This window comes from Varanus komodoensis, unplaced genomic scaffold (assembly GCF_004798865.1).
Source record: "Varanus komodoensis strain SLA01 unplaced genomic scaffold, ASM479886v1 scaffold7_1, whole genome shotgun sequence".
Lineage (NCBI taxonomy): Eukaryota > Metazoa > Chordata > Lepidosauria > Squamata > Varanidae > Varanus > Varanus komodoensis.
This window is the reverse complement of record NW_025336479.1, coordinates 3,309,860-3,370,807: the sequence shown is the minus strand read 5'-3', so window position 1 is coordinate 3,370,807 and position 60,948 is coordinate 3,309,860. Positions and strand designations below refer to the sequence as shown.

The 60,948-nt window shown below is 47.1% G+C and overlaps 1 protein-coding gene, 1 long non-coding RNA gene and 1 other non-coding gene across 4 annotated transcripts; 1 reads left to right on the top strand and 2 right to left on the bottom strand.

The window, feature by feature from the left end:
- Positions 1-5,616: 5,616 nt before the first annotated feature.
- Positions 5,617-37,257, top strand: ST6GALNAC2 (ST6 N-acetylgalactosaminide alpha-2,6-sialyltransferase 2). Its single transcript, XM_044453976.1, has 10 exons — positions 5,617-5,738; positions 22,201-22,293; positions 24,179-24,236; positions 28,468-28,642; positions 33,246-33,411; positions 33,615-33,753; positions 34,514-34,617; positions 35,231-35,314; positions 36,135-36,234; positions 37,085-37,257. Exons 1-10 carry the CDS (start codon positions 5,617-5,619, stop codon positions 37,250-37,252), a joined length of 1,209 nt encoding a protein of 402 aa, XP_044309911.1. The 3' UTR covers positions 37,253-37,257.
- An 8,781-nt stretch (positions 37,258-46,038) lies between these two features.
- LOC123035614 lies at positions 46,039-56,798 on the bottom strand. Of its 2 annotated transcripts, none has more exons than XR_006416995.1 (6): positions 56,744-56,798; positions 56,367-56,416; positions 54,236-54,391; positions 48,946-49,154; positions 48,002-48,053; positions 46,039-46,202 (listed from the first exon to the last, which is right to left on the bottom strand). It is a non-coding gene; the product is annotated as an uncharacterized LOC123035614 (long non-coding RNA). The 2 variants fall into 2 exon arrangements; XR_006416996.1 differs by having other exon boundaries at positions 56,292-56,416; positions 56,744-56,795.
- Positions 54,468-54,551, bottom strand: LOC123035679. The gene has a single exon (XR_006416998.1). It is a non-coding gene; the product is annotated as a small nucleolar RNA R38 (small nucleolar RNA).
- Positions 56,799-60,948: the final 4,150 nt, after the last annotated feature.

Here is a 60,948-nt window from a genome sequence, read left to right as displayed (position 1 = left end):
CCGCAAATCCTTAACTGAAGTCCTTATGTTGTCTTTAGTTCTAGTCTCATAGCAGAACCCCTGTACCCATGGCACGCTTGAAGTCCTCTGCCATGATCTAGCCTGCTATACCTCTGTACCTTTTTTCAGTGTGCTTTCTCATCCCTGCATTCAACTTCAGAGCTAGTCAGATTTTTGTACATGGAATGGGTAGAAAGGCCATCCTTTCAGGCAGCAAAATGCATTGAATTGGCCTTGTCCAGAAGTTAGAGCAGCTGAAGAATTGGTCATAACTAAACCTCAGCAGTCTGGCATGCTACATATTTGCTGGAATTGATTCGCCAAGTGATGGAAAGAGTGGAGGAGGCAGGGTGGTCCTCTTAAACAGGGCCAATGTTGAGAGTAGGCACGGATGGGCACCTGTCAAGGACCTATAGCTCAACAGGGACAAATGTTCCTGAAACTCCTCCTCTTCTATAACATGGCAATCTGCTAATTCACTTACCTTTTACTCTGGCCAAGACAACAGTGGTGGGGAGGAGGAGCCATCTGTGCGCCTTGCAACTTGCTCACAGGCTCTCCTCCTGTCAAAGAAGCCAGTGGCAGAACTGTGAGAAAGGAGGAGATGCCATCACAGTTGGTGGCATGCCAGTGATGGGGAGAAGGCAGAGCTACGGGCATTGGGCCAAAGGGTCCTCAAAAATTGGGAGCCTGCCCTTCTCCTGGACAAAGAGTTCCACTGTCTAGGTGGGTGGGTACCTAAGAACTAACATTCTTCGGACTTGAATGTAAATGTTTCTAAATGTTCAGCATACAGGGCATCCTCTTGCATTTGGTCCTAACAAAGGGTCTGAGAATAGTATTGTTGCAACATTCTTGCAAGATGGTGGGGTGGGGAGCCACTCCTGTGACTGAGTGTCTTGGGCTCTAATCCCCACCTGGCCAAGAAATTCACTGGATAACGTAATGCCAGTCAATGACTCACAGTCTAACCTACCTCACAGTGTTGTGAGGATTAAATTGGGAGGAGGAGGTAAGCTGGCTTGGGTTCCTTGCCAAAGGAAAAAAGACAGAATATAAATATAATAAATAAATAAATACCCCCTTTTCAAAGAACACAGCCTCCACTAGTTCTTCTTGCACTTCACCTCCTCAAATTACCTTAAATCAATTGATGTTTGGAGATGCACTCAAACTCACCAGTGAGGAGCATACTTACACATGGTAGAGCTGAGGAGCGTCTTTCAGTTCATGGGAACCTTCCACACTCTCTGGGATATCCCTTTATGGCCATATGTGGTGATATGGAGAAAATTACTTCATGCCCTGCTGGATGTAGATGGATCATGAGAGTGTAAATGGAGACATTTACAGCTGCGGCATGGTGGCCACTGTGTGAAAACCAGCCTACTATGCTTTAGGGACAAGGAGTGAAGAGTTGTAAAAATACAACATTAAGTATGCCAGGAAGTCAGTGCACAGATTTAATGGGAGGCCTGACATAACGATACTGATGATGAGAGATATTTTTAATATTATTTATTACAGAATGTGTTTATGCACCCTGTCAAATACATTCCCAGGTAGAATACAAGAACAGAAAGAAAATACAAGAAAAACACAAATATTGGTGACTTTACTCATGTCACTTGATATTCTACTAGAAAAAATGGCTTTCTCGTGTCAGCTTTTTTTTAACGCATCGCCCAAAATTGTCGGGAGGAGTCAGCTTCTTTTGCTTCATTAAACAACCGGCAAAAATGTATTAAATGATTCTGCATTTTTAGCTTAATGCAATAATAATGTCATCATGATCTATTTATTTGTAGGCCACTTTTCTCTGGCAAAATCATGCTCAAGGCAGTGTATGTGAATGGGCAAAGCCATTTCTTATGAAATTCTTAACTACCTTTCATTTTAAACAATCAGCATCACTGAGCAGAAGTTCTTTCTTTCTTTGATGAAAAATGCTAGCAGCCCTACCTAGGATGCTGTGCAGAGCTGTGCAGAGCATGTACTGAGAGACCATGACATTGTTTGGAGGCCCCCAGAGTAATTTCACTTGGACCAGAAATCAGAACATGAGTCCCCTTCCTTTACAAACTCATTATCCATAGCTTTTTGGGAGCCTTCTCACTAAGTCTGTGCACTGACTTCCTGTCATGCTTACTGTTAGCTTCGGCAGGCTAAGCCACATTTTTACGATTCTCCATGGGACCCTGAAGCATTGTAGGTTGCTTTTCACACAGTGGTCTCCATGCTGTCGCCAGTTACACTCTCATAATCCACCTACATCGCTTGCACCCTCTGTCCTTTACATCAGAGGTCCAGACTCTCACCCCCATTGGGCCAAATGGGGTTCTGTAGATGGCCATGCCCCCTCCTTTTCCTCTACCACCAGTTGTCTGATGCTTTCTCAGGTTTTGTGCAGTTTTTCTCCCACTCTAAAAGGCTGAAATGTTTCTCTGAAGGCTTAAATGCTGGCGGTGAGCAAAAATATGGTGTTTCAGGCAATGCAGTCATTTGCAGGGGAGGCTGGTGACTCCTGTGTCAGCGGGGCCCCTCATCCACGGCAGCAATTAGCCTGCAGTTTATAGGAGCTATCCATGGTGCTGAACTTCATCCTAATGCAGCATCATGGTTCTCGTATTCTTATCGATCTCCTACAAAACTCAGACTAAAGGCTACAACAGAGGATGATCCCCACAGACACAGAGGCCCCCAGCTTTCCATGCCACCCACCACTGAGATGTGCTCCCCAGGCTTCTCCAAAGTGGAAGGTGTCCCTGAGTCTGAAAGAGCTTCTGCTTTATGGCATGGCTGAGACGGTGGCTCCTAAACACATGCAGGAGGTCTAAAGTCAGATGCTGGCATGCAAAATAGCTGCCCCTACCCTACAGGCTTGTTTAGTTGAGGGTTAATCCAGTTCCAAGTAGTTTAGTTAGGGGCATGTCAATGTGACAGCAATGTGATTCTTTATTGTGTCTGCAACTCTCTCTCTCTCTCTCTCTCTCTTTAAAATATAAGTGGGTGTAATGTGAACAAGGCTATTAGGAAGGTGAGCATGTGAATCCAGTGTTGCTCAGGTAACTGTACCAATGGGGATATAAGAGGCTGTTGGAATTTTCATTTTCAGTTCCTTGCGAAAGGACTTCAGGTGTGAATTTGCATAAAAAACATGTGCCATTTTGATTATGAGCATGAATAGGTGTGCTACATGGGGGCAGACCAAGCCCGCACCATTCTTACATTAACTGGAAATAATTTCTGATGGTGACAATGACTGACATATTCAACTCTTTGATAGCTCAGTGAATTATTAGGGCTCCAGCTTAACAGAAAGCATTTTCTTATGAGTGGGAATTCTCTCCATAAATCCTAGAATTGTGGGAGTTGGCTGGGATCACTTAGTAGACAGAGGGAGATGTTATTGCTCATTCATATCTTCTTCATCTTAGCCTTCGTAGTCATTACTTCAGGCACAAGTACTTAAGAAGCGCTTTGTGGGATCAGACCAAGGGTGCCTTTCCCTTGGCATTCTGTCCACAGTGGCTAGCTAGCTGCTCCTGGCAGCCACAGACAGGGCATAAGCACCACTGCCTTTGATACTGGAGGTGGAATATGGCTGGCAGGACCAGTGGCCATTGGCAGCCTTATCCTGTACGAACTTGTTAAATGTCTCGCTATCCTTTTTCTCCATACCATGCATGATTTTGTACACCTCTATCACGGCTCCTTTTCAGTTGCCTTTTTTTCTAAATTAAGATATTGTAACCTTTCCTTGTAGGGAAGTTGCTCCAGTCCCTTGATCATTTTAGTTGCCCTTCTTTGAACTTTTTCCAACTCTGCAGCATGCTTTTCCAGGTGTAGCAACCAGATCCAGACCACAATATTTCAAATGTGGTCACATCATCGATCTATCTAAGGTGAGTATGATCCCACTAGCTTTATTTTTTCATTTCTTTCCTAATTACACCCACCATGGAGTTTGGCTTTTCCACAGCAGCCTCATGCTGAACTGGCATCTTCAGTGAACTGTCTGCCACAATGGCAGGATCTCTTTCTAAGTCGGTCAGTCAGTGCCAGCTCTGATCTCATCAGCCTCTGCTTGAAGTTGGGCTGTTTTGCGCCAGTGTGTCTCACCTGCACACCCTGGACCACATTTGCCGTTTTGATGCCCTTTCTCCTAGTTTGGCAAGATCCCTTTGAAGTCCCTCACCCTGCCCTTTTAGTGTTACCCACCCTAAGAAATTGGGTGCCATCAGCAAGGCTGGTCACTTCACCACTCACTCCTAATTCCAGCTCCCTTCATTCATAAAGGCTGGAAAAGCCTCGGTCCAGGTTCCTGCACCTTGCTGGGAACCCACTCATGGGAGGCCCCCTCCTCTAATTCCATGACCGCGAAGTTTGCTCAGGAGTCTCAGGTGAGAAATGCCTCAAGGGCTCGACCCTGGCATTGGCCTGGGCCGTGGTGCCACAGAGCACAGGAACAGAGGGGTGAAGGGCTTTGCCCAGCCTGCAAGTCACTCACACAGACAAGTGGCCGCTAACGTCTGAAGGCCCCTGGTCTCCTGACTCCAATAAAGTTGCAGCTACCAGGGCGGATGGATGGTGTCATGTTTGTTGAGACGAGGGCCCCGGGTGGGATGGAGGAATTCAGACCTATGAACATTCTGTGCGGTTATGAATAATTTGGAGAGGATGGGTGAGGGGAGCAGCTTCCATGAATTCTCCAGCTTTGCATGGAAGAAGGCAGTGAAGCAAAAGGGAGGGGGATGAATTGGCACAGAAACCTAATCCCTTCTCCCCCGTCTCCATGGCCCCTCTATTTATTCAACTACCGGGCATGACTCCGAATAAACACGATAGATTCGATCTGTTTGCTATTCCCTCCTTCTCCGCCACACACCCCCAGCCCCGTGCCCAAACCTCGTGGCATCTTTTGTCCGCGTAGGAGCGACACAAAGAACTTTTCCGCGCTCGGGGTATATGTGTCTGCGTGTTGTGGGTCTCCGTTTGGTCTAAAATCCATTTTATTCCTCCAGCCAGCCCAATTTTAGAGAACGGGCAACTTCCAAACATGGTCTTTCCATGCCTGTTTGAACAAATGTTTAATCGCCAGCAGCTCGGCATGAGCCGCGGCTTCAGAAGTGCTTCCCCCCGGCCCTTCCTCCCCACCCAGCAAGCAAGCCCGGACCAGTTAGTGAGCAGCTTCCCACCGCCCCTCCCTGTCTTGCAGCCCCTCTCCCTTCCTCTCCTTAGCGATCCTCCGAAGGTGCACTGGCAACGATCAACAGATGGGAGAGAGGCAAGGAGGCGGGCCGGGCTGGGGAGAGGGGGAAGCGGCGGCGGCGGCGAGGAGGAGGAGGAGGAGGAGGGCTTCAGTGCGCGCCGCACCATCCCCGCGCCCCGGGGAACCTTTCCCAACTGGGCGCCGCAGCGCGACGGCAGCAGCCCGCGCGGAGAACTTTGCCGGAGTCCAGCGCGCAGGGGGGCGGGGGCGCGGGGGAAAGAGCGCCCCGCTTTGGCGGGGGGAGGCACTGCCTGGGAGCCTCCGACTTCGCCTGGCCCCTGCTGGGCGGGCGGGCGCGCTTCCTGCCCGTGCCCCCTCCGCGCTGCTCTTTCAAACTTTGCAGCATGGGCGCTCCCCGGTGGAAGCGAATCTGCCTTTTGTTGCTGGTCGGGCTAGCGTTCTCTGTCGTTTTCTTTGGCCACTACTACTCGACGAGCTCCCCCGGCAGCCCCAGGGCTGCATCCAGGTAAGGGCTCGGGCCGAGGGTCGGCGGGAGGCTGTCCCGAATCAAGGAGGCGAGGAACAGCGCTCCCCCCGCGCTTCGCCAGGGAGTGGGGGCTGTTCCGCCTGCGGGGGTTTGCGGGACGGCGGCGAGGCAGGGGGAGAAGGGGCAGCCCCTCAACACGCAAACGAGGGTGCCACCTCGGGGCACCCGGGAGCCCTGCGAAGCACTGGCTGAGAGCGGCGCATCCTCGCTGCCCTTGCCTAACATTCTTTTCTTTGTGTGCCATTTCTTTGGATCGCTTGGTTCACAGCCCCAAACAGTGTGACCCAAATGTACAAAACAGGCATAGGTTCAAGAAGTGTGTGGGGGTGAGGGAGGGATGCTAACTGAAGTCTTGCTTTCCTAGGTGTAGCTGCACATTTTGCCTTGTGGCAGAACCTGCGCCCTCCGAGGCACAGAGGCACCAACGTGTGCTTTAAACACCAAAGCACAGCAGCCACAGCGCTACCTCGTGCAGAGAGTGCGGGGGTAGGCAAGTTAGAGGGAAGAGGGCTATTGTCCTCTGAGCTTCTCGGAGCCTCTGAGTGAGAGCCAGCAGCAGAGGAACGAAAGCACCAGAGTGTCGGGCTTGCGGCTTCCAGATGCTTGCATCTTCAAGGATTCCGGGCAGCGGTGACTTATCCTCAAATAGTGGGTCAGGACTTCCAGCCAGAAGATTGGAGGGTTCTTAGAAGGGCAGCACCAGATGGCTTTGGTTTTGGAGATCAGGTGCATTGCTCAAGAATTCCAGCCTTGGTGCCATAACTGTGCAGGGTGCAATAGTCCATGTTCACGCCCTGCTCATTCTCATCTCTGAGGAAGCAGCAACGTAACCTTTGGAGCCACAGTTGCTATGTCCTCTGCTGAATGGAAAGACGTTCCAGGGAAAAGATTTCGCTGAAGCACTGCCCGTTTGGCCACTTGTGTGTTCAAGCTCCCATCTCTAGGCATATGATGCACATTAAGAGCAGTGGTGAAAGTAAACCATGACCGGTACTACTGGGGGTGACATAGCTGTGGACCCCTGGCAAAACAGTTGATCCACATCGCTCAGCAATATAAAGCCCCTGCACAGCATCATGTGGGTTTCTAGAGAAAGATATGATCCATTTTCATCACTGCCTAAGAGATTAGCGAGCCACTACAGAGGGAGGATTATCTGGGAATACACTGGGGCCAAAACCTCAAATCTCCAGTTGACAAAACAGTTTGGCAAACTTTACAAGAAAACTACTTTTGGGGGGTTACACCCTGCATTTCATCTAATCAGAAAATTCTCTTTCAGCCTACTCACACATGCACACACAAACTGGTGTTTGGAAGATAAAAGCTGGCATTCCACAGAAACACTTACACTCATAAATCAGAGCGTGAGCCCTTCGCTTCTTACTTTTCATGCTAATTTTGAGGTCAGTAGTTCTGAATGCAGCCATCAGCTTCTGAAGTACTTGATCTCATATTTCAGCTGTAGTCCCAAACAAAGAATCTATTCCATTTCTGTATATCTTGGTAATAACTGCATTAGTAATCTAGGAACTACTGAAGTATTTAGAAATCTTATATATAGACCCAAGACTAAAAAGCATTCAGAAATCTTGGTTCAGGTAAGGACTACTTTAGGAATAATACTCACCATGCAGACTCACCATGTCCTAATTGTGGACGCCTGGTTGAAACTGGTCCCTGGAATTCCTAAAGTGGCATTTTATGTATTTATGTATGTATTTGTGATTATTTATATAGTGCTAAATAACCTTGGACTAAAGTAAGATTGTTCTTCACACATGGAGTCATGTCCTCACACCTGCACCACTGGTTCTGTGTGGCCCCTTTCACCACCCAGAATAAACTTAACATGCAAAGTGAGACAGTACACATTTAATTCTGTTTTCAGTATCACTCAACAGCAGTTGAAGACACTGCTTCCTTCCTGTACATTATCCCAGCAGTCTTCAAAATGCAATACAGTTGGCCAATATTGGTTCCATATTACAAATCCAAAGGTTAGGAGACAATAGCTTCCCTAAATCCACCCAGCAGGTTCATAGCTGAGCTTCAAATGAAACTCTTGACATTTGACCACAAAGTGTGTGCTCTGTTACTAAATATGTGATGTAGGCAGCAATCTTAAAGTCAGTTTGCTTAGGTCAGCCTCAATTACCCAACATATAAATTGAGAATAAACAAGTTATGGAGATTAAGAGCTGTTAACTACTTTGCACAGGAATAGTACTTGATAATGGTTGCAGTACTTGTGGTTGAAAATGGGAGAGCACAATCTTATCATCTTGAAAACCTTTTTAAAAAGGTTAGCCAATACATCTTAGATAATCTATGTTTCCTAGCTTTTCCATATGTTGATCTGCCATGCAAACAGATCCCAGCTTGTCATGCTTGTCAGATGCAAGGTGGGATGGGTGGGTTGCCTTCTGGAAAAGAAGTGTTCTTCCAGTACTGAGTGTAGCTTTTGCAGCCCAGAAACCAACATGCTTGATGGGGCAGTGTGCTCCATCACACCTGAGGAAGGCAAGTTCGTTTAGGAGGTGCGGCATGTGCAGCGTAGCGCCCACAGCGGTATCCTCCCACCCCTCGCTGTGGCCCACTCCTCAGCGTCTGCCGCCTGAAGCAGCTGTTTCATCCTGCTTAATGATAGCACCCACCCCGGATAAGTGAACCGGAGAAGGCTGGCTACTGCAACAGCACTCAAGCAATTGCGCAAGGATTACATCATCTGTAATACCTTTTGCTATCTTGACATATGTCCTATTGCTAAAGATCAGCTGCCTTTCATTTGGTTCCATGCTCACCATGATACATCTGCCACTGTAGATCTCACAGTAAGTGATCATCTATAGGTGTCCTATGGCTGTAATCCTATGCATACCTACCATGACTTAGAACACAAAGTTACTTCGTGTTAAGCATAAATTCCAACAGCTTATGCAATAGTTTTTACTTTCGCGATGGACAGCAAATCGATAGCTACTAGCAGAATTGGCATACTCCTGATCGGAATAACAGAAAGACTCTCCAAAGTCTGGACATTATTTGGACATTTTCTAAGATTTGATACCAGGTTCATGCTAGAGTGACCTTTTCAGATGTCAAAGTTAATGTTTTGCTGTTTGCTCATGATCTGTAATTAGAAGCTTGAGGCTTGTGACAACGTGTCGACACAATTTTCTCCCCTTTCTTAGCAGACATGATGCAGAAATCCGAGAGAAAATGGCTCATAGTAGTTGAAAGAATAAGGTCACTGATAGTGTTTCGATACACATTGACACAACCAAGGTTAGCCTAGTCCTGAAGACAAAAGGTTTGAGTTTAGGTGCACTTTACTGATGGGGGCTATTTTACAGTCATGGTGGTTAAAAAAAGTGTGGGGGGGGACATCCAAACAAACACATCCAATCTTTCCATCATTCTTGTACATTCTGATGCTAGCTTAGAAGATTCTTTTCTTGCTTTGTGTCCATCGGAGAACCATGCCATCTGCATGACTCTCCTACATTGATGGTTTGTAGAGGGCACAATCCAAGCAGGATGCCTTCACGCTCAGAGGATCTGGAGCATTTTAGGCAGGGCAGAAGGCGCATGGAGGTGAAGGTCACCCCCACACTCCTCCTGCCCTGTGAAACACTGAGCTGATTTTGGCCCCCTGGTGCTGTGCCCCAGAGCTCAAGGGAAGGATACTTCGTATCACGGTAGCTCTTGTCCCCTCCGGCCCCGTCACCCACAAAACCCTTTCTCTGATGCTGTGTTTGTGACCTCAGGGAAGCAGCCAGGGTGGCTCTCTTGGTGCCAGTGCAGGGAGAAGTGGCCACTCCAAGCCTGGAGACCCAGTTCCAGCCTCAGAGCCAGCTTCGGAGGTTTGTGCTGGGACTCTGATGTATCCGATGGCTGTCCCAGTGCTGATCAGTGGTCGTAGGATTGCACTCCCCGTGAGATCAAATGAATGCCATAACTTTGCATTGTCCTGGAGTGTAGCTACTTCTGGAGACCTTAAGAGGTTGGGCTAAGTGAACTGGTGGATTCTTCCTGGTGCAAGATCATGTCCCTACGCTTTTCTACAGGTCTCTTCCATGAATATGCAAGCATCTGATTCTACTTTCTTTCCCACATGATACATTAAAATACCGATATGAGAAAAGAAATTGTTTTTTTTTTAAAGAGAGTGACTTCAACATCTGTTACAAAGCTTGCTGGAAGAATATGGTTTTCATAACCTGTCTATATCAAGACAGCAAGGGGGTTAATCTCACTTTACCGGGGAGCAAGGTCTACAGTTGGAGTGCTGCTACAGCAAAAGCTAAATATATCAAACAACTTACCTTCAGCCTAATGATTGCAAAGGGAGCTTTAGATGCATGGGAGCATTCAGACATGATCCTCCACCCTGCATTCTGAAGCCGTAAAGTCCCAGGAGGACTCTTTGGAAAATGCATAGAACAGCTCTTGAAAACAGATCCAGATTGTCTTACCAGAAATATCCATGCTTCTCCCTTCCCCAGAGTTTTGCATTATTATAGGTCAAGTAAAACTACTGTAGGCTGCAGGCCATACTGTGACTGCTTCCTAGCATGCCCTCCAGTGTTATTGGAGGGAGATCCTTGTAAATGTATTTCCTAGATCTTCAGCATAATAACTGAAACAAATGTGTATCTCCTATTTCAGCATACTGAGTTCCACTGAACCCAGGAACTTGAAAGGTCCACCAGTTCCTATTCTTCTGCTCTTTTTCTATTATGGGCCAGTATCTCTAAACTTTCTATTGGGGCGATACAGTAATATGGACCTATTTGTCTTAGGTTCCGCTGGAGAAGAGTGTTCTAACTTTTCAGCACCTTGCCATTCACATACCTTAGAGCAGGTTGGGCGGAAGGTAGATCAGAATCTACTGGGAGATCTTTAGGTGATTATCAGTAGATTGCCAAGGGTTTCTGGCTCCCAACTGGCTAACAATAGCAACAGCTACAAAGCCTTTTCTCAAACTTTGTCTGGGGGGGGGGGATACTTGAAGTAGATTTTTGAGTGGATTTTTGATTGGGACTTTGATCCTGAGACCAATCACAAATTCCTAAGCTGAGCTTGTGCTCAGAGGTATCCTGTTGCATAATCCGTAGTATGTCATCCTTCTTGAGTCTCAACTTTGCAGCTGACTTTGGCTAGTAGACCCCAGTATTGTACTGTCAAAACCACAGGATACCCTGAATGTCTAAAGTCTCCCCCACTGTTTTAGGGTAATTCCTTGGAGCTAAAAATTAGAGGAAAAATGCTGCAACCTATTTTTCACCCTTTTCCTGTAAGTGAAGCAAGTAAACCAAACAATGTGCGTGTTGTCAGGTTTTGAAAACATCTGATGGCATCCTTTCCACAAACAATTCAGAATTTCCTTCCAGCTCTCTTAAGATATGACAGGCAAGCCACTCCTGTCTTTGCTGAGATGGAAAGTTACAGCTTCCATCTCTACTCCATCAAGATTATTTTCCAGACTATTGGTCCTTTGGTAGCACTTCCACAAAATAGGTATTCAAGTCTCGATTTGACTCTCTGTTTTTACAGTTCAAATATATAATATACAAATATGTAATGAGTTTTTGGTTATGAAGAAAGCAAATTATAGGGAGTACTTTGCATCAGAATTGCACACATCCTGAGTACAGATAAAAGGAAAATTTAATACTTGCAAGAATCAACTTTTTTGTTTTTGTTTCAGTGAAAAGCAGCCTCAACATGTTATGATTTTGACATGAGGGACTGTGGAATGAAAAGTCTGCTTAATACTTTTTCTCCACTTCCAGGCTGTGGAGTTCAGGGTGGCTTTTTACCTGTACCTGGAATCTTGCAGAGAAAAAAGCAGCTGAGGGGAGGGAATTTTCAATCGAAAAATAGCCAATGAGGTGAGAGTTAAGCACATGCACCCTGGACTCTTGCTGAAGAAAGAAAGACAAGGGAATAAATTCACAAGATGCATTTGCACCTAATATCTTATAACATATCCATAAGAAAAATAAAATGCAGGCAGTACTAAGCTAAACCTCCCTAATGGGGCACATAACATTAGCAGGGAGGGCAGGGGGAAACTGGTCTTTCTTTGAGACAGTGTGGTAATAACTTTCATGCTGTTACCTTGTAATCTTTTCTAACATTCTACTTAATTGAAAATAATAATCATTTGCCATGCTTTCAGTCAATAATAAATCTCAGCAGATGCTCCCACCTGGAGCATCAGGATTCAAGAAACTGAGCAAAACCTGCCTGCCTCCACCCACATCCTCATAACACAGCCATTCCTGGGAAGATGCCCCCAAGGCAGCGATCAGCACCCCTCTGAATACCTCCTAGATAAATCCATGGACTTTGCTCAGTTTCAGTGCTGGAAGAGCAGTAAGCTGTCTCTCTTGCACAGCATTTCTGTTCTTTAACATGCTTTGTAAGCCCCAATAAATTTCTCTTGATTTTGCACATTTGCAGCCTGTCCCCTCTGAAGTGCCCCCCCCCATTAAAAGAACAATTGTAACCTCCTGCTGTGATTTCATCAGTTCAGAAGGAAAATGGCAGATAATTACTTAGGATAAACTTTGAAGATGTGGTGTATGTGTGTGAGCAAAGTGGGGGGGGGGGTGGTTTTGCCATAGGCTTCTCGTTAGCTTGTGATATTGGGGGAGATCCCATATTTTAGTAATGCTAGGGTGTACAATTTAGGATTGACTCTTTTGATCTGGAATTAATAAGGCTTGGAATAGGTCACTTCATAAAACTGGAAATGCTGACAGATTGAACTGTGTAAATGCACTTGATGACGGAACAGGAAATGCTAAATTTCTGGAAGATTGAGTACTAATGACAAGGAGGTTGGAAAGGAGAGAGCAAAACTTTTGGTTTGACTCTGGCTTTCCCTTTGTGACCCTTCCAATGTGATCATCTTCCATGTTCAGACTGTGGTAAAGTTTGCAAAATTGGATGCTGTTCATTCTTTACTTTCTTATAGGCTATTTAAATATGTCACGGATATCAAGATACTCCAAATCATGTGCATATCGAGGGCCCTGGCCCATTGGAAAACAGGTCCTGTCTCCCTTCAGTCACGCTAGGCTAACATCCTTCTTGGCCGTACGTCTTCCTTCACCCTAGTCCAAAACACCTGGAGCAGACCAGATCGCATGCCCCTGGTCTAGCCAGAGCAAAGCAACATGGTTCCGGAGTCTCACTCTTCCACCTGGGAAATAAATTACTGTGTCGGCTTTCATACCTGTTCTACCTCTGCGCTAGCTAGAGGCTGCCTTTTATTTAGAACAGGTGGGATCCAAGTTTCTATGTTAAGGTAGCCCTTTGCACATTAGCTGAGGAACTCCCAAGTGTGTGCAAAAATAAGCCTCCAACATATTGCAGAAAACCTGGGGGTGAGATCTAGGGCAGTCTTCTCCAGATGTGTTGAACTATAGCCCCCATTATCCCCAGCCAGAATTATAGGGGTTGTAGCCCAACACATCTGAGTGGTACCAGATTGAAGAAACTGATCTAAGAAACTGATCCTAAACTGATCGCAACTGTATGCTGCGGTTGGGACACATTACAGAGGAAAGTTTCCCAGAAAAGACAAGCCTAAGGGAAGCATTTCAGCCATTGCTAGAATCCTCACTGAAGTGTTGAAAGGTTCTCTAGAACATACTTTGAAAAACACTGATTTAAATGTCTCGATTGATTGATTGATTGATTGATTTATATCCTGCCTTTATCCTACAAAGGGCTCAAGGCAGCTTACATCATTCTCCTCCTCCATCTTATCCCTACAACAGCAACCCTGTGAGGTAGGTTGGGCTGAGAGTCTGTGACCGGCCCAAAGTCACCCAGTTGGCTCCATGGCTGAGCGGGGAGCAGAACCCAGATCGTCTGAGTCCCAGTCCCATGCTCTTAACCACTACACTGCACTGGCTCTATCTTTGCTTTCCCCTGCCTTTTGCCTGTCACCTGATTCTGAGAGTTGCCGGATTTATGCCTTGACATCTGAATCATCCCATATCTTGATATGTAATTTCTAGAAATCAGGAGGTCCTGGGCACACAAGTGGATTGCCAGGTACACATAATCAGAGCACCATTCCTAACTCTGCTCTGCTCTAACAAACTGCTGGTGCTAGAACTGTTTTCTCACTGCCACCTCACAAAAGATCACTATTGGCACAAATTTTCAGATGTAGCACCCTGATTTCCTCAACTTTAGAGCTGCAGCACTTCTTGCTTTGTAATGCTGGGACCTGTGGCAACAGCAAGCAGCCTAATAGCTAACCAGAACAAATTTGGGCCTGTCCCACACATTACTGTTTTTTGCAACAGGTTGTTAATTTATTCAGGGTGTCACAGTTGAATTAGTGGTGTACTTTTAACCAGTTTATTGATGGAAATCCATCATACCGATCTTCGCAAATGCCTAACATGGAGGCAAACAAAGGCCGTAGCTGCAGCTCAGATCATTTGTTTTCTGGAAAGCCAGCGTGCCCTCAAGGCCCCACACTCTGACAAGAGATAGATCTGGGCTAACTCTAATGGTCCCGACAGTGATAGGCATTCTTTCTTGGTGACAGTTCAGGCCAAAGTCTGACTGATGCCTTGGCCACCGTCTGTTTTGAGTTGCAAAGGAGTTTGCAGGGGGGATGATGGAGATAACATGTTCGAACAATTCAGATTTATTAAAACTCAGTTCACGAGGTGAAATCCAAGCAGGCATTTCCATAAGCGGCACAGGCTTTCTGCGCCACTTCGTTACTCTTGTATCCCTTTAGACCAGGGGTGAACAACTTGATCAGCACTGGCAACCGCATTGGCAACATATGATATCCAGGTGCTGGCACCCAATTTGTATATTTGAACTAATTGTAATTAACATTCATTTGCATAATGATGCTGTTTGCCAAGTTCCAACAGATGGACATATTGCATTTATTTTTGTGAAATCTGAAATTATTAACCCCAGATGAGAAAGACTCCTTAGAAGCAAAGGCTTAAATAGCACTGGAGATAACTTTGGGGGATCTGCAGGCCTGCTGCTAGAAGAATGACGGTCGTTTAGCACTCATGAGCTTGAATAAGCTAAGTTTGCACACTGGCATGGTTACGGAGGCTGTTTTCATGCTCAGGGCAGCTACCGTCACTTGCCCTTTTATTTGGAGCTAGTGGGTTTTCTGGAGTTCCACCACAGGCTGGAATAGGGCTGGTGTAGGTCAATGATAGGAAACTCCCACCAGCATTACCCAGCATGCTCCATGGTGAAGAATGCTGGGAACTGTAGGCCCGCAGGTTTCCTATCCTGGTATAGGACACCTTTCTGGTTTAAATTGGGTGACTTGCCAGCCACACCATGAAATGTTTGCAAGCAGGTGGAGGTTTGTAAGTAGGGGCAGGTTCTTCTGATCATGGAGAGAAAATAAGCCATGGCAGCTGAGCTGCTGAAATACCATAATTGCTATTGCTGGATGCAGGTTGACATGACATCTGAGCCTGGGAAAAGTGCCTGGCAGCCCAGACGGGGAGGTTTACAAACCATCCTGAAACCCTGGAACAAACCTTGGGTTTCAGGGTAGTCTGCAAAGCACTCTGGCCGGGCTATTTCATTGGGTTTGCATATCACAGCAATCTGTGTCTGGAGAGGGCAATTCCGTGGCTTCTGTCTGGCTTGTGCAGAGAAGGAAAATAGGTCATCATGGTTTGTTTCCCCTCCATGGTTGTGCAGACCTGGTTCCTGGCTGCCATTGCTTGCATTAACTGGGTGGATATTCTTTTCTTAGCACAGGAGCCCAGCAATATGACAAGCAACAACCAAATATTACAATATAAACACATCTGTGCAGATGTTGCAGGACATGCAAGCATGCAGGGTGATGAATCTGCACCTAAATGGATCCGTTTCTTTTCATGAGTGGTACTGTGCTGAGGTAAGAATGTGCATCCTGTAAATGAAACGCATAGAGCTTTTTCAGTTTACAAGAACCCTTAATGCTGAGACTTTCTGTAGCTTAGATTTTTATTCCCTGAGCATGTGAAGACAGATTCCTTGGGATTAGTATTGTAGAAACCATGCAGACTATTGATATTCAAAGAGCTGGGCTGCTGGCAATGGTCCCAGGCTAGGACCAGTTTGAGTGGGCAGAAGGAGATGAGGGAATCTTTGTGTGACAGCCAAAGGGTGATTTCCACATCAGGGAACAAGCAAATCACGCTTGTTCACTTTTGTGTGTACATAATCATCATGGAACACCATTCTTCAGCTCTGACCCAAAGCCTTGAGATGTGAACGTAACACCATCTGATGAATTACACATGGACTTCATACCTTTGAAGAAGGAACTTCCAGTGCAGGACCTTGTTCTTGGTGTAGGTCACTGTAGGAAAGGCAGTAGCCATATTATTAAAGCGAAGCCACAAACCAGTTGACCAGGATGGACTGGGTTGTAAACCAGTCAGACTTTGTCGATTTCACTTGGGGAAAATGGCCTTTGTAGAATGGGTTGTCGACCATTAAGAAATGTCTGGTTGACCTGGCTATGAGCTAGAACTTGCTTACAGACCTGGAAGTGCTGATGATACAGTTACACACACAGTGCTGATCCATTCATTTCACTGGAGAAGGCCAGCCTACACCCACATCCTGTGCATCAGGAGACTGGCTGTCTCTGATGCAGTGAAGAGAGACATTTGTGTTTGGAGGTCCACTTGCGTGTCACAGTGCATGTGGGAGCTCCAGGCCATTGAATGGAAGCGCTGGCATCTGCCTGCCTTCCAGCTGAGCCCATGCTTAGTTGCAGAGGAGCTGCATGGGTGGGGGTCAGAGCGCACACATGGAAAGCGAGGGCCCCATTAGTGAGGAGCGACTGCTAACGAGGCAGAACCACAAAAAAACCTGATCCTCAACTCAGTTCATTCAGGTTTGGGGTTTTGCCCTTCAGGAAGTCAAAGTCGGTCTGCTGTGTCTACTATCAACACGACCTCATATTTCAGAAAATGGATCTCTGACAACATGTGCCTTGTCTAACCCACAACAAAGCATTTTTCATAGATACACAGTGATATCAATTCCCTTGCCCACCCAAATAGGGACTAGCTGCTATGAGAGGTGCTTTGAAGCAAACCTTCTGTTTCCCAATGAATGGGGTTCTTTCTTCTTCTTTCAGGATGCCCCACCTAGCAGGCAAGTGGGCGGAGACGCTGCTGTAACCTAGTTCTCCATTCCATCTGAGAAAGTTCAGGCATCCTGGTGGCCCGACATCTTGGGAAAGGACATCTTGGGAATGTTTACTGTTACTGATTGCTGGTTAAGAATCAACACAAAGCTCCTCTTTCTGAAAGAAAGAGAGGGAGAGAGAGAGACAGAAAGAGAGAGAGAGAGAGAGAGAGAGGTCTTGAGGCTGCAGTGCTATGCACGGTTACCTGCAAGTTGACCCTGTTGTGAACCAGGTTGGGCAAGGCTGCTTTAGAGTTTCCTGCGCATTCTCTTGCAGGGCTTACAATAACTCTATGAGGTAGATCAGTGTTATTATCTTCATATTATAAGATGTGCGTATGTGCAGAAATTGAGGTTGAATGTTGTTTGCCTAAGGCACCCCCAAGTGGGGAGGTCTTTAATGATATTTTAAAATACAGTAGTCCCCCGAAATTTGTGGGGGTTACATTCCTAAAGCATCTGCGATTTGTGAAAAAACATGAATTTGGTGCCGGCGATGGGCGCCGGCCGTCAAGGCGGTGTGGGCGGGAGGCGCGGGCTGGACTGGGGGGCACACGTGCGCGTGGCGAGGCAGGGGCAGGGTTGAGTGCACGCAGAGATCGTTTTCTCTAAGCGAGTCCAAACTCAGAGGAAACGACCTCCTTGTGAGTAAGTCACCGCACAGTGAGGCACCGGCTTACTCGCAAGGAGATCAGCTTGGACTCGCTCCAAGAAAAGTCCTGTGAAAGACTGAAGCCGTGAAAGCTGAACCGTGACCTCACGAGGGTATACTGTACACTCAGCAGTCTATAAACCAAGCAAATATATACGGTCCTGCTGTGTCCCTGCGGTAACACGAATGACATTGTACAAGCAAAACTCGACCCTCGTGCAACGTAACCAGCACTTGCTAGCACGACGGGGGGAAATGGCCATTTCCTACCCCGCCTTGGCTTGCTGCTATGGCACTTTTCCCCATTGCACTGGTTAGTGCTAATGGAGTTGATCAAGTGTTGGTTCGTACTGGCACAATGCCATTGGCCTGGGTGCTGGGATACTGTTGGATCCTACCCATTTGAACCAGGGATTTCATAGCATAGTCTGCTGGCCATTGTGCTACACTAGCTCTCCATTGTGTGCTTCTACTTACAAGGGAGCGATCCCTAAAGAGCCGCTTTCAGACCAGTTAAGTGCTTTAATAATCCCTGTGAAGATGTACCAGCCAAATGTACCAGATGAAAAACACATTGGCACGAGCCAGCTACCCACATTTGCTTTTTTAGGTACAACAATGTAATGATTTTCATATTTAAATACTCCAGTGTTTTCAAACTTCGCTTGTGACCTAGTCAGAGCAAATATGATTGAGTATGAATGAACTAAACTTCCATTGAGTTGCCTGGCTATACCACACACCTCAGGCAAAATAAATCAGTGGAGAACTTCAGACCAATGGAGACATGCAGCATAATCGCTTGTGTACATACTGAGACCTAAGTTCTGCTCTATTCAGGGGGCCTCACGCCCAGGTCAGTATGTGGAGGATCGCAGCCCTTGCGCATGCTTAACGCGGGGCCCAAGTACAGTGCTGCCTCGGCTCACGAACGCCTCAGTTCACGACCAAATCGAGTTGCGAACAAAAATTTCATTAAAATTGTGACTCAGGTGGCGAACTCCGCATTGGGTGGTGACCGTGATCGTGGCGATCTCCCTGCCTGCCCACCCCCTCGATTGGGGAGATGGCTGGGATTGTTCTGGGGGTGGGGGATGGGGTGGAGATGGCTGAGATTGCACCCATCTTTCCTGCATGAGCCCAACTGCGATCTCAGCCATCTCCCTCCCCCAGCATGATTGCACCCGTCCCCCCCCCCCCAGCGCGCCTGGGATTGTGCCCATCTATCCCCCCCAGTGCACCGGGATGACTGGTGCGTGCAGGGATGACAGGCACAGTTGTGGTCAGGCTGAAGGGGTGGGGAGATGGCTGCGCTGGTGCTCGGGGTGTGTGAGGGGGGAGAGGGCCGCGACCTTTGTTGTTGTCAACCTTATTTACATGTGAACCTTATGGGGAAATTAGACTTGGCTCACGACCAGAGTCCTGGAATGGATTAAGTTCATGAGCCAAGGTACCACTGTACAAATGATGTTGTTTGCTTTCTTAAAAAAGTGTGCTGAACCTGACTACTTTTAGTTTGAAGAGAAAGTAGCTTAGGGTCTCTATCTGGAATGTGCTTCCAAGACAGATGAGAAGTCATACTATTCTTGGGCTGAAAATGGGCCCTCCTTGGGAGCCCCAGAAGATACTGTTCACTTCATACTGTGCCCCTGAGTACCGATTGTAGCCAGGGAGGGGAGAGTTCCAGCAGAGAAGCACTGTGGGGCCCTGATCTAGAAGCTACTCCTGCACACTTTTTAAACAGGTGTGAAAATGCCAGTCTGGCCCTTGAAAATCAGGTCTGGCTTTGCTTTTGTTTTTAACAGGGTGAGTGTGCCTTCCAAGGAGAGAAGACTGGAGACTTCATGTGTGCTTTTCACACATTGGCAGGAGCACTGTGTATTATAGGGTGAAGAAGCAATATACCATCAGCCCCCATCATCTGCAGCCAGCTGGCCAGACATGATAAGAGTTGTAGTTCAGCACCCGACTGGGGGTGCTGGTTGACCTCAATGGGAGCCTTTAATAATAATAATAGCAACAACAACAACAACAACAACAACAATAATAAACAGCAGCATGCCGAAGCCCAAGCACTGCTTCTCCAGAAATTTCTGAGCTGCTATAGCAGTCAGCTGTGCATCCATCCTTGATGCATGCAGCTTTCCTGCCTCCACAGCTCACACTTAGAATGACCCGTTTTCAGAGCTGGCTTCTACTGTGCCAGTAGATGTGAGCTGAACATCCAAATTAGTGCGGCTCCAGACTCCCAGGTGCCCATGGGCAAGATGCTTCCCCCCCCCCCCGGTTGGCCCCTGGCTTCCTCATCATGGTCACTGCTGCCTGGCTGCTTATTGTGACCCCCCTGGGCCCCATCCTCACCCCATTAGGAAGAGCCCATGTGCATCCCTTCAGGCCCCCTCTGCAAAGACAGCTGAAGAGGCTGTGACAGCCAAGGGGGAGCAGGGCCAGGGGGCTCCAGGGATCAGCAGTGGGCCCCCTGCAGGGTTGTAGGCCAAGCGATGACAACCCCTGATGCTGTCCTGAGCCAAATGGCCAACGAGCTCTGCCGTGCCGTCTAGATCTGAGCTATAAGCCATCGTTAATGACTGAGGCTCGCCAAAGCTAAAAGCGGCTTTGAATAATAGCACAGCTGAGTTCGCAACAGTATTAGAGGCAGAAATGCCAAACACCTGGACATCAGAATTCTATCCATATGCACTGGAATTTCACATTCTACTAATGCAGAGTGTGCTAACTCCTTTCCAGAGAAGTGCATCTGCATTCAAACCCCCCTCAATCCAGCTCCCGTCCTGGAGGCAGGTGTATGTTCCCATACCACAGGAGCACCTCCAGGCAGGAAATCAGCAATATCAGCATTGCCAGCTCTGATCTCCTGGGTGTAGCTGGGTCCGGGGCCTGTTCCTCTTCCACAGGCCATCAGTGCTGCCTGTTTTGACAGCTGTAATCATCTGCTTGATGGGAGAAGGTGTGAGCCCATCAAGCGCGGCCTCAGGCCTGGAGCCAGCTGCTGCACAAGAATGGCCCTGAATCAGGGCCAGCTGCTCTCGTTTGTTTCTGGCCTCTTCAGCGACTGTCTGAAGAGGGAAAAGACCAACTGGGCATTTTGGTCATCAGCTTCCCTGCACTGTCGAATAATATCAGTCAACTGCACAGTGCAAAGTTGGATGAGATGTAGTTCGATAAGGTTTAACATGCGCCTTTCCTAAAATATCTTCCACAGGGCATGGCTGGGAAAGTGGCAATTCTCCTGAACTGCCTGCCTGGAGCTTTCGTGAATGTCAAGGATTCCCCAGTCACACTACCTCCGTTAAGAAAAATGAGTGAAGAGAAGCTTCAGCTTAGCCCTAAGAGGGTTGCTGCATGTTGCTGGCACAGGCCTTGACGCCCTCTCCTTTTTCTCCTTCACTCTGCACGCTCTTGCCAACTCGGGCCATGTGGAACACAGTTAAACCATGTGGGGTAGCTTGTCAACAAACTGGTTTGCCCCAGCCTGGCGGCCTTCAGGTGTGTTGACTGCAACACACTAGCTGGGGATGATGGAAGTTGCAGCGCAGCACATCGGAAGACACCAGCCTTGGGTGGGCTGTCTAGACGTATTAGGAAATTCAGCAGAGGAGAGCTAGTGTGCCTGCCCTTGGACTGTCGAAACTGGGATATGAGATTTGTATTCATTCTGATTCTGTTCCTAAAGGTCTTACACTAAACCTGGAAATATTTGCTCCACAGCACCATGTCTTATGGCTTAACAATAGTCTAAAACGTAATTGCACAGCATCTGTAAATTCTTTGGCAGACCAAGGGGTTTCCAGACATAGAAGCTAATTATGAGTTAATTAAGAACTTTCATTAAATCTGGCAGCTAGATAGCTCAAATCTAAAATCTCATAAGCCTTGCTTTGTGAGATCTTGGCACTGAGCTATGCAGCAGGTCAAGATTTAGTCACTGTAATTCAATTCACATGTACATGCACTCACAACCTCGGCGTTTTTAGGGGAGCTGCACTCTTGGTATGGTGTCGCGAGCTGAGCTCGTTTCTTGGGCTAGTTACTTTAACTGATGACAACAAGGCTTAGAAGCTAAAGTGAAGGTGAAATGGACAGGAAGTCCAAGCAACCATCTGCAAAGCTGTAGAGAGGGCAGTCTACCTTAAACGTTAGCAGCAAAGAACCTTGTGGCACCGTACGAACGAACAATTTATTATGGAATAAGCCCTCATGGATTGCAGATCACCTTATCAGATACATGAAACTTTGTTGTAAGTCACAGGTATATATCAACATGCCTCAGCAGGGGGTGAGGAGGTTTGTACACAGGGCAGAGGGAAATGAAATGCAGCAGAGGATTAGCATGGCCACCTCTTGGGAAAGTTAAGGATTAGGCATCTCTCGATAGTTTCGGGGTTTAACTATTTCTCAAGGGAGATTGCTAATGTGGCCCATATATCACATTAGCAGAGGCTGTGCTCAGCCTCCACTGTTCTTGCTTGACCATGCAGAAGAAACCCTCAAGATCTAAGGACACCGTCCATGACTTCTCCACCTCAGACGCTCTGCTTGCTTTCTGTCTTGCAGGCTGCTACAGCGAGAGGCACTGGGCTCTGCCCAAGCAGAAATACCCCATAATGTCAGGAGCCACGGTCTGATGAGCGCAAGCCTCATGAAGAGGTGAGTGAGATTGGACTAGGCCATTCTTCCCTAGTTTTGTTTTGATCACATACTCTTAACACATTTAGTCAAACCAGTGGCAGCCCTGGAGCAGTAGCCTGTAGCCAAAGAACTGGCTGATTGATTAAAATTAACGGGGCTCTTCATATGACAGGGCAGGCCACAAAAGGCTATTAAACCCACGGTGAGGCTGCAGAGCAAGTGGCCACCACCTGGAATAGGCAAAGCCCATTTTGGGGTTGTCTTGTTGTGCAAACCTGGCAAGTGTGGGTTGAATTCACATGGCATGGTGGCCCATGCTGAGAATGAACTATGCAGTGGGAGTTCTTCATGGCAACAACCCACAATGCATCTGACAGATGACAGGGCTCACCGACTGGTTGACTGGTAGTTCTCCTTCCCACCCCCCAGCCCTCCAGGAGGCGCCCTCTCCTCACTGTGATCACGAGCCTTTTCATGCTGCTTGTGGTTTTCCCTCCACCACTTCCCCACCCCCAGTTTTGGAGATCCCTTTTCATACTGTGTGAAGTGACAGCCATTGATAGATCCTCCAGACGCCCAGGTGGCTTTACTGGAGGGGCTGCCACTGGTTCGCCATCTATTTTTCTACCTCTATTTGCACAACTGGCTGTGTGCCATTTGTCCTTTTTTTGCCGGGTTTCCACAGTTGCACAACTGTGCAGCCCCAAATAACCAAACTGGAAAGGCTTGCTTGGGCAATGCCTTGTTAGGTGCCTGCTGACCAACCGTAATAGGCATCAACCATGGATATTGGCCAAAAGATGTTGCCGGCTGGTTATTTTGTGACTTGGCTTTAGCCTGACTGCTGTCAAATGGAGATTTCCCATGGGAAAGCAAAGCCATGAGGGATCTTTTCACATGGATGGGATCTTGACTTCCCCCACTTCACCCTGAGAACCTCAGAGTATTTTGTGTGTCAGCCCTGCAGTGTCCCCATTTTTTCCTTCCACTCCTGAGCCTCAAGCTACTCAGGAAAACAAAAATCATGAAGCTGTCCCCTTTTCACTAACGTATCTGTGACAATTGTCAAAAGAAACACTTTTCTTTTTAAAACATTCTGGCAAATCTCTGCATTTGTTTTTTTGACAAGGAAATGTGTATGGAGTCGTGGCCAGTTTTAGGATTAGGCAAATGTGGGTTAATCTTCCTCATTTTGACATCCCCATCTCCACGTCTCACCACACTCAGGGTCTGCTTTTTACACACCGACATCCTTCCACTTTGTTAAGAGCTGCTCTGTTTATTGAGGAGTCACCTTGGTATGTCTCTCTCCTTCCTCCCATAGCACACAGCCCCTGCTGACCTTGTGCCATAAGGTTTTTCAGATTATAATTCTGATTATCCACTTGAAAACTCCACTAACTGCTGTTGCCCTTGTAGCTTATTCTACTATTACCCATTCCCCATATTCCTCTTTCCCATTCCATGCCTTCCTTCAGCTTCTTTGTCCCTGGGCTTCTTCTCCCAAACTTACACCATGCAAATTTTTCAGTCTAAGCCAAGCTGACAACCTTTCTTTTCCCGTAGATTAATGATGCAGGCTGTTGCACATCATGACTGCAGATTCCTCAGCAATTGCTTATCCCGGTCTGTCACATCACTCGTGTGCCAGATTTTGCCCCTGCAATCAGCGCGCCAACCTTAGGTCAGAGGAATAAGCCACCCCTTTGCTTTATTGAAGTGAAACTACCCGCTGCCCGAGAATGGCAGGCCTAGAACTTCATCTCTGCATCCAAGAATTCTGTCTGGAAGCCTAGCAAATGGAAAGTTGCCTCAGAAAGAGCTGTTGGGTCCAGGAAGGTATTTCAGCACAAAGTTTTGGGGGTGAATACCTATACTTACTACCTGCGTGCTTTACTTCTAGGGGGAACCCAACCAAAGAGTTATCTAAAGGAGAAAACCCAAATCACCCCAAGGAGAAGGTAAAACATGCACATCCTTCATACTAAGAATTTTGCATTCCCATCTCAAAGGAATCCAGCACTTAATAATAATAATTTATATAGCCTTTTCATGTACAAAATGTTTAAGATAGCTTGCTCAATTAGATTTTCCCACTCCCATCAAGAAAGGGGAAAAACAAGTATTATTTTTATTCCTAGGCTTTATCACAGGGAATCTTAAACTATCAGGTAGTGGCATGCCCAAAGTCACTTAGGACAGGGAAGGGGAGTCTTCAGGCTTGTGGATTCTACTTTGCTTTTTACTAAATCGGCAAAATCCACTAATTAGATCCAGGTGCAAAAGACATACTTGGAATTTAAAAAGCCTGAGCCCCAAAATTTGAGTACCAGAACTAAATGGAGCCCACAGTCCTTTCACACAAAAATCCACACTTGGCTTTCTTCATTCCAGCTGTGTAATTCGAGGGATGAGGGCAGTCATCCTGTTATTGCCGTTATTGGAAGTCAGTCAAGGTTTTCGAATGCAAGGGATTATTTATCACGTGCTTTCAATAACTTCTTACAGTTGTTCATGGGTTCTTTAGACGGTGAGTTTTTGTTATTCAGAGAAGGCAAAATGCAGCATTTAATTGTGAAAGCGCAAGAAAGTGCAGCTTCCGTGTGTGCATTTGTGACATACCACTATAGCACAGTGCAACCTAGAGGTTAGGTAGCAGAAAAGCTCCTCATGTCATGCGTGGATCTCAACTCTGCAGGGAAAATTAAAGTATATGCAGTGGATTAGCAACAGATCAACAGTCTTCTGTAGAAGAGCTCTAATTTATTTATTTGTTGTTTCATTTTTATACTGCTCAGTAGCCAGAGCCAAACTAATCCTTGCTGAGCAATTGCAAATCTGAGAGATCTATGAGTAGCTCTCCACATAGCTTCTGCCCACTTCAGATTTAGTGTACTTGCTGTTAAAACAGCTTCTGAACCTAGACATTGTATTTTCCCCATCAGCCCAGTGTGGTAATCTACAGGGGAAATGTAGCTGCCCAGAAACTGATGGGCAACCTGGAGAAATGCCTGTTGTGTTTTTTGTGAGAAATCTATATGCCACCTTTTAAGACAAAAGGCTGCCAGTATGCTAGTGGAATTCACCAGTGGTACAATGGGAAGCTACGTAGCTGTTCCTGAAGCAACTGGAAACCCTTCTTCTGGAATGGGGTAGGTCAGTGAAGCTTGCAGAAGGGAGCTTTGGAACCTGTCTTATTCTGGAAGTGAGTGACGCTGCCCTTTCAAGGATTGTTCAAGGAAGTGCTCACCGTGCTGCACCGGCGGGCGCTCCCGCAGGCAGGACAGAACACGCGAAGGTGCAGAGATTAAAAGGATACTTCCCATACCTAACAATACAATTATGAATCTGCAAACAGCAGCTCCTTAAAAGGCTAGCATAGCATTTTTAGTGAAATGTAGATAGAAACACACAAATTGTCATTTATATCCATTCAGAAGCAAATGAAGATGGATGAAAACGTGCTTTCTTTGGAGGGGGTTCCAGAGATATGGGGCCAGGACTGAAAAGGCCATGGCTTGTGCTCAAGAAAAGAATAACAGCTGTGGTCTCCCATACATAAGTGACTATGTCCCTGTTCCTCACCTAAATTCTTTCTCTTTCTAGCTGGCAGATTCTTTCTCTTGCCCATGCTTTTATTTTTTGTTATTGTGCTGTTGTAACCAAGGTTCTCTGGATGGCTTACCTTAAAATCATCACGATACAATAGAAAGCTATAAACACACTCAGAAAAAGCAGCAAAAACCCTTTCAGTACCCACACAGCCAGCAATATCCTTGTCCTCACATAATGAATGCAAGGGGTAAGCACAGAAAGTGTGTTCTGAACACAGGGAATTGGGCTGTTACTCAACAGTCTGGCACAGCCCAGATTATCTTCCACAGAGCTTTGAGAGAATGAAAGGAATGGTAGGTTCTCTCTGTGTATTTCATGATACACATATAAAAATATGATTTTAAGTTTATTATTAGCTTTTTGGAGGTTTCCTGCAGGAGAAAAACTACTAAAACCTAACCCCCCCTCAATAAATCAATAAGTTAAAAAAAAAGCATTTCTGAAAAAAGATGTATGTGAATACATGTGGCTGGGATGAAAATTTATACAACTGGTACAAATGTGCTCAGCAATAGAACTTATGTATTTGAGTCTATAATGCTATTCAGTCTATGACTTCAGACTCCTTTGTCCATAGAAGTAAACTGGGCATGCTTCATTTTGCCCACTGAATTTTCTGACTTACAGGATGTTGGGGGATTCTATTTTACAGAGTCATTGAGAAAAGACTGGGTAATACATCTTCTCTGTGCTTTTTCCTTCCATGATTCATACATTCTGCCTTCTGGCTTCCTCTCCAGGCAGCTGGCAAGGGGAGAAGAAAGCTCCCCGAGCCTCGATTCTCTTTCCCTCCTCACAAGCCCTGCCTCTCCGCCCTCTCTGTACCTGCGATCACAGCTCCACCTGTGCGTTAGCCCAGCGCCTCACCAGTGTTTTGCTTGTGTTCAGTCCGAACACGGGTCCCTAGCTCCACTTTCTAGGCTGTTCCAGTCATAGCACTGAGCCAGAGGTGCACCAGTAAGCTAACCGGCCAGCGTCTTCCCTGGGGAGATGCCGTCTTTATGCTGCCAGAACAATTTGCCTTGGAGCAGCTGCCCGTCAAGATGAACGGATGTTCCCCTGCAGGGCAAGGGTGGGCAATGCCTGTGGAGGAGGCAGCCAAGGTGGTGGCAGGCAGTGTCCCACGAGGGCTGGAGCCCCGACCCTCTGGGAGGCCATCTGCCCACCAGCCCCCTATCCGTGAGTGCTTGCAGATGGAGCGGCCATGAAGATCTCCTGTGCTTGGCTCCTCCTGGCTTGGCTGGCTTTTTTGAAGTCCACGTGTGCCTCACCTCTTGCTGCGCCTCCTCCCACCCTGCCTGAGCCTCTTCCCTGGAAACAAAGAATGTCCCCCTCTCCTGGCCATACCTTCCTTTTCTTACAATAGAGGTGCCCCCCCACGGACTTTGCAGCATTGGCATATGCAACGCTGTGGGGTTTTAGTATTTTCTTTTGTTCTGTTCATTATCCTGAGAGCTGAGCCCTAGATATTTTCATTACCTAGCACTGGCCCGGGAGCCAGGGACAGGCGAGGAAGTTGCCGAGAGCCTCTGGCTGGCCTCCTCCGAGGCTGCCCGCGCTTATTCCTGAGTGGGCACGCGGACGCTTGGCACTCCTTTGCTTTTGACCCACCCACAAATAGAGGGCAGGCCCTGAACCTTCCCCAGGTTAGGATTTAGCTCTCGGGATGATATAGCAGGGACATTTCCATGGCAACAGTTGACACAAGGCGAAGAAAAATGTCACATGAATGTTACACAACGTGTTACCCTGACTTGAACTGACTTGTTTCACTTGAGCAAGGAGTTAACAAAAGAATGAGCCCAGGGTTCAACGCTCTGGTCTGGACCCAACGGTTGCTGCCCACTGGCAATTTTAACAGCCACTGGAGTCCAGGGATCACTTCTCCGGCAGTTAAGGGATCGGATGCACTGATTCAATTCACGAGGTGGACAGGGATTATTCCACACTAGGGTTAGCACAGGGACACAGTCCAGGTGAAGCACCGCCTGTCCCTCTAGCCCAGACGCCTGGGCACAGGTGCCCATCCACACTGCACCGTGCGCCCAGCAAGCAAGATAGCAAGAGGTCCTCTCAAGCCTGGCTTCTTCTCAGTTTGCGTAATTTATCCCAGTTACAGAACGTGAGTTTCCCGGTTGCAGAAATTGGAGACGGGGTGAAAGCAGGAATTGCCATACCCCAGAGAAGAAACATTCCACAGGAGAAAGGGCCCAGCTTTCTGCAATCCTGTCCCTTAGAGACAATGCAGATCAGGGGCCCCGTTCAGCAGCGTCTCCTGATTCTCTGTAGCATTGTTGGGGGCTGGAGAAGCTGCCACGGGAAGGAGAGGGAGAGGAAGTCAACCGAAAGCTGCTTAAGTCTATTTAAAGATGGCTTAAATCTGGATCCAACCCCACATGTTTATAGTGTTGCAGTCTAGAGCCCCTGCATATAATGTTGGGATCTGCCATGGTGGGTTTCTTGAGGATGCACTTCGTCAGTCTTCCAGGTGATCTGCATGAGCAAATATTCCAAAGACACGTGTGTTGCCGTTCACATCTCCTGCATGAGGGTTTACTCACTCCCAGCCTCTCTCAGTCCAGCTTGTGCCCCCGGTCATTGCAGTCCAAAGCGAAGAGCAACCCCGTGTTCGGGAAGCGGTTTGATTTTGACATCCCTGTGCTGATGTGGAAGCAGCACTTCAACCCCGAGACGTGGGACCGACTGAAGGAGCGCAACGTCCCCTATGGCTGGCGTGGTTTGCCGTATGCAGGTAATGGGCTGGAAGGGGAAGACAGAAAACGATCGTGCCAGAGCACAGGGGGCTTTTGGGAATGGGGGAGTCGTGTCATTTGACCCGATGGCTTTAGCACTGAGCCAGGCTCACCTTGGCCTGATCCAGAAGGGGTAGGTGGCTGGGATACAAATCACAGAAAGCCAGTCCTGACGGGAGCAAGATAACCACGGCTGCCTGGGCCTTTTTGTTGACTGGGAACCACGTGTTTATAATATAGAGGGAACCACATACTTTCTTGTGCCTGCCAGCTGGATAAAAGTACTGTGATTTGACCCAAAGCAAGAACGCATACTTCTCTCAGGACTTTTGCTTGGGTCATCCTACAAAAGGATTTGAGGCCTCGTAGCTTTCAGGTGTACCTTTCCTTTCTGTCTGTTCACATATTTTTACTTTTAGATCAGTGTCTAGTTCAGTGGATCACGCCTGTGATAATGCTGAGGAATTCAAAGCTCTGCTCACTGGCCTGACACAGGAGGACTGCTGTCTGCCCAAAAGAAAACTTCTCTGCAGGGGTGATGGGGCCTCAACGCAGATCCACTTCCTCCTGCTGGGAGGAAGGGTGATAATCCGTGGCCAAGCCAGACTGTACATGTTGGCATAGTTGGGCATTCCCTGTGCAGAGTAACAGCTGTGGGGTCCCCACCTGGAAGGATGGGGAAGAAGGGCTGGTTCTTTCCTCAGTGCTGTGGTCTAAACAAAGGTTCCCCCAAAGCTGCTGTCCCAAGGGAATCGGCAGCTTGTGCAGGCTCGATCGAGACTGCAGCATGCAAAGAAAGGATTAACATCCCCATGTGCCACAGTCCCAGCCCTGATCGCTCTGCGACTGGCTGCTGTTTCCAAGGAAATGCTGAATTACACATTTAGTGCAATCTGTTGTGGCCCCGAGGAGCATTGCTGGAGAGTGGGAAAGGCAGGCTGGAGTCAGCCTGAGCAGCAGCTCCTGACCCACCTAAAGGACCAAAAGCCCATAGAGGCGACACAGTGCCCTTCAGGCGAGGTGGCCAGCAGCTCCCATAAACCCTGACTATTGGCCATGCTGATGGGAGTTGTAGTCCAAAGCATCTGGAGGTTGCCTGTCCCTGCCATAGATGTTGCCATTGTATGTAGCAGCTACGCCTCTTACCTACCACTGTATTCGATGCCTCTTTCCTTGCTTTGTGCTCCTGCTTTCCTGCTGCTTCTTGAGGCTTCCCACCAACCAGTCACGCAACTAGTTCTCATGGGGAAGGGCACAGCGCACTCATTCAGATGTGAAAAAGTGAGGGCAAAAGTGGAAGTTGCTGTAATTTCTTTAGCTGGAAAGAAGCTTCCCTTCTTGTGGCCCCTTACAAGCTTGTTTTGTTGCAGGTTCGGTTGTACATGTTCAGTGGATTTATCCACTTCTATATACCAAACAGCTGCCTTGTTTCTCTGAAGCACTGTTGGCTCACAGTGCGATCATCTGGTGGTGTGGTGGTGCGAGTGTGAGACTGAGGGCCTGGGAGACCCGGGCTCTAGTCCATACTCGGCTTTGAAGCTCCCCGGCTGCCTTTGGCCAGGCACTCATTCCCGGCCTAGCCTACCTCTCAGGGCTGTTGTGGAGAAGATAAAATGGAGCAGAGGACTATGTAAGCTGCCTTGGGTGTCTTGCAAGAGGAAAAAAGGTGGGATAAATGTCTTCCCAGAAGCTAGTCCCATTGAGTTCCATAGGGCTTATTCCCACAACAGTGGGCATAGGATTGTGGCCTAAATAACTTGAGAAATGACTAACGGAAGAGAAAAAAGTAAAGGTGGGGGGCTTCTTCTTCTATTTGCTGCAAAACTCCAAAGAAGTTCCCACCCCACCTAAAGATTCTGGTCAGCACTGTTTAGCATTTGCAAGTGTAATAGTGAAATTCACACAGCCTGTGGTTTCCCTTTCAAAAACCTGTCTGGAAGGAGACGGAAGTCTTTGGCTGGTATCAAGAATCTTGTGACTTTTGCCTGAATGAAAGGTCCCACCGTCCCTTGCGATGATCAACTGGAACCAACAGCTTTGGCGCAGGCCACTGCTTTGTGGCTGCTGGCCCTTGGCCCCTGGGAGTTACCTCACTTCCCACCCCATGCCCACTCTTCTCTGCTTGCCAGGCACACGGTCTCCCTGGCCCAGCAGTGTCCTGAATTGTGGGGCCAAGAGAACAAGGGACGCGCCTGCTCTGCATGGAGGGGGGTGGCGAAGGAAGCGGCAGTGGGGCAGGCTGGCAGCGGGGCAGGCTGGCTGCAGGGAGCGACTGCTGGAGGCGGGCCATGTGAAAACCTTGCCTCGGAATAAATTAGTTACCCCTTGGGTGGCTGCTTCTGAATGGCCAAAAAGGAGCTAGTAGAGAGTCATGTTTATATATGGCTAGATATTTAGAAATAATTGCTAAACTTTAAATAAAATACCGTGCAGAAAACCGTGGCCAGGAGACCAGTGCGTTTGCCTGTGGACCCGGCTGTCCAGGTGCTAACTGGTGATGGGTATCAGTTCTTACTGTTCTTCATCTGTAAACTGGAATTGGACAGGGCAGCCCTTCAAATGGAGGATGGCTTCTAGTAGAGGGCAGTCCTCTATAAAAGAGGACACATGGCCACTCCAGTTACCAGCTTGGGATCCTCTGTTTCTGATCACGTGGGAAAGGTAGGTGATTTCTAGCTGGAGGAAGGGAAAGATAAGGAACAAAGGAAGAGTGAAAGACAAACAAACCTGTCACCTTTGCTGGCAAGAATTTAAGCTAACACAAAAAAGGGCTACTGAGAGTAAATATAGCTCAGGGCCAAACCCTTACATTTTAGTCAACAACTAATTTTAGTCATCAGGTTTTTGAACAGTACAATCTGCCCACCCCCACAAAGGAAAGGTTGCTCATAGCTGGTGCTGGAGAAACAAACAAGGAGCCTTTCCTCTTGTTGGGTGGGAAGAAGAACATCCTCGAAGTTCCGTATTTTTCCATGTATAAGACGATACTTTTTCTTTAAAATATTTACCTAAAAATGGAGGGGCGTCTTGTACACAGGGGCTGAGAGGAGAACCGTGGGCACGCCCGGGGGTTGGGGGGAGACTGGCATGATTGCAGGTGTGCTCTGGGCGGAGGTGGGCACGGGCGTGCTTGGGGGGGATTGGCATGATCGCTGGCGCACTCGGGGGGGTGGGAGACTGGTGCGGGTGCGCTCGCGGCAGCTTGCTTGCTCGGAGATTGGTAAGAAAAGTGGGGGCATCCTATACATGGGGGCGTCTTATAGATGGAAAAATAGGGTATACTCAAGAACGTTCCATTGACCTACAGAACTCCAGAGGGGCTAGTTGTGTGGCATATTCAGCTCCCCGATGCCAGGGAGGATCCTTCCCCTAGCAGCCTTCCCAGCACCCACCAAGTACCCCACATGCTTTGCTTCCAACTAGCTCATTGTACGCAAGGCAAATGGGTGGCAGTTCACCCCTGGAAGAACGGAGGCTCGCAGTGCTCAGGCCAAAAGATCAAATGCCGTCCCACCTGCATCATGTTGAACTCGCCTACCCACAGACCCGGAGACAAGAGGAAGGCCTTCTGAACACTCACACGTCCATTCTTGCCGGGTATACGTGCTTGCTCCAGGGGTGTAGCAGACCCAAGGTTTGCAGGGATGCAGCACCAACACTTTCGATTAGCAGGGATTCTGGGGAGTCTGCCAACCCCACCCCCTCAGACTTCCCTCTGAGCATGCTGATATTTTCACAGTAGGTGGGAGGAAAATAGTTTTCCCAGCAACAATGCATTGTGCCTTGTTGTAATGCAAGGCATTTGGGAGGTGGGGACTTGGTCTTGAACGGCAAATAAGACCCATGAGCTTACCAAAGACTTGCTCATGGCAAAGATGAAAACTGCAGCTAGTTCCCTAACTCGGGAGGAGACTTGGGCTTATGTTTCCAGAAGAGCAATCCTCCGTTCCACAACCCACTGCTGAAACTTTCAAAAAAGCACCTTGCAGCTGAAGCATTCCAGCTGGGAGCTATGGGGAAGGCTGGCATAGGCCATGAGGCTCTGCGGTCTCTTAGGGTCCCTCGTCTCGACTCCTTATATGCCGTAAGCCCTTTCTGTGAAGGGTTAGAGCAATGATTTTAGGCATACTCAGCAGGGTCATGGGGGAAACCTTTGGGAAGTCAGCTCTGTCCTGATTTACCTTTAGCTTTGTTGCAGAATTTGCAAGCGGGGAGGGCAAGTGGAAAGCCTCCAGTATGTTTCAGCCTACTAACCAAATCTTCCTGCCAGAAAAATTGGCCATTTCAACCCAGTTTCATGACTTCCATGCATGAAAGGAAAGAGGGGGGGCAAGAAAGAAAAAGCTACGTACTCTTAGGAAGCTGTTATGGTTTGCAAGGGCTGCATGTCCACCTCACTGCAGGCCCCGCTCTTGTCTGGGCCAGGGCAAGAGGGAGGCGGACAAGCAGGTTCTTGTGGCGACAAGGCAGAGCAAGGTCACGGAGCTCTGTGGGTCTTGTGGAGGGGGTGGGCCCTCAGCAGACGCCCCTGACACTGTCCCTGGACTTGGCGCTTCCTGCCACCCCTCCGTCTGACTTGCATCCTCTTGCTTTACTCTGCAGCGATCGCATCTACAGTGCAGCTCCTCAACAGCTCTGCCAACAGCAGGCTCTTCAGCAGGATCGGCCTTCCGGACAACTGCATTCGCTGCGCTGTGGTCGGGAATGGGGGGATTCTGAATGGATCCCGCCAAGGCAAGGAGATCGATGCTCATGACTTTGTCTTCAGGTAATGACATTGGCAACCCACATCTCTGGGAAGGGGCCCAAGCCCAAACTCGAACCCATGTCAGAATGGGGGTTAAAAGCCTTCCTGAAATCCCCTTTCTAACCCTTTCCAAACCAAAACTCAGACTGCTGGGACCTTTAGTTGTTCCTCATAGCCGGCCATAGTGTGTTCCTCAGAATCTCTGTTCTCCCATTGCCTTACAGGCTGAATGGGGCAGTGACCAAAGGCTTTGAGGAAGATGTTGGCACGAAGACCTCCTTCTATGGCTTCACTGTCAACACGATGAAGAATTCCCTGATTGCCTATGCAGAAGATGGCTTCACCCAGGTGCCACAAGCCAAGGTATTAGTTAAGATATTGTTCTTCAGGTGTGGAGATGGGCCTTAAGATGAGCTGAGCTTCATGAGGCCCCAGTGCAACGCAGATCGTTTGGCCTGGCTGGCAGTTGCCATTTAAAGCTTTTCGATTGATGGGAAGTGCAGAGTGGAGGAGATGCCTTCTGTGCATATCATCCTGAGTTCAGCCTTTAGCCTCTTCAGGGCATCGATCTCAGGAAGTAGGCCTGGGAAAGATCCTCTGCCTGAGAACTTGGAGAGAAGAAAGAAAAGAGGTGGGAAGAGAGTCATTGTGATGGTGATGCCACTTGTAGCAGGTGGGGATGGACTTCAAAAAAGTATTTCATGTCACCTGGGGCCCTGGCTGTTGTCCTGCTTAACTGTTACCCAAGACAGTACCCTCCTGATATTTCAGACTGTGCTAATTGGATGTAGCAGCCCATCAAATATGCTAATAGTAAACTCATTCTCTGACTGCCAGTATTTACAGAGCCAAAATAGTACCACCCATGGACAAGGAAAAAGAATTCCAAAGTTTGCAGAAGTACAAAAGAATTGGGAAGGGGCCTGCACAAAACAGTGCAAACGAGGCCTGGGCATGTTCACTGCCTTGCAGAGCATTGTGTGTGGCAATGAAATGGAGTATTCGAGAAACGGGCCTGGCTGGCTGGCTGGCTGGCTAGTGGGACCTTGATCAAGATGACTTGACAGTGCACCACTCTGTGCCACCTCTTTTGTGTCTGTTGTTTCCCCCTGTCTTGCTGCAGGACATAAGGTACATTTTCATTCCCTCGGATATCCGTGATTACATCATGCTGAGATCCGCTGTGCTGGGCGTCCCTGTTCCAGAGGGCTCTGATAAGCGTGATGAGTAAGTAGCACACTGTCCTCCCATCGCTCCTTCCGCCATTGTATCCCTCACGGAGATGCCCACAACCCCCCTCCCCCCATAGCTCAGACCTCGGGGAGCACATTTGGCAAGCAGGAGAGCCTTCCCATCACAGGCACGATCCTGCGGGCACACGAACAGTTGCTTGGTGCAAGCCAAGCGTGGGAGCGCCACTTCCACGGGGAGGATGGCACATGGGGATGACTCTCCCGGGAGGATGACTGTTCCTCATCGTAGCTGTTTGGCAGGCTGGCAGGAGTGCAATTTACTATGGGAAGTGGCCAAGCCTGGCTGTGAGAGGTGGCTCAGACATCAGCGCAGGCCACACTGAAGGTCTCCCAGGACACGTACCTGCAGGTTGCTTACAGGTGGACCAAGGAGTCCCATCTGGGTGCCAAAATGCCACACCCCTACTCATTTGGAGAGCTGTATCATTTCCCCACCACTGATGATGCTTTTCTCAGACATCAAAGTGGCTGACAAATAGTGCCATTGTTCTGCTTACGCACTCTGGGTCCTTTCTAGTCATGGGATTAATTGAGTACTGTTAATTACTGACACATCACTAAACCATTTTTAAAATTGATTTCCACAGGCCACATAAATACTTTGGACCTGAAGCTTCTTCAAGAAAGTTCAAGTTGTTGCACCCAGAATTCATGTATTATCTAACAGAAAGGTAATTTTTTGAAATGGCAACAAAGCTTGCCTTTAATAGATCTAATTAGAAACTCGATAATCACAAATATACCAGCTGTACCTTTCATAGCAGAGAGGTAGGTGGGGATGGAAGAACACATATCCTGTATTTGAATTAATTTTCCAGCTAGAAAGATGTGTAGTCCCTTGTGAATATGTTATACTGATGCAGGGTTTTATTTTTAAGCCCATAATGTTTGCAATTCATGGCTGATGGGCTGGGGGAAAGGACAGAGATGAGGGATCAGGAGACACTGGAGTTGTTCAGGAGGGCACACTGCACAGTGTGGGAGCTCCAAGGTTGCGGAAACACAAAGGTTTGGAAGTTGTGCGTCAATGCAGATGTGCAGGTGGGCACATAGTGCTGCTCTCTCACACACTGGAAAACATGTCTCTGTGGAAACCGTGGAAATAAGTAGGCTGGACAGTTGAAATCCTTATTTTTTATTTTTATTTTTTGGCTAGATTCTTATATGGCCTATTTCATTGCCGCTCATGGAGCAGCCAATGAACTATTCCATCTTTTCCAATAGTCCCTAAAGTTTTATTTACATGAATTATTTTTTTTTACTATTTATAACCCACTTTTTCTGCAAGAAACCTAAGGTGGCTAACATACATCTTTTACATCTCCATCACATGCTCACAACAGCCTTGTGAGGTAGGCTGAGAGTCAGTGAATGACTCAGAGTTGCCCAGTTCACAGCTAGGTGGGGAGCAGAACCTGGATCTCCTCAGTCCAGCACTCTCACTATGCTATGCTGGTTCTCTGCTATACTCCTCTTTCTTTCTCTGCACAGGTTTTTAAGATCAGAATTAATAAAGACTCAGTTTGGGCATCTCTACATGCCCAGCACTGGAGCAGTTATGCTGTTAACAGCACTGCATACCTGTGATCAGGTAAGAGACCATTCATCCGTTCATCCTCTGCCCCATATTTCAAAGGGCTCTTTGGGTGGCTTGCAATAAAAACAACAGCAATAAAACAAGCGAGACAAGAATACAGAATCTGATATTCATGGCAAACAGTCACAGCGATCATGTAGCAATAAATTAAAGCAATGTTAAAAACCAGTTTAGCTAACAAAACACCTGTTAAATATAAAAGGCTTTACTTGGTACTGGAAGGTGAGGAGGATGGTGCCAGGCACATCTCCTTGGGAAGGGTGTTCCATAAATGGGGTGCAATCACAGAGAATCCCTTCTCCTGACCATTTCCCCCTTCACTTATAGCATTACCTTTGCTGGCATCCAGTAAAGGGTAGTGTTTTAGAATTATTTGGGAGTGTGGCTTCGCAAGTGGTGAAGATGCTTTTGATGATTCGCACACTTAAAGCTAACCTGCACGTGCACGTCCCTCATGAGATGTTCCACGCGTCTTTAGAACTTCTGTGGAGGAAGTCGACTAATGTCTTCTTCAAAAGTAGGCAGAAGGGACGCATGAGGCACTCTGGCATGACCTTCATGCTGCTTGCCATTCAGTATGCAGCAGCTTTGAGCCTGGTGGTGCCAAGGAGGCGTGCCTGGGGCACAGCCCCTGCTTTGCACACAGAAGGTCCAACTTCCAGGTTCCTTCTCCAGGCAGGGTGAGGAAAGGCTCCTGCCTGAAACCTCAGAGAGAGGTTGCTGGTCCGTGTTGACCACACCTGCCTAGATGGACCAAGGAGTGTGCTCCTGCACACAAAAAGATGGGTATCGCTCCATGCCCACCTCTCACTCATTCTGTTACCTGTTTCTTCCACTCCCTTAGGTCAGTGCTTATGGATTCATCACACAAAATTACAAGACTTTTTCGGATCATTACTATGATCGTGAAAAGAAGCCTTTGGTGTTCTATGCCAACCATGACATGTTATTAGAGGCAGAGCTGTGGAAGAGCTTACACCAGGGTGGCATCATGAAGCTGTATCAGCGGTGAAAGCAGGGAGCTGCGCGGACAAGAAAAGGAGGGGCAGCCCCCCGCGATTCCCTTTGTGTGAACGCTTTCCTGATCTACAGGAGTCCCTCCTTTGCCCTGTTGTAGGTCAGTAATGGCACACTCACCAGCAGAAGGTTCCAGACATACAAAAGGAAGTACTGCAGTAGCCATTCACCTGTGGAAACCATTCCCGATGGATTTGGTAAAGGACAGTAGCATTCTACAAACCCACACTGGAAGAAAGACCCATCAGTGGCGATTGCGCAAGTCAGGAGATGCAGCAGCCCAGCCAGGAGACTGCCAAATTGCCGACCGTGAGGAGCTACAACTGGATGACAGAGGAATGGACAGAGAGCTCCGTACCTGTTTTGCTAAGTGTGCACTTTTGGTGAGGCATCCATCAAGCATTCTGCGTTGACCTTCCTTGGAGGCAAGGTGGCTGATTTTCATGGAATATTGACCACGGCCAATATGGCAGATCTGGGAGTCAAGCCACTTTCTTTCCCTTCACAATCCCATTAGGAAAGGACCAAGAATGCTCCTTGTAAAAAAGGCAGAGGCTGGACCACTGTGTGATGTGATGGTCCCGCCCCTGCCCATGTGGCGCATCCACAGAACTTTGCTCACCGGTGGGAATGAGACAGTGAAGCCCTCGAAGCACTTCTCTTTTTCGGAGCAATTCCACAAAGCAGGCACCGAGTTCATAGGGTGTTGTTGTGGGTGGGCCAAGGAATTCCAATACTCTGTGATGGGAGTCAGCAGATTATTGAAACGTAGTAATTGCTTTGAGTCAAGAGTGGTAGATCTTCCATCTTTCAAAAGTTACTGCACTGAGAACACCGTCATGCAAATACCAGGTGCGTCGCAACCACCATACAAGAGCCTCTCTTTTTGCTGGTGCAAAGTAAATTCCTTCCATGCTGCCCACCCCTGCTTTCACATTCCCTCCTGTAGCCTGGATGTTATTTCAGCCAGTGGTGTCAAGCTGCTTTCAACCTGAGGGCAGAATGCAGTTTTGGAGAATTCCAGTGGTGCATTCCAGGGGGAGGGAATGGGGGGAGCTAAAAGGGGCAGAGCCACCCCCCCCCGCCCCAAACACCAGCCTAGTTTAGCAGTAACTAAGTCTTTGGAGGGCCCTTTCAACATTTTAGGATGGGAAAACTGCAGAAGGTGGGAAACCACATGGAATGATGAGTAGTTGGGTGACAGGGGTGATGCCAGGAGACGGGGCCAGGCCACCTGGGAACCAGGGAGGGAGAGAGATGGCCTGCAGACCTCAGTCTGAGTATGCTGATGTAGATCTGGGTGAATTGCATGAAAAATCTCTCCTTTGCTGGTTGAGGAGACAGGATGAGCCATGATTGGTTAATGTTAGTGTTGGATTAAACAGCCAGACAGCCCTTGCCTTGCCAGAAGAAAATCCATTACGCTAGAGACAGAGTGACTGGCTGCTGCAGGGCTGCATATACTCTGCCATTAAACAATGAAATCTGTGCCAAGAAAAGTTGAATTTGATATATTTGCAAATGTTTGTGTAATCTGGATTTCTCTCAGGGTAAACTCGGGACCACAGCAAAGGGAAATGTAGAGGGGGTGCTTCACACAGAATTTCTAACCAACTTCAGCTCACTTCTGAACAAGGCAATGCATGTGAGTACATATGAAGGTGCACAGGTAGAAACATAAAAACAGCGAGTCAGAAAAGGTCTCCTGGGCCATCTAGTCTGACCCTCAGCTCCAGCCGGTTCCGCTCACAACATGCCTACCATGTGCATGTCTAGCCTATCCTTGCACACCCTCACCGATGGGGCCTCAACCACCTCCTGTGGAAGCCCATTCCATACCCTTGGGGTCCTGTCAGGAAGTGCTTCCTGGCATCCAAAGTGAACCTTGGTTCCTTGAGCTTGTCTCTGTTGGAGCGCATCCTGCCCTCCTCTGCAGGGAAGAAAGGTCTCTACCCACCTCCGTGTGACACCCCCTCACATACCTGTATGTCGCCAACAGATTATCTCTGAGTCTCCTCTTCCCCAGGCTGAAGAGACCCAGTTCCCTCAGTCTTGCCTCATACGGCATCCCCTGCAATCTGGCCACCATCTTTGTGGCCCTACACTGTACTGCCTCTAACCTGACTATATCCTTCCTGTAATGAGGGGACCAAAACTGAGCACAATACTCCAGTTGCGGGCACACCAGAGTCATATAGAGTGGTAGTAATACCTCTCAATCTAGAAGCCACACTTCTGGCTATGCAACCAAGGGTGGCGTACACCCTCTTGACTGCCACATCTCACTACTGACTCATGTTTAGCCTGCAGTCAACCAGCACCCTGAGATCCCTTTCACAAGTGCTGCTCTCCAGCCACTTGTCCCCTAACCTGTACTCATGACACCCATTCCTATGCCTGAAGTGCAAGGCCTTGCACTTCTCCACATTGAACTCCATCCTGTTGTCCCATGCCCACTTCCATAGTCTGTCCAGGTCTTTCTGGCCACCTTCCTTGTGGCCCTACACTGCACTGCAGGTCGTCCTTCTGGATCTGGACTACCTGCTCTTCAGTTGTGGCCACTGGCCCCATTTTAGTATCATCTGCAAATCTGATCAGCAGACTGGTCACCTCTTCTTCCATGTCGTTGATGAAAAGACATAAGGTAAGTTAACAAGTTCTGCTGAGTCCACAGTGCATGGCAGTCCTGGCTTCTTCATGTACAAATGTCCTTAAGTAGTGTGTGGATGTTTAAGCAATGGAAGTCCCTGGAATGCCACAAACTTTTTCCCTTTGTGGCACAAAGGGAAAACCTCATTCCAGATTTAAAAAAAAAGGGGGGGGGGATCCTCATTCCAGATCCAGATCCTCATTCCACCACCCCCATACAAAATGGACCATATACACCAGGGGGTGTTGAATTCCCTTGAGGACCAAATTCCCTTTCAGAGAAGCTCCTGGGGGTCCCATTCCATTGCTAGGTGGAGCTGGAAGGTGAAAGGCGAGAGGCCAAAAGCCTTAAAAATAACATCCTCTTGTAGCTTAAATTTTTTACTGAGCTCTTATTAAGCCCCATTTCAATCTTTTAGAAAGGGTACAAAACCCAGGAAACACCAAAAGATCAGTGGTTGGGGGAAGAGGATGGGGGCCATCTGGGGAATCCCAGAGACTTCTTTGGGACCAAGGACCCGAGGTTTGCACCCCTGCCATACACCTATGCAAAACAGAACCCCAGCAGTCCTCTCATTTCCACTTCCCTAAATCCAGCCTTCTGGTCCCAAGGACTGAAGTGAACTCCCTGTCTGTCAACTGAAAACATCTGGCTCTGAAAATATCCCTTTACTTACTGCAGAAGGTGGGACGCTTTGGGCACATGCTGCTCCAGCGCACCACCCCTTCCCTTGTTGGACACTTCTGGGGCATCACATTGTTCGCTTTGGGAATCGGGTCACTTTTGTTTATATTTTTGCACAATGGTGTTCCTTCTCATCAAGAAGCTTTCTGACTCCATCTATGAGAAAGTTCATCAGAGCACACACTTTCAAGCCTTTGCAGCTAGACTGGAAGGAACCCTGTTATAACAAAAAAAAGGAAGGAAGCTTGTCTTAGAATACTTCTCCCCACTGTGCCAGCTTTCTATATGCAGGGACTTTTTATCGCGCAGAGAAGCATTCAAAAATGGCACCTTCCATCCAAGGTCTGAATGGCACAGCCTTTTACTGCCTCATTGCTCTGCTTGTGTACAGAGGGACTGAAAAGGAAAGCGAAATGAGCCTGCTGGTTGAGACCAAAGGTTAGAACAGAAGAACATGAAAACAACAACAACAACAACAAAGCTGGATCACACTAAAGGTGCGTGTGGTCCAGCACTCTGGAGTGGAACCACTGCAGACCAGCACCTCTAAATCCCAGCCCAGAGGTTCTATCCAAAAGTATACCATGGTCACCAAGAGGTCCAAGAGATCACATTCCTCCTTCCATGTCTTGACATGGATTGTTCCATGGGGAGACCAAGGCAGTTTCCATTCCACAAGCAGGCTAAAGCCTATCTGAAATTAGTTTAACTCAAGAATGCCTAGAGTTGGTGAATTTGGCAAATGTTAGTATTTTTTGTGAATGCTGACAATCCCAAATGAATTTCCCAAGCATATCCTCATTTTTTCCATTATAACCCCTCATGTTGCCAAATCATGTTTAGGCAGATCTCTGACTTTTCAGACATTCACATTTACTTGGGATGTTCACCTAGGACTACATCCACCCATCCTAGACAACGCTGAGCAGACTTCCACTCACACAATGGCCTTTCCCCAAGTCTCCCACCCTCTATAGTCCCCCAGTCTGCTCCAGAAGACCCCTCACAGTACTTGTGAACAAGCTTTGAGGGGAGGGCTGCAGGGGGAGGGGGACCTTCCCTCCTTCTCCCACTGCTGTTGGTCCTTCCATGGTGGGAAGGCTAATCGAATACAGCCCTGCAGCTGTATGGCAGAAGTAGACAAAGTGGTGTCCTTTAATGATCTGGATAATTCTTATCATCCCCTGTTGGTACAGCCCATGGCCAAAAACAAGAGGGTGCCACATGGCTGATCCCTGCTGTAAGGGATAAAATACCGCCGATGATTCACCTCCAGCCTCATTTGTCCAAGCAGAAACAATATTGGATTAAACCAAAACTATTCTAGCATTTATATTTTCCTCCTAAAGGACTGAAAGACAAGGTTCTACTGGGGGCGGGGAGGGTTCCATCTATAATCCTCAACATAGGCACCTAATCCCTTATCCCAAGTCATTTGTGAAAGGGTGAGGACATCAGGATTAGGCATGTCTGGAGAAGGGTAGGAACAATATTGTTCTGCATAGAAAGGATAAGGACCCACAATCCCAGAGCATGTCCCTTGCAGAGCATCTGAAGGAAGGGGCGCAGATGAGTTTGTCCATGGGAATCACATGGGCTTCTCAAGGCCAATGGCGCTGGGAGCAGCACCTGCGTGTACAGTACCACTGGGGTCACTGTGAGCTTTTGACTCCTGTGCCTTGCACACATGGGGTAACATTCCCACTCAAGCTAATTAAACAACAATTAGCCATCAAGAAGCAAAGAGAGAGCTCTTCTTGACACAAGTTACCTTACAGACCTCCCACTGGTGTTTCGGAGATAATTAAGCATAAATAGCAACCAAGAGATCAGCATCAGGTCAGTCTTGTTCTGCAGGAAACTTACAGTGCCTAGTGACAGACGGAGGGTAGCCACACACAATGGGGAAAGGTGGAGGGTAACCTGACACATTTTCCCACTTTGTATAATTGCATAAATGTTGAATGATCTTTTCTCCTTTGTGTGTTTCTTTGTCGTGTGGGCGTGAGGCCGGGGCAGGGGGCATGCAGGGGAGGAGAAAATGCCGTATTTCTCCCCTACAGCTAAACAATTCAAGTTGAGTAAGCAGGATGCCAAGCTGGTGCAAAGAAAGGAAAGAGTGGTACGGCCTGTTACTTTGAACCAGGTGTGTTGAGGGGATTAGAGGCAGCCTGTGGTGAGACGGCTTCAAGACTGGAGCCCCATTCCATGAGATCACACTTCTCCTATTCAGCAAACCAGCACTCCTCTCTGGCTCCCCACTATTTTCACAATCTCGTGAGAATAGCAGTTCTCCTCTGTGTGGCTGGCAGCCTCCATGGTTTGCAAGGGCATCAGGGCTATGAGCCAGCAATGTCCTTGTGCTCCTGGTATGTACATGAATTGCCATGGGCAGACTCTCAGCACAGGCGGCACAAAGAAATGCAAGCAACCCAGCCGATAAGCAAGAGCTGCAACGCATTCATCTTTGGAATGGGAGCAGATGCTTTAGGTAGCATTGGGCAATTCAACTCAAAAGGTATACTTGCATCAGGTATCTCTGTAATGAAGTTACAAAAGAACTCTTGCATTCTTCTTAGCTCAACAGCTTTATTATGTCAACTCCAAGGTCACAAAACTCTGTGGTGCAAGCTTTCAGGTTCTTCAGAACTCTCCATCATGCATGGAGATAACTTAGCAGAAGGGGGTGCGCTGAGGGGGAAATAAGTGCCTGATGTTAAAGCCAAGATGACTACATGTAGTTACAGCAAGAGGGTCTTAAGCGATCAGACAGAGATGGCACCGAACCCCATCATGCCACCAGCAGATCAGGCAGATATACTGGATAACCCTTACAAGACTCTTAAAAACATGGGCCAGTCTCATCAGAGTTGGAGGCAAGATCCTTTTCCACAAGCTTACCAGCTTTCCTGGGATGTCTTGAGAATCAGTTATTAGCCTTCAAGTCTGAAAAGGATTCCATGGCATAGGAATTCTTTATGCTGCAGGACATTTAAGGATGAAAAATGCAATCTGGTATGTCCCACTGGGTTCAACAAGGCTTAGGGCCAGCAGTGTGCGCACAGGATTGCATTCTGACAGCTAAACCTATCCTTGCTAGCTGATGGAAGGACATGGATATATTCTCTGAATCTCAAGTGGTTTGTCAAGATCAGAAACTATTTGTAGACGTAACCACACAAAGGAAAGTTGCTTCGGTCTGAGGGAACCAGAGGCTGTTATGGCGAAGGGGAGAATGCTAACCCATCATGAGAACGCAGAAGATTCTCTGACTAGTGAACCAAGGACGTTCAGATTGTCCTGCCAAACATTAATGGACTCCCATTCTTCAAGCCTCCCTTTACAAAGCAGCGACAGCAGAAAAGCACAGCCTACGTTTCAGAAGAAACGAATGCAAACCTACTTGAAAGGGTTTCATTGTTTTCCATTGGCTTATCTTTACATTCCAGTACTTCTTTTGACTACAGCCAGTACCTCACGGCTGCCCTTGCCTGGTTTATTCAGAAAAGCCTATACAGACCTTTATTTCTGGGGCGTTATTTATTTCAGACCTGCATTTCAGGGACATCCTGCACGATCCCACTCAGTGCAAGCCAGCTATCTGGGGTCAAGTCTTACAATGCCTTCCTGCTGCCACTTAAAATTGAATGACATCCGTGCACGCAGCCGTACCAAAGAACCAGGGCCCATTTAGGCAATTCTAGTGCGTGTGGCAGGCATGGCCTCCCCAGGGCCCAGTCTCTTAATCTGAACCCGTTTGACGTAGCATCCAGTGTGTCGCAGTCTGCAGGTTTCGTTTGTTGATCGTTACAAAACGGCATCCCCGTAACCTCAAGCCATATTTGGGTTGGGCTAGAGCTCCCATCACCACCAGTTATCTGCCATGCTATGCTGTACGGAAGTGTGAAAAGAAGCGTGTTTCCCTGGCCGTCATACATCTTTGCTGGGTCAGTTCCCTTTCGGCTCTGGGAACCCACCTCCAACTCTATGCCAGAACATTCGATGGATTTGTATGACGAGCCGTCTGCCACCGAACCTCCCTTCCTCGACCTGGTGCCCTCCAGATGTGTGAGACTGCAGCTTCCTCCATTCCCAGCCAGTACACCCAAAGGCTGAGAATGATGGAAGCTGCAATCCAGCACATCTGGAGGGCATACAGTTCGGGAAAGCTGTCCTAACCGATCAAGAATGTCTCTAAAGATGCCATCAACCTGGAGCTACAGAAGCCTTCCAAAATTATCGTTTCCTCCCCACAAGTGCACGAGTATCGAAGTTTTTCCCCATTGTGTCTTGTCAAAAGCACAAAAACTGGCTTGGCAAGATGTAGACTTTAGTTAAGAATTTCTACCCCCACATAACCAGACGTAGTCTTGAAACTATGCTGGGGGAGGGGGTGAGAAATTTTCACAATGCTCTCATTGCAAATGTTGTTCTCAGGCTACTTTCCCCTTAATTAAAAGTGGGCCAGAAAATTGCAGGAGGTGGAGCAAGACACACAATCATGTCTTACAATCAAGACCGGCAGCAGAGAGCTCTTGCCCTGGGGCAAGGTCAAATGCTATTTCCCCACAACCACGTGCAATTCCTGCCTGCAGGCCTGGTCAAGCCGGTAGCAAGCAATCTTTTACACGACCAAACATTCTTCTTGGATAAAGCAACCAGAACAAGCAATCTCGACAACTGTCAGCACTACATGAAAGAGAACTAGTAGCAGCTTGATAAACCTTGACAGAGACAAAAGGTGAACGCCAGCAAATCTTCCAATGATTTTGAAGCTACTAGCGATTGCTTTTTGCTGAGGCCCCACAACTGTTTCCACCCCTCACCTGAGAGGCTGTGCCGCTTTTCAGACTCCTCTTTCCAGTTAACGAGCAAGGGACAGGATACGTTAACACAGCCCTGGTCTGAGCTGCGGTTTTCACCCTGTGATCCCTGGAAGTGATTGGCGTTCCCATAATCAAAGGATGTGCAGTGGCAAATGACCTTCTTTCAGGCAGCTTGTCAGCCACCCATTTTCCATCTGCGTTGTGCAGCCACAGGGCAGCATGAAGTGGAACACTTTCAAGTCGAGTGGCGATAAGAGCAAGGATAAGCATGGATCAAGTGCCCCATCTGAACAGTGCGCATGTGAAGAAAAGGTCCAGAGAGCTGTGATGCAGAGGGCCCCTTGGCCATCTTGAAGATACTCTTGAAGGTACAGGCCACAGGGAATGCTTCCCCTGGCAAAGATATTTGACAATCACTGGATGTTAGCAGTTTACGGTCTACTTGCAGCTTGGAATCAGCAATCAGGGCTGGCATTCTCTGAACACTTACCCTGCAGTAGGTCTAAGAGAACACAAGGAAACTGATTGCTGTTTCTGAGCAAGCCCAACACTGTAAAGTTGTAAATGGGGACATACAAACACAACCCACACTTTCACTTGCTCTCACAAACTTCAACTCCCTTGAAGGTAAGAAAATTCTTTAATCTTTGCTTTGGCCCTGTTAGTGGCCACAAAAAATTACACAGACTCGTCATTTCTGACAGTTTGCTATATTCTTTTGTACATGCAGGAAAACTGCTCTAGAATGACAGCACTTTGAAACTCTTCTGTTCAGAAACCAGCACCTATAAAAGGTAAAGAGACAGGGAGAGAGTAAAATGAAGAGTAGTGAAGATAGGGGGCTGTCAAACAGAATGAGGATGACCAAAATTTTTTTGATGACCAAAATTCAAAAGGGCTCATCCTAAAAAAAGCTTTAAAGCATGCTATCTTGAGGATGCTTTGCAGTACAGATTTCTGAAAGCTTAACCAAACCCAGAGCAACAGCCATGTTCTTAATTCAATCTCTGACCAGGTTAAGAAACAGACACCATTCCCAAGATGCTGCTCTTTGCCTACAGCTGCCCCATCATATGGTACTGCTGTAAGCATCTTCTTCACCATTCTGACTTACAACCTGATCTTGTGAGCTGCTGGCAGTCTGTATGGCTGGGCACAGTTCACCAGCAGGAGGGAAAGCTTCCTTTCCTGTCAGTTACTGCAGCCATTCTTGTATGCATGATACAGAACCACCATCAGCCAACAAGGATCACGGGCACCATTTCAGGGCTGTGATCAATCCTGAATTTAAGGTGTAATTGACCCATAATGTGAGCGACTCATTGCCAAGAGCTGTCATGAAAAGCATAGCTTAGATGCGTTAAAGTAGTCTTCCCCAGCCTGGGTCACTCCAGATGCTTTGGCCTAATATTCCCATCATTCTGACCCTGCCATGATGGGGCTGATGGGAATTGTACTTCAACTGGGGGACTGCAGGTTGTGTAACCTTGGATTTTACAAATTCATGAAGGATATATCTGTTAACAGCTGTGAACCACGACAACTCAAATGAACCTCTTCAAGTTCCCAGGCAGTGCGGTTCTGCATAGCAAGCGCTGGGGAAAGCCACTGGCCGGCGGACAGGCCAGGCCAGGCCAGGCGCCCTCACGACATGTCTGCAAGCTTGCAGGAGAACACGGGGGGCTGACTGCTCTTGGGAAACCAAAAGGAGGGCTAGATGGCCCTCTCGGCCTGACCCAGCAGGGCCGCTCTCATTATCCCAGCCCAGCCTCTTTATTTGTGCTGCAGCAGCTCCACTTGGCAAAAGGAGAGGGACGGCAGAGGGTGAGGTGGCCAAATGGAGTCACTGGGGCAGTGGGTGTGGGCTTGGTCGGTCTCAGAGGGATGGTGGAGGACAGGAGAGCCTGGAGGAATGCTGTCCATGGGTTGTGATGGGTGGGGCACGACTTTGCGACTAAGTAAGCTCCACTTTCCCCATCTTTTCTTTTGCAGAAAAAATGGAATGGCAGAGCAGGCAACAGCATCCGTTGCAGCAGCATACAGGTTGTTCCCTGGCCCAGAGCAGAGATTGGCCATTTGGCCCTAGCAATGAGGACCAAGTCCACCAATTTCCCTGGCCTTAACCTTCCACTTAGCTTCCCTAACACAAGCTTACCTTTAGTAAAATGCATCATGCACACTATCTAGACAAACACCACATGGTTTTGTGCCAAGGGGAAAACCAGTATGGTCCCCCAGGTGGGGGCTGTACCAGGGACAAATGACACTTACGATGCTAATCAAAGCTAACCATTTAAGCTCATTAAATTATGAGCCACAAAGATACTGGGTTGAATCCTGATGTTAATCACGCTTAGTCCCACTAAAGTCAATTATTTAAGTTTGTCCCAATCTGTTTTTTTATTTTCAGTGTTTCTACTCTAAGCCTGATTACAGCTGGGCTTGAACAGGCAATGTGGACAAAGGCCCAGAGGCACAACATGCAGTTATGAAATGGAGGCTTCCAACTAGTCTGCACAGCTGCATGATTCCTCCTTTTCTGTGGATGTTTTTTCCAACACAGAGGGAAAAAAATCAAGCTTACCTGTAATAAAAATACTCTACTGCTGGACTGCATGCCACTCATATTGTTACACCTGGTGAAAAATAAAAGTTCATTAAAATATGATGTCAGCCCTCCAAATATCACAAACAAGATTTGTTGGTGTAACAAGACAACACAGTTCTCTTTTATTTAGGCATTCATTTTTACTACATTTCTTGCATTGCTTTCCAATGCTGGTATTGCTTCATGCTCAGAGCATATGAAGGAGTAAACCCACTTCATTTCTCAAAGCAATCGGTAAAATGCCATGAGCAAAAGCATCCAGAGTTAGTTGGGTCCCATAAAGTAACAGTTTGTCCCAAGTAAGGCCTAAACTCCTCCTCAAACCATTTGCATGTATTCTCAAACTGACACCAACAACTAGAGTCTAGAACTCTGAATCATTCACAAATATTCCAACGTCTCTGCATTGTCCGCAGACCGGTTTGTGTCTCTGGCCCAAGTGCTACTCTGATGCTGCAGACACAGTGTAGCCCCCAGATCCCCAACTGCCTCTTATCTACCTTGCACCAACACTGCTTGCCTTGATTTTGCATGCCAAGTCAGTCCTTCTAATTGTATGTGCACAATCCCAAGGGTTGGCAGGCTTAGATTTTCATTCCTCAACATGTTACGGCTCTAGTGAAACCAACATGAAAGCATGCCAAGAATGTGACATTTAAGACACCTACACGTGGTGCAACAAAAACGATTTTGTGCAGACCACTGCAAGGCACTTGCTGGAGGGGTGGAATCTGCTCAACAACACTTGCCATTCTTCGCTTGGCAAAGTTGTGCAAAGGCATACACGTACAAAGGCCTCTTCCCACCCACCTGCTGTCTGATGAGCACCCTGAGAAAGCTTGGCTATTCTGCTAAGATGGATTTTAAGAAAGAAGTGAAGAACCCAATTCAACAAGCAGGCTAGGGATAGAAGTCCTTACCTGGCAGATCCTTACTAATGAGTTAACAACTTGCAGTCCCCTAGAATCTTATTCTCAACCCTTCTCCTCGTGGGGAAGCAGCAGAGAAATAGAAATCCCTGCACATCGGTCCCATAGTGTCATGGTTCCAAAGAGGCTCCATCATCATGAAGGAAGTGACACCACAGCATCAAGTAAAGTTGGTCTGGGTTCTTTCCACCGTGTTGTACCTGGAAAAGAGGTGATAGACAAAGGTGTCTCCCCAACCAGGAAGCAAACTCTCTGGCTATACAAAAGGCTAGGGAGAATGCTCAGTATTCTGATGTCCTGCTCATCCACACAGGCAGGCAGACGCACAGAGAGATACAAACCGCATTTCAAGGAACCCTGGTATACCCAGGCAGCTCATCCGGAGTTCCTCAGGAAGATTATTAACAGGAACCAACAGGCACTGGTTCCCCTGGAAGACAGCTTGCTCATCACTTCTGACGATCTTTGGGTACGTTCTGTGTGGTACACACGTGGATCATTTTGGCCACCAGGGAGGCCCAAGAGGTCTGCCCTGCATGTAGGGACTACATTTGGGAACAGGATGCTCTGCAATGCTCAAGAGTTCTCCCACTGACACGGAGTACTTTAACAGTGAGCAAAGGTTTCTCCCAGTTTGGTAGTATGGTAAGAGAGGTAGTAGAGACTTGAGCAATGGATGGCTAGAGAGCCCCATGTATCAAAATACTGACCTGACCAGCTTGATGTTATCCCTTCTCACACTGCACATGGAATTCTGCCTGCCCCACTGCCAGCAAGCAGACGCTAGTGCTTTGCTTCCAAGATATGCTTCAATATTGTTGCTTTCTAAGAGTCTCTGATTTATGAAACAGGAAACTGGGGAACATGGTGGTTCTGTTTCTCTGGAGTCTTAAGGAACGCCTTTCATGGGGCACTACAGTGATACAATAAAAGCTACTAATTTCAAATGTTCAGCAATGCATGGTGCCCCAGAGCACTCCACAAATGCTGACACACACTGCTGCAGGAAGGATGCAGTGGTCACAGCTACCTTGAGTTTACATGGAGAAATCAATTTAGGCTACGGCAAGCGATTGCCATGAAGACAACTGGGAGAAAATGAAATGGACAGGCCTCAGTTGATATTCATTTCCCTCATAGCTGAATTTTCAGACAGGGATAACATCACATCACAGGCTTTTTTTAAGGGACAGAGAAAGAACTCAAGGTGGTGACTGATCTGAAAAATTGTACACATATCAAATGTGTCCTTTGTGGTGGCCAAGTTGTTTTCTGTGAAATTGGTTAAGTTAGGCTAAACAACAGTGGTTAGCCCAAAGTTACTGGTTGTGTTTCAACCAACAGATAGATTTTGCTCTTTTGATCAAGATTTGCTTCTTGTATTCTTGGCTCGTGGGGAGAATCCAGACTAGTCAGGAGTTTTTGCCTTGTCCAGCACAGTGGAGCAGTCTTCACTTACCTGAGTTGCTCAACAAAGTCACTGTATGTCCTATCAGCAACCCAAAAGCTCTTACCCATTTGACCCTTTGCCCACACTGTAATTTGAAAATAGAACGCTCGCTGAATGCGTTGAGGAGTGTGATCGCCCTAGGCAGAGAAGCTGACCCAGAGAGTCCTCATGTCTTTGCCATCTCTACCAAGCAGGTCAAGCCTGCATGGCTCTAGGTGTTGGATTTCAACCAGGAAATCCTATAGGTTCAATCACAAAGCTCACCGGGTGACTGGCTGATCACAATCTTTCAGGTTAACATGCTTCACGAGGATACTGCAACATTAAAATGCAGTAATACCAGGGTTCCTTGGGAGAAGGGTGAAACACAAATGAAATATTTCTTTCTGATCAGGTCCACCTGTAAGAATGTGCAAGGACGGACATCTGAGTCACAGTCTGAAACTCACAGTCTGAAAGTGTACTCTGAAGTCCAGAAAGTGTTCTGCATTCCACAAACTAAGTAATTTTCTCAAGCAGCAATTTAAAATCTCTTAATCCTCCACTGCAATTTAGTATTGCAAGGAACAGGAATCAAATTTGAAGGGGAAGCTGTTTTAACTCATTATCAGAATTATGGGCTCAATCCAGATTTAGATACATGCAGACCCCCAAAACTCTACATAGAAAGTTGGGGTACCTTGCTGACTAGAGTAGGCTGCAATGCAGGGAGAAGGAAGGAATCCCCAAATACCCAGAACTTGGCTCACAAAGGTGCCCCTGCTTGATCTGGGGGTATTTCCCCCTTCGTAACACATCTAGGTGGCAGTTAACTAAATTTGAAGAATGGTGGTCGGGAAGAAATACCCAAAGCATCCATAATGCAACAATTTTCATATTGCAATATAGTTGCCAAAAACCCCCTCTTCCATTCTGCAATCCTATAGGCCTGGTTCAGGTACAAACAGGAAGTCATGGTTCCCCCCTCCACAAGATCATTTCACTGGGTTTCAGCATTTCTCCTTTTTGCAGCTGTGAGGAAGGGATCAAATTCATTTGCTTTTATACAAGCAACAATTGTCATCATGCCCCAATTTAGTTAACTATCATTTTTTTAAAAATGGAAGTTTATGATTTCCTCACAGTTGTGGTAGGTTGGTGACCATGTGGCTCGCTCACATAGCAGCCAACCAGGCTGAAAAAGTTTTTTAAACTGCATTTGCAAATCAGCAGAACTTCTAGAGACAATTTGCCATCTGGCTTGGCCATCTGGATTTATCGCTGGCATGTCTTACGTAGTTCTCTCCAACTCAGGATCAAACTCAACGTGACTTTGAGCACATCTTTGAATTGTATGCTTGCAGCTGGCCATGATTTTGCTCATAAAAAGCAGCTGCAGGATCAGTTGACCCTCCCTCTCCCATACCATTTTCCCATGAGAATTCCTCTCCTCAATGGCTGCTAAGCACAATGATTTAAAACCAAATTCAATCAGAAGAAATAGCAGTTACCAGGGAAAAAAGAGGATTTTTTAAAGCAGAAAGATGACACAAAGTCAAACCCTTTCCCAGTTTTGACCCAGATCCACAAATACCAGCTGCTATTTGAAAAGAGAAGGGGCAACTTCCAACACACAATTAATAAATGTGCTTAGAATCATGTCTTGTTTGACCTCAGTCTACTCAAGGAATGATTTTAGGTGGCAATCTGCTAACTCAACAACACTTGGAATGGTTTGTCATTTGGTACATCTAGTCTTATGACAGGGAATCTTGTAAGAGAAGCATCTGTCTAATAGGATGCCAGCCATCTTTCCTTGTTCCAGAAGAGCATTCGAGTGATGTAACTCAGTGGAGTAAATGCACCTTCTTTTATATAAACAGGATCACCTAATCTGCTTCAAGAAACACACAGCCCAGAAGCTGTCCCTCATGCCCTACAGGCTTCCGCTAGAATATCACTATTTGTTCTGACCTCAGGCTATGCTTCTGGCTCTACAGTGGGGAAGATAAGCATGCAGAGAGGAGGAAATATGATGACAAACAGTATTACAGAAGGAAAGGCACTTTCCAAACCCCAGTAAATAAATAAGCAGTGATTGTGTAAAGTCCAAATACTAAGTACAGCCATGAGCTGAAGGACAACTGCTTCCACAGCTGCCTTGCGCCGGATCAGCCCACTGGTCGGTCCCTCTTGCCCAGTACTGCTTATTTTGACAGGCAGGCGGGGACCTGGGCAAAGATTTTGGGACACACTAGAACAAGTGACAAGAGAATAATCACTGGAAAGCACTGATGCTTTCTAGGTAGGCACAGATGCACACTCATTTTCTGAAGGATGTTAGAGTGCATTGAAACAAGGCTGGCTTACACCATGATTTTCAGGGACTGCCTTCAAAAGACCAAGGGGAAAAGCACTGCCCCGCCAAGCAGCTGCAGCCTTGCATCAGGATAAGTGGTATCCATAAGTTGCTGCCACCCTCACATCGGTCCTTATCTGCCTAACACTCAGGTGAGCTGCAAAATGGCCTCATGGGAATGTATTTCAGTGGCTGTGCAAGTCTGAACATTTGATTTCTGAAACACCACAGAGTCCACTATGTCACCCAGATGCACACAGACTGCCACACCACCTTCTTCCCTATGTGTTCATCCCCATTTCCCTCTCCCATGCTGCTTTTACAACACTAAGCAACAGGCAAGGATTGCTTTTCCCTCTGAAAAGCAACCACAAATCATTGTGCTTCCAGATCTAATATTTATTAGATTTATATCCCACTTTTTTTCTTACAAAGAACTCAAAGCAGTTTCATCATTCTTTCTCCTCCTCCTGTTTCATCCCCACAGCAACAACCCTGTGAGGCAGGTTGGGCTGAGTCTGACCCAAAGTCACCCAGTGGGCTCCATGGCTGAGCAGCGGCTAGAACCCAGCCTGTGCCAAACCCTCATTCTTAACCACTACAGCACATTGGAGGGCCATGGGAAAACCAGGGCCTATACTGGGTCCTGAGAAATTGCTTGCAGGATTGAACACATGCCACAGTAGCCAACTGAGTTTCCGAATGGTCAGTGCAATCCATTGACAAATTTGGATCACATTCAACTGCTTCCCCTTCTCCAAACCAGGCATTTGAATCCCTGTTCGTATAAAACCTATTATGTTCTCCCTGCTCCACGTTGTCTTCCCAACCAACAACCCCGTGAGGTGGGTTAGGCTGACAAGACAGTGAACTTCATGGCCAGGTGAGGACTAGAACCCGGATCTTCTGAACCCTAGTCCAGAATTACTGAGATAATAGAGGTTTTTCCACCCGAATCACCTGAGGCAATAGTTGGGTGCTCTGAGGGACTTCAATGTGCATTTGTGAGATAACAGGGCCCCTGGTATTTTACAGAAACCATAGCTCAGTCTCTCATAGGAATGTAAATGCATGGCCATTTTGCAAGTCACCAGATTTTTATGCAGCTGAGGGTAGAAAGAAGAGTGGAATCAGCTTATGCCAGTGCAAGGCTGGGACCACTTAGAAGGAAAATACTTTTCTGTTATTTAGAGACGGTTCGTGAAAATCAGCGTGTAAGCCATTATATATTTGGTTGAACACGCTCCAACTGGCATTCGGAAATTTCCGAAGGCAAATTAGAGACCCATGCCTTCCAGTGGCCGTTCTCAGTTACTCGTTCTAGTCTGCAGTCCTTCGCCAAATACAGCTCCACGGAGCCTGTCTGGAGACAGCCACATAAAGAAACAATGCACAGCAGCAGGTGGAATTCATGGACGTCTCCTGTTGGGGCAGTCAGACTCACTGCAACCCCAGAAGAAGATCAAGCAACACAATCATAGACACATACTCACCAGTGGGTATATTAATCAGAAAGGCACACCACATGGCTGACACGTACACCATCTTTCTGAGGATGTGATACTTTATTCTTACATACATCATTATGTGAGGAAACTGCATCTTCACGCCTTCTCTGCTAAGATTTGCTTGGCAAACAAACATGCAGCCTGGGAATAGGACAGACAAAAGATTAGCATTAGCTGTTCAAATTTGCTCTCCTGCTACTTTCAGAGTCCTCCAAAACTGAGCTTCAGAATCCACAACTCCACAAGTCAGAAAAGCTTCCATTTCAGACAGGGATAACTTTTTGTGTCATCACAAGCTCAGCTCTTTACAAGAAGAAAACACATTTGTTTTTGCTGTGTGCACTCTGACAATCCGCACGTAGCAAAACCATGTCAGTTTGGCTCTTCCTGTCCTCCTTCTGCCAAAACGTGCTTCTTCCTAACAGTGACATCTACTGGACACCGCAATAGTTTAGCAAAGTAGCAGGTGGACAGAGGAACATTTCTGTTGTTAACCTCCATCTATACACTTTTTGATTCCACTTTATAAGACACTTGGCACTGAACCTACACTAGCAAATAAGCAACTGTACTAAGGGTGGGCAACTAAAGACCCTCCAGATGCTTTTGCTTACAACTCCCATCAAACAGAGGAGTCCTACACCATCTTTAATATGGTTAAAGTCAGTTATCAAGATCCAAGAAAGCTCAGGAAATAATAAACGGAACTTAAGTTAGAAATTCTGCAGTAGCACGCTTATGAATTGGCAAGTTGAGAACTTTGTATTGTTTGATGTTAGTCTAACTGGCATATGCTAGTAAGATGAAAAAGGCCCTACTGTAGTGGCCTATAATCTATTACACTTTGTTATCTGTTAATCACGGACATCTTCTTACTAAAATGTGGTTAAGATAAAACAATAATGCAGGATACATTGTGAAAATTGTGAATTTTGTGAAACAAAGTGAGGAAAATACAGGGGGTTATATTTTATGAGATGTGTGATGTTCGTTTTAATCTTAGTGGGACAGGACTGGAAAATGTGGGCATATTTATTTGGAACATGTAATTCCCCCCCCCTTTTTTGTTCTATTGTAAGCTGCCCAGAAAGCCCTATGGGCTATGGGGTGGCATACAAATGTAATAAAATGAAACCCTTCAAACAAGGAAATGTCCTCTTCAAAAGAGAGCACATGGGTCTCCTACACCTCAAATGTTTTGGCCTACAACCGCCATCATCCCTCACCTTTGGCTATGTTGACTAGGGCTGATGGGAGTTGCAGGCCAAAACATCTGGACAGCCAAAAATTGCCCACTACTGTAATACCATTCACATCTCTGTCTGAATGAGGATCTGCAAAGTCCACAACCTTTGTTCTTCCCTCCCATGGTCGAGCAGAACCATATCTGTTCCCTGACACCGAGCTCCAATCACTAAGGTGGGATCAGCACCACCCCAGCAGGTACACGAGCCTTCCCCAGTTGGGAGTCACCATGCTACCCTACCCACCTCCCTCTCAACTCATTGAAGGGAACACTGCTGGAGGACAATGAAGCCTTCGCAAATGATGGGAGTTCTGACCTCTCTGAATCATCTGCCTCTTCATGCCACGTGTAAGATCTATGTGAAAAGAGAGCCAGAGGGCACCCACAAAACTCAGCATCAAGAGGTGTCCCCTAGTTCAAGTCAACCTCTCCAAAGGCGAAGGCACACAAAATTTCTTGGTCATTGACTGTATGTACGACCCATGAAAGCTGGGCTGCAGAAACAGCCTGGCCATTGCTAAAACTACTCCCGATTGCCCACTTGCAGTGATCCATTATCAACACACAACAGTGGATGCTGGACAGGAAATTGTCAGATCATATTAACAAGTTGCATAAACAAGTGAACCCCTGGAACTGTCATGGATGTGCTGCTCTCTGTCATCAGTAGCAGTTACTTTGTTTTTAGAAATATGGGCACACTTTAAAGGTTTCCAACAGTGTAAGTTCCTGAAACGCTGGCGTAAGAGAAAACCGGGATTACTTGTATGTATTAAGTGTACTTCACCGACCTACCCTTAGACTTTCTGGAGCCAACATCGTGTATTGTGCACCATCCCAAAAGCCCCTTTTAAAACCCTTCACACTCACTGCAAGAGAAAGCTCAGGGCTCATCATTCCCCTCCATGCTCGTCCTCCACCTGCAGAAAAAGCAAGAGAAAGAAAAGTGAACAAAACAGGCAGGTAGCAGATTAACACACGCGCCTTTCGCAGCTTGCAGAAGGCAGACTCGCTGCCCATTTTACTTGCCACAAGACAGCTGCGACCCCCGAAAAGGCAAAACGGGAAATGGGGCAGCCGATGCTTTGTATCACGATCGAGCTTAGTTATAGGGAAGTCAGCCAGTTAATAAGCTCTCACAAGGACGTACAAAAACTCGCGGGACAAATATCACAGCCTGGCATCTTTTTAGGAGCGACGACAGGAAAGGATGACACGCGATCCTCCAAAAGGCCCGGCTTACTCACCACTACGGCCTCCATGACACCCGCAGGGGCCGGTAGAAAGGCAGAAAGGATGCAACGCGCGTGCGCAGAGTGAGAAACACGTTCTCTCTCGGGGGAGAATCTCGCTTGACTTCTCGTGAGGCTCTTTCGGGAACTGTAGTTTTTGAGAGCTTAATCGTCCCGGTTTGTGGTGCTGAGCATATTCGCGAGCAGATTTTAGCGATGCATTCCTTGCTTTGGAGGCAAAGTGGAAAAGCAGGAAGCAGTTGCTTGTAAAACCCTGCGCTAGGAAAATGGCCACTTTTTCAGACTGTCTCTAGTGTTGCCATTCAGTTCTATGAGACTTGCTTCTCAGCATTCTTAAGATCGTGTGCCCTTTCCTTGCCTTTAAAATAAAAATCCTAAAAGCTAAAACACTCGTGCATTGCAATTTTTCCTCATAAAGGATTTGTTTGAACCCTGATCATTCAGATTGCCATTTACTGCACCTTCACCTCCTCAATATCCTTTATTTTAAGTGTGATCCCAGCACAGATTTGTATAATTGCAATTTCCATAATGGCAATTTTATTTTTATTTCTAAGCCCAATTTTGTTTTAATTTGATTCCTGTGCATTTGCCTTTTTTACAGCAGCTGCAGACAGAGCAGATGTTTTTACTGGTCTATCACCACTACCCCAAGATTTATTTATTTTATTGAAATATTTTCTATTCCGTCCCCTACAGAATGTCTCGGAATGGCTTACAATAAAGATCTTACTGCCAGCTTAGTCTCCCTCTGGGCACTCTAAAATTTGGAAAACATGCATCACATTGTACTTATTTATACTGAACCACATTTGCCATTTTAGAATCCATTGATCCAGTTTGGAGTTATGTTGCTATCCCCTTATGGTTTTTGCCACTTTGAATAACTTGGTTTCATTTGCAAACTTGGACACCACACTGCTCTCCCTAATTCAGAATCATGTATAAGCAAGTTAACAATCACTGGTCTCAATCCAGATCATTGTGGGACCCTGCAGTTCACATTCCTTCATTGTGAGAATGGCCAATGTATTCCTATTGCCTGCTTCCTGCTCTAAACTGACTGTTTACTGATGCAGAAGAGGAATTTTTCTTATCCCATGACTGATGATCCAGTGAGAAAGAGATGGGTTTGGGGCTAGTGTGTTATTAGATATGTACTGGGAACATCTCTGGTCTTACACAGTGACTATCGGCTAACAAGTTTCAAACAGGGAGGGTGCAGTCCCATGCAAGTTAAAGGAAAGAAAAGAAAGGAAAGGCCTACAGTTCCCAGCATGTGCCTTTTTTGACTAAATAGGCAAAGGATTGTGCCTTAAAACAACTATAATGATAGAATAAATGCAAAAGGTGTGGTCAGAAAACATAAACACCAAACCAAGTTAAAAGGACAGTCTAAAAATATAATGTGCTAAAAAGGCCTGGGCCAATATAAAGGTCTTTACTGGGCATCAAAACACACCAGACAACTGCTCCATCTTCCTAAATGGAGTATTCCAGAGTTTGAATGTGACCACTGAAAAGGTCCTATCGGGGCATCACCACCAGCCTCACCTTCAAAGGCCACCACCAGCCTCACCTTCAAAGGCGGGGAGAGATGAGCTGCAGAAAGACCTTTGAAGATTATCTTATCCAGTAGGTTCATGTGTAGTGGAGGCAGTTTCCCCCATTTGCCTCAGGCTCACTCTGGGCCTATCTCTCAGGGCTTCCCTGCATGAGGCAGTTATCCTGCAGTTTAACCACAGGATAAAAGCAAATCCTTTTCAGGCAGTTTAATTTTGTTTCCTTTGTAAATGCTGTGTTAAACAAACATGAGGGGGCACAGCCATTTTCTACTGCTGCCTTGCTCCACAGGAGATAATGTTGAACTTTCCTCTCTCTAAAAAAGCTGCAGAAATGTCTGGGAAACATCAGAGAGGCCCTGGAGGATAACTGCATCATGAAATGGACCTGCAAATTCCCATTAGTGATCACTAACCCACAATAAATTCCTCATGTAAAGAAGCCGTCAGCCTCAGGTTTCCATCTGTAAAATAGTTCTAAGACTGACCTACTTCCAGCATAAAACAAATGGTAAAACACTTTCAAAATGTAACAACATTCTTTTAATTTCAGGGAATCCTTGTTTTAAAAGCAACTAGGAAAGAAGATTCATAGATTCACACAAAATATGTGCATCAAAGTTAAATCCTGGCTCAAATTGACCTCACTGCACTCTACCAATCCTTTCATCTCTTTCAGTGCGGAGAAAGCTCCCTTTATGAATGTATGAAATGAGCTATTCATGGGTTGGATGCAGGAATTGCCTTCCGTAAAAAGAAGGGACCACCTGTGAGAGGAAGGGAAGTTCATCTGCCCAGGTTTTGGGGATCCCTGCCTTCCCCATACACCACAGTTCATCCTGAGTCAGTAGGGTCTCCTGACTCAGGGGAAAGGAGCCGTGGCGGATGATTTCTCCTGATCCTGTGCATGTGGGTGCGTGCCATGCAATATGCCTAATCTCCCAACCCCAGTGAGTGTGTAGCCAGGGGTGGCTTCAATCCACCACCCCAGCTGAACCCTACAGCAAGCCATGGGTTCTGGGATGGTTTCAGGGGCACCTCCCACCGTGCCCCTTACCAGGTGTGGGAGACTTGGCCAGCCACATGCCATGAGAGCAGTAGACAACTTGCGTGGCACACATGTACAGGCAGAGGAAAGTGTTCACTGTGGCATCCTTTCTCCATTATTGTGTGAACCTGGCCCCTATGTAGTGTTTCTCAGGAACTGAAGGAGCTGCCATGGGGAGCAGAGGGAGGGGAATTTGACTGCCATTGATACAGCTGATTCAGATTAAATCAACTTCTCTGTAGACGTGCACAGAATTGCACTTTAAGCATTTATTTATTTATTTATTTATTTAGAGTATTTGTATGCTGTCCCATCGCATAGCCTTCTGGGGGTTGCTCCATTACAGGCCTCTATTAAAACGCAGGCTGCCACCTGATGAAGCAAAATCACTTGACAATATCTGCACAAACCTACATCAATCTTTCAATCTGTTGCCCAAGGGCAGTGCTCTAGCTCATCCATTAAAAAATAATCTAAGTGCTGCCCTAATTAATATTCCTAACATTTAGCATCTTTAGCTCCTGTGTTGTGGATACTGCACAGAATATAGAAGAGTTTAAGGGCCAGAGCTTGTATTAGGTCTGCTAGTGGGGATTCTGCTGAGGCAGATCATTTGACTGTGGCAAATGATTCAAACCCCAGCGACAGCATGTGGAATTAATGGATCATTGGTGTCTCCAGTGTTCCCTCCTGCAGTCATGGATGCAGAGATACAGAACATGACTGCAGAGGTACATCTGATATTCTTCTATATGTTACCTGCAGGACTGGGTTGCATGGCCAGAGATAGGCCGCTTTCAATGGCACTCCCCTGGTGAATATAAGGTATGCCTTGGGCCATTTGAATGGGAAAGCAGGGACTGATTCCAGACAAAGCTTTTATGGTGCCATTGCTGTATTTCATTCATGGAATTATATGGGAGTTCTATGGTGCTGCTGCCGATCTTGTTCTTGTTCTTACATCGCATCTATTCCCCTCCTTTTTTCCTCCTGCAAGGGGGGGGGCACTTACAAGGTTTCCCTCCTCTCCATTTTGTCCTGGCAACAACCCTGTGAATTAGGTTAGGCTGAGAGTCTGTGACTGGCCTAAAGTCACCCAGTGAGCTCCATGGCCAAGTGGGGAGCAGAACCTGGATCTCCCAGATTGCCAGTCCAACACCCTAACCACGACACCACATGAACTCTTCCACTCCTCTTCCCTATGACACCATCCGCTTGTAACCCTCCTGTGTGTTCCCATCACATCTTCCACCTTTTTCTCGACCACAGAAAGTCCATGAAGGAGAAAAAGACAGATTAGCTCCATTTGAATCGGTGTCATTAGGAGTCCTTGTTCTGGATGCAGCCAGAGAGACAGAAGACTAAGAAAGGTGAGGCTGAATTAGGTGTTTGATGAAGGTAATCGCTCATAGCATTCCATGATGAAATAATCAAACAAAGTGGATTCCTCTGAACATTCGATAGTATTTGTTTGATTCTCAGAATTTTCTATGCTTCACCAAGAACAGCGTCCAAATTTTGCTGTTTGCATCTTGCATACACTTTACCCACAAGGGGTCACTCCTGCCGCACAGATGCTTTTACCATCA

Bases quoted from the DNA above. Each gene is read 5' to 3' on its own strand.
- ST6GALNAC2 (XM_044453976.1), top strand. From the start codon at position 5,617: ATGGGCGCTCCCCGGTGGAAGCGAATCTGCCTTTTGTTGCTGGTCGGG. The intron at 28,643-33,245 runs GTAATGGGCTGG...TTTACTCTGCAG, and splicing joins GCGTGGTTTGCCGTATGCAG to CGATCGCATCTACAGTGCAG. The intron at 36,235-37,084 runs GTAAGAGACCAT...CCACTCCCTTAG, and splicing joins CACTGCATACCTGTGATCAG to GTCAGTGCTTATGGATTCAT.